The following is a 72,089-nucleotide window of genomic DNA, read 5'->3' as shown; positions in this document are numbered from 1 at the left end:
TAATCATAGCAACAGGTGAAAAAGTTTCTTCATAGTCTATCCCCTCCACCTGGGTGTAACCTTTTGCTACTAATCAGGCTTTATTGGTTTGTACCTTTCCCAAATGGTATCTTTTACGCTTATAGATCCATTTGCAACAAATAGGTCTTACCTCATCTGGTTTGTCTACAAGCTCCCAGACCGAATTGAAGTACATAGACTCCATTTTGTGGTCCATTGCTTTGATCCACTGATCTCGATCAACATCATACATTGCCCTTTTATAGGTCAATGGATCCTCTAAGCCATCATCAGGCATGGTGACTTCGGTTTCAATTAAACCCATATAGTGGTCAGGCTGTCTCACAACTCTGCCACTACGTCGAGGCTCTCTCATCTCTTGAGAAGGATGTGACGGACCAAATATGCTTGGTCTATTATCAACTCTTGTTGATGGACCAGCCTGATCAACAACTTTTGTTGATTTATCTGTAGCATCTTTTGAAATCTCTTCTAATACTAGTTTGCTGCGGGGTTTATGATCTTGTATGTGGTCTTCCTCTAGGAATGTGGCTTTTGTCGATACAACTACCTTTTCATCTTGAGGATCATAAAACATACCACCTCTCGTTCCTTTAGGGTATCCCACAAAAAGACACAATTTTGAACGGCGTTCCAATTTATTAGGATTTTGTACCAACACGTGTGCTGAACAACCCCAGATTAAAAAATGACGTAAACTAGCTTTACGTCCGGTCCATAACTCATAAGGTGTTTCTGAAACACTTTTAGAGGGAACGTTATTCAAAATGTAAGCTGCAGTCTCTACTACAAACCCCTATAACGAGTTAGGCAACTGAGCAAAACTCATCATGGATCGAGCCATGTCTAACAATGTTCTATTTCTTCGTTCAGATACACCGTTCTACTGTGGCGTTCCTGGTGCAGAGAGTTGTGACTGAATTCCATGTTCTATCATATAGTCTTGAAATCTCAAATCCATATACTCCCCACCTCGATCTGATCGAAGTGTCTTAATTGTTTTACCTAATTGGTTCCCAACCTCGGTCTTAAACTCCTTGAACTTTTCAAGGGCTTCAGACTTGTGATGTATCAGGTAAATGTAACCGTACCTAGAATAATCATCAATAAAGCTGATGAAATATTCATACCCTCCTCGAGCTCTAACATTCATTGGTCCACAAAGGTCTGAATGTACGAGTTCTAAAGGTTCTTTGGCTCGATGACCTTTTCCAGTAAAAGATCTCTTTGTCATTTTTCCCTCAAGACATGACTCAAATGGCGGCAAAGAATCATCTTCAAACTTGCTTAGAAGTCCGCTCTTAACCAATCTCTCAGTCCTATTGAGATTAATGTGTCCAAGTCTTAAGTGCCAAAGATAGGTACTTTTAGAAACACGTTGCCTTTTAATTTGAGTTTCAGCTGTTTTAAACATTTTAGTAGTATAGATAGCTTCAACTTTGGTTGGTTTTAACTTATATAAGTTGTTTTCTAGGTATGCAGAACATATTTGTATGCCTCTTTTCAAAATGAACGCTTCATTAAGTTTGAAATTTACGATGTACAAATTTTCTAGCAAACATGAAATAGATATCAAGTTCCTTTTACAGGAAGGTACATAAAGTACATTTTCCAAAAACAGATATCTATTTCCACAAATCATCTTAATTCCTCCCACTGCTTTTGCTGAGATGAGCTCCCCTGATCCAACCCGAAGAGTGACCTCACCTTCTCCAAGCTGTCTCCAGGAACTAGTTTCCTGAAAAGAAGAACAAACATGATTAATGACTCCTAAATCTAGTATCCAGGTAGACTCATCATTTTCCACTATACGTGTTTCAATGACTAGTAAATCGAATTTACCTTGCTTTTCCTTCTCAGCTCTTTTCTCGGCGAGGTATTTGGGGCAATTTCTTTTCTAGTGCCTATTTTCATTGCAATAGAAACATTTTCCTTTTGCAATTTTTTCCTTGCCTTTTACCGCAGCCGGAGCCTTCCCCTTCCCATTGTCCTTCTTCTTCTTCTTAATTCCTTACTTCTGATAAGAAGGTTCAGATTTACTCCCAGAGGAAGATCCCTTGTGGAATTTCCTCTTTGAGGTAGTAGCAACATTTGCGTCAGCCTCCAAACCTTTGTTTTTCAACAAAGATTCATAAAGTTGGAGTTCATTAAGAAGGGTTGTCAGGTTGTATTCAATCTTATTTATCGTAGCATTCATTTTGATTTGAAAATAACTCTTCGGAATGGATTGCATGATGAATCCAACTTGACTTATTTCGTTCATGACTGCGCCATTCACTTATGCAACATTGAAGTGAACCATCATGTTCAAAACATGCTCCCTTACGGAAGATCCTTCCTTCATTCTGCAGTTGTAAACATACTTAATCGCATCATGCATGATAGTTCTTGATGCTTGTCCAAACAAGGCTTGTAGAGAGTCCATGATCTCACTTGCAGTAGCTAATCTCTCGTGCTTTTTAGACAATACATCTGATATACTGGCTAAAATGTAGACACGAGCTTTTTCATTAGCTTTAACCCATCTATCATATGCATCCCGAACTGTTCTTTGCATTAGGGGCAGGGGCTGGAGGACACTCCTCCGTTAAAACGAACCTTAGATCGTCAATAACTAGTGTTGTGTTTAAATTTGATTTCCATATTCCGTAATTGTCTCCGTTAAGTTTATCGGAAGCTATCAGTTGTATAATTCAAGTAGACATTGCTGAAAAGTGAACAAAACTATTAGTGAATTGTATAACTCTTAATTATTTCATCCAATTTAATTTAGCAAGAAATAATGTACCCATTCATTATTACTTTTGCAACGATACTTCAGTGAGTCAGAGTAGCCCCCACCGAAGGGAAGTCGACTACTCTTTCACTGAATCAAGACATTCTTAACTAAATACTAACTGACTGGGCGTTTATGCTGAACGCACGCACTAAGCGTGGTAACAATTATATAGGTGCAAGCGCACACCTGTCAGAGTAATATAAAATGGATGGAGTATCCAAGTATCGATCCTCAAGGACTTCTAAATAATTTCCAAACTCTAAAGTTTTAAAGAATAGTGAATGTTGAAATGAGTGATTCTTGTAAAATGGGAAGTGGTCACAAATAATGGTTTTGGATTTGGGATTTGGACTTATAATGATAAAACCTAGCCCGAATTACTTCAAGTTAGCCAACAAAGAATCAAGGACATGCTAAGGATAATATGCATTTTACTTTAGAAACCAACGACTACGCTTCTCACTTGACTTATGTCTAAGCAAGTTCAAAGTCCTAAGACATTCCCTAATATGTCTATTATGAGAGATATCTTAGTTTTAGGATGGAAATAGTCGCAACCTCGGGTTAAGGTCCTATGTCTAGGCTACTTAAGCGGAACCCTTATGTCTAAGGCGCTCCTCTCCTCGGTTTAACCACTCAACAATGCAAATAAGCAACCTTTTCAGTATTGACTTGTTAAGACTTACAGTGGCCTTCTCTAAATCCTAACTTTTTGGGAAAACATGTTGAGCAATGAATGGAAAGCAAAAACACTACTTCTTAGCAACCCTTTTTAGACATAAAAGGCTAACTATCCATAACCGGGCTAGAGACGGGAATTTAGAAAGACATATTGAAGAAAATACAGCAAGTAAAATGGTTGAATGTGGAATGCATGTGTGAAAAAACAAAAGTTAACTAACGGAGAGTTTTTATCGGGATTGAGAGCTTCGCCCTTCTCTTTCAAGCAAGGGGGAGTGTCACGTGCTCTTTCCTCCAAAAACACAACTCTCTTAACTAAAAATAAAGTAAAGGCAAAGGGAAGATAAGCAAAGTGCTGGATTTTTATATATTTGAATAAGTAGAAAATAACTAAGTACAAATGGAAACAAAACAAAGCTCAATAAAGGAATGTAAAGTACTCGGGATTTAAAAACCAAAAGCAACTAATGAAAGCAACTCAAAAGTACTTAGAAAGCAACAAAGAAACACTAAAAATGATCAAGAGAAGGAAGCAAGGCTTGATGATTTTGGTGGAGAAGTTGCTGGAATTTATAGAAGTGCAGACTTGGTTAGGTAGGTCCTAAAACGATGGTGAATCACCTATTTCCAACTCTTTTGACTGACCAAATCGTGCTCAAACTGATAGTGGAACACTTCTTCTACATGTATGCATCGGTTGGAACCACCAAAACGCATTGGAAGACGCGATTCATTAAGGGCAAAGTTGGAAGAAAAACTGTTTTTCTGCAGGCACGCAGGCGCCTGGCGCCTCCCATGAAGCTTTTTTCGTCTTTTTGCTTCTTTTGATTAATTTGCAATCCCAAATGGTCCTAAAATGTCATAAATACAATATAAGCCAACCACAAACCATAATATATGAATTTTGCATGAATTGGAACTCAAACGACCGAGAAAAATCCGAAACAAAGCTGAAACATTGTAAAAACAGCATCTAAAACCTTCTTTTTACGCATGTAAACAAGCGTAATCACTAACTCTGGAGTAACTCTTATCTCTATACTACTTACTTATGGTTAATTTGGTCAAGAACTTACTAACACGTAGCCAGTCTTGTAAGTGTAGACCCGCCATTTTCGAAATACAGAGATCGGAATTAAACAATCCCTCGAACGAGAGACTGATGGGTGTGTTGCCCTAAACTCGTAGTTTGTATTTTGTAAAAACATATGTCTATTCAATAAAGTTTTATTCAATAAATTTGTTGTTGAATCATAGCTTTGCATTGTCAAAAATCCAATAAACTAAACATCCAAGGTTATTTATGGTGTAATCGGAATAGTATATATACTGGGTATATAGTTGATATACGGGGTATATATTTCATATACCCCAGATATATGAATGGACAATGTCCCGTGAATAACCTAAACGGTCTATAGTATATGGATAATGTTGGGTACCTTATCCTGGCAACACTATGGATACGGCCCGCTCTGTAAAGGTTACAGACGACTCGATCCAGGTCGTTCGTGTGGAGACATGCGAGTGGGGGTTGATTACGCTTGTTTACATGCGTAAAAAGAAGGTTTTCGATGCTGTTTTTACTATGTTTCAGCTTTGTTTCGGATTTTTCTCGATCGTTTGAGTTCCAATTCATGCAAAATTCATATACAATGGTTTGTGGATGGCTTATATTGTATTTATGACATTTTAGGACCATTTGGGAGTGCAAATTAATCAAAAGAAGCAAAAAGACGAAAAAGTATCATGGGAGGCGCCAGGCTCCTGGGAAGCCTGCAGAAAAACTGGTTTTCTTCCAACTTTGCCCTTAATGAAACGCGTCTTCCAATGCGTTTTGGTGGTTCCAACCGATGCATACGTGTAGAAGAAGTGTTCCACTATCAGTTTGAGCACGATTTGGTCAGTCAAAAGAGTTGGAAATGGGTGATTCACCATCGTTTTAGGACCTACCTAACCAATTCTGCACAGCTATAAATTCCAGCAACTTCTCCACCAAATTCATCAAGCCTTGCTTCCTTCTCTTGATCATTTTTAGTGTTTCTTTGTTGCTTTCTAAGTACTTTTGAGTTGCTTTCATTAGTTGCTTTTGGTTTTTAAATCCCGAGTACTTTACATTCTTTTATTGAGCTTTGTTTTGTTTCCATTTGTACTTAGTTATTTTCTACTTATTCAAATATATAAAAATCTAGCACTTTGCTTATTCTCTCTTTGCCTTTACTTTATTTTTAGTTAAGAGAGTTGTGTTTTTGGAGGAAAGAGCACGTGACACTCCCCCTTGCTTAAAAGAGAAGGGCGAAGCTCTCAATCCCAATAAAAACTCTCCGTTAGTTAACTTTTGTTTTTCACACATGCATTCCACATTCAACCATTTTACTTGCTGTATTTTCTTCAATATGTCTTTCTAAATTCCCGTCTCTAGCCTGGTTATGGATAGTTAGCCTTTTATGTCTAATAAGGGTTGCTAAGAAGTAGTGTTTTTGCTTTCCATTGATTGCTCAACATGTTTTCCCAAAAAGTTAGGATTTAGAGAAGGCCACTGTAAGTCTTAACAAGTCAATACTGAAAAGGTTGCTTATTTGCATTGTTGAGTGGTTAAATCGAGGAGAGGAGCGCCTTAGACATAAGGGTTCCGCTTAAGTAGCCTAGACATAGGACCTTAACCCGAGGTTGCGACTATTTCCATCCTAAAACTAAGATATATCTCATAATAGACATATTAGGGAATGTCTTAGGACTTTGAACTTGCTTAGACATAAGTAAAGTGAGAAGCGTAGTCGTTAGTTTTTAAAGTAAAATGCATATTATCCTTAGCATGTCCTTGATTCTTTGTTGGCTAACTTGAAGTAAATCGGGCTAGGTTTTATTATTATAAGTCCAAATCCCAATTCCAAAACCATTATTTGTGACCACTTCCCATTTTACAAGAATCACTCATTTCAACGTTCACTATTCTTTAAAACTTCAGAGTTTGGAAATTGTTTAGAAGTCCTTGAGAATCGATACTTGGATACTCCATCCATTTTATATTACTCTGACAGGTGTGCGCTTGCATCTATATAATTGTTACCACGCTTAGTGCGTGCGTTCAGCATAAACACCACCAGTCAGGGGTATCCTATACAATGAGTTTGTATAAGACCGGACCACGAAATAGGCAATCTTTAGATGTAACACCGTTAACTAATAGATTGCCATTTCTTAGGATGACCAGGCAACTCATTCTCAATCCTGAGTGAGTTATGGACTCCTGCCCGTAAGGGCTCGTTATTTGATCTGTATAGGTGAGAGTGGCCCGAGTCGTCGACTCAACATTCCTACCATTTTTGGGACGAGACCGAGTGGGGAGCTGGGAACATAACTTCACAAGATGGAATTCACTCCTCTTCGACTTTAGGGAAGTAGGTGAGTGTTCCCTTAAATGCTGACTCCGGGACTTGAACAAGGGGCCCCACTCTCTCATTGGTCGAGAGGGACTTCCGGTTATTGGTTGGACCATAACCGGGTCGTTCATTAGAAGATCCTAAGTGGGAGCAAAAGAGAATACTAAGTTGGAGCAAAAGAGAATATGTAATATACAGCGTATATATTTGATATACAAAGTATATATAACATACTTTACTCTCTTTCTCACGTTCTCCTTTAAATTCATGCTGTGAGTTCCATGCTCGGCCTCGTGTCGCCCTCGGCGCGGCCTCCCTATGGAAGGTGTTTGCATGGTTCAATATCGAGGTGAATGGAGATAGTGTTCATAGTAAGTGGGAGAAGGACGTGTGACAACACATCCTGCGGTCTCCGCCATTGGTTTGCACCGTGGGGTTTCATACACAGAGTGTTTGTATCGACAAATGCTACTTTCTTAGAAGAAGGTCATGTTCGAGATCATAAACCACGGAGTAAGGTAGTAATTAATGAGATTTATGAGGAGGCTACAAACACGCCAACAAGAGTTGTTGATGAAACTGGCACTATAACAAGAGTTGTCGATGAGGCCAGCACATCGCGTCAGTCACATACACCTCAAGTGTTGAGGTTGCCTCGACGTAGTGGGAGGATTGTGTCACAACCTGACCGCTACGTGGGTTTAACTGAAACTCAAGTTGTCATACCTGATGACGGCGTCGAAGATCAATTGACCTATAAGAAAGCAATGGAAGATACTGACAAGGACAAATGGGTCAAAGCAATGGACCTGGAAATGGAGTCGATGTACTTCAATTCCGTTTGGGAACTTGTAGATCAACCTGACGGGGTAAAACCCATAGTGTGCAAATGGATCTACAAGCGAAAACGAGATGCCGAAGGAAAGGTACAGACCTATAAGGCGAGACTTGTGGCAAATGGCTACACACAAAAGGAAGGAGTGGACTATGAAGAAACCTTCTCCCCTGTAGCTATGCTTAAGTCTATTAGAATACTTTTGTCCATTGCCACATAGTATGACTATGAGATATGGCAAATGGACGTCAAGACTGTTTTTCTGAATGTCAATCTTGAAGAAAGTATTTATATGTCTCAACCCGAAGGGTTCATAGAACAAGGTCAACAGCAAAAGGTTTGCAAGCTTAAACGATCCATATATGGACTCAAACAAGCATCTCGATCTTGGAACATAAGGTTCGATACTGCAATCAAATCTTATGGTTTTGACTAAAACGTTGATGAGCCTTGTGTATACAAGAAGATCGCCAACAACACCGTAGCCTTCTTAGTGTTGTACGTGGATGATATCATACTCATTGGGCATGATGTAGGATACCTCACTGACATAAAGAAGGGGCTAGCGACTGAGTTCCAAATGAAAGATTTGGGAGAAGCTCAGTATGTTCTTGGCATCCAAATTCTAAGGGATCGCAAGAACAGAACGTTAGCCCTGTCTCAAGCAACTTATATCGACAAGATGCTTGTTCGATATTCGATGCAGAATTCCAAGAAAGGTTTGTTACCCTTCAGGCATGGAATTCATCTGTCTAAGGAGCAGTGTACAAGACACCTAAAGAAATTGATGATATGAGACGTATACCCTATGCTTCAGCAGTGGGCAGCCTGATGTACGCTATGCTGTGCACTAGGCCTGACATTTGCTATGCGGTAGGGATAGTCAGTAGGTACCAATCCAACCCAGGATATGATCACTGGACTGCTGTTAACGGAATCCTCAAGTATCTTAGGAGAACGAGGGACTACAAGCTCGTGTATGGCGCTAAGGATTTGATCCTTACAGGATACACTGACTCTGACTTCCAAACAGACAAAGATTCAAGGAAATCCACGTCGGGGTCAGTATTCACTCTTAACGAAGGAGCGGTAGTTTGGCGAAGCATCAAACAAGGATGCATCGCAGACTCCACGATGGAGGCTGAGTATGTTGCAGCTTGTGAAGCAGCAAAAGAGGCTGTTTGGCTTAGAAAGTTCTTGACAAATTTGGACGTCGTTCCAAACATGAACTTGCCCATCACACTTTATTGTGATAACAGTGGTGCTGTGGCAAATTCTAAAGAACCTCGAAGCCATAAGAGAGGCAAACACATCGAAAGGAAGTACCACCGTATACGGGAGATAGTGCAGTGAGGAGATGTGATTGTCACGAAGATCTCTACAGAGCACAATATTGCTGATCCTTTTACAAAGGCACTCACGACTAAAGTGTTTGAGGGCCATCTAGAAAGTCTACGTTTACAAGCTTTGTACAGTTAGGCTAGGGCAAGTGGGAGAAATGTAATTGGGTATAGTGTATGCCCTAGTTTATTGTATTTTCCCTTTGCTTTATGATAATGTACATCCCACTCGAGTTTAGTTCAAGTGGGAGTTTGTTGGGTGTGTTGCCCTAAACTTGTAGTTTGTATTTTGTAAAAACAAATGTATATTTAATAAAGTTTTATTCAATAAATTTGTTGTTGAATTATAGCTTTGCATTGTCCAAAATCCAATAAACTAAACATCCAAGGTTATTTTTTATGTAATCGGGACAGTATATATACTGGGTATATAGTTGATATACGGGGTATATATTTGATATACCCCTGATATATGAATGGATGATGTCTCGTGAATAACCTAAAGGGTCTATAGTATGTGGATAAGGTTGGGTACCTTATCCTGGCAACACTATGGATACGGCCCGCTCTGTAAAGTTTACAGACGACTCGATCCAGGTCGTTCGTGTGGAGACATGCGAGTGGGGGTATCCTATACAATGAATTTGTATAAGATCGGACCGCGAAATAGGCAATCTTTAGACGTAACACCGTTAACTAATAGATTGCCATTTCTTAGGATGACCAGGCAACTCATTCTCAATCCTGAGTGAGTTATGACTCCTGCCCGTGAGGGCTCGTCCTTTGATCTGTATGGGTGAGAGTGACCCGAGTCGTCGACTCAACATTCCTACCATTTTGGGGACGAGACCGAGTGGGGAGCTGGGAACATAACTTCACAAGATGGAATTCACTCCTCCCCGACTTTAGGGAAGTAGGTGAGTGTTCCCTTAAATGCTGACTCCGGGACTTGAACAAGGGGCCCCACCCTCTCATTGGCCGAGAGGGACTTCCGGTTATTGGTTGGACCATAACCGGGTCGTTCATTAGAGGAGCAGTGGTGTTTAAGGAGTAAGATGTAACTCAGGGGTAAAACGATAATTTGACGCAACTTGAGTTACGAGCACTCGTGAAGGATTGACTCGTCATTAATGGTCGTATATCCATGGACAAGAAAACATTCTGCAGTGAGAAGAGTGCAACTGCGGGTCTTTAGTAGAATGACCCGTAGTTAACGAATCTTGATTAACTCGGTCAATGAGTTTGATCGATTAATCTTGCATCGTTAGAGCTTCGGATCTGTAGGTCCATTAGGTCCCCTTGCTAGCTCATAACGGGTAAAACGAGGTTCAAATTTTTGGAAGAATTTGAATTGTTCAAATTACTTAAGGGATTATATGTATATTGATACATTATAATATATATAGTTAATTGTAAATTAAAACTATATATTATGAGAGATATTATTTGAATGAGATTCAAATAAAATTAATATGAATGAGATTCATATTAAAACTATAGGTTAAATATAATGTGCATAAGATGTACATTAGAACTATAGGTTATACGAGAGAAATGTTATAGATTATGATTCTACTTTTGTGATAAATAATTAAGTGTTAATTATTTATTTGATTTATATATATATATATATATTAGTTATTAATTGGATTAATAATTAATAATTATTTATTAATTAATATGATTAATTAATAAATTAATATTATATTTTAATTATTATATATGTAACGCCCCACGTTCTCTGACTCGTTCATTCTAAGATATGATTGTGCCTTTGAATTGTTTCCCTAAGCTAATAATTTTAGTTTTTGAATCTTCTAATTTTGGAGTTCTGATGTTGGCTAAATTAGAATTTAGTTTAATTCTGTTGGATTAGGATAATTTAAGTTCTGGATCAGTGCAGGAGATTTTTATTTAAATCCTAAATCCATGGTTTTGGGACACTTACTTTCTACTTATTGGATTATTATTCTTGGCTTTTAGAGTTTAAGTTAACTGTTTTATTTCGGATTGTTGTGGGTTTATTTTATTTCTAAAGTGAAATTTTGGGCTTGTTGTTTTGGGACTTTGTGTTACTTATTTGGGCCTCATTTAAGATTTGGGAATTGGGCTATAGGTTTTAAAACAAAATAAAGAAAAAAAAAACCCTAAATCTATTTTTTTTTTCTTCTTGTTTTTTCTTTTTATTTTTCCTTTCTTCTTCTTCTTCTTCTCGTTTTGGAGCTGCCGCCCCCCTTCCCTTGCTTCTTCTTCTCCAGCAAGTCCTCACCGACGACGACACCTCTGCGGCGAGCGACGACATTTCCAGACGACGGCGCTTCTTCTCCATCGACGACGACCCACGCGAGTTCCCTTGCGGCAGTGCGACGAAACCCACGCGATTTCAGCCCCCCACCCGCGTTGTTGAACGGATCTGTTGGAGTCCGACGGCCGGTGACAAGCGCTGATCAGAACCGACGGCGCGACGGCACTCCTGCAGCAACCACGACAGTCCGAGCTTAAATCCGGCGGCGGCGGCGGCGTGTTTTCCTTCGGAACCTGACGGTATCAGCGGCTGCCCGACAAACCAGCTGCGTTTCCGTTCAGATCTGACGTCCCACTAGCAAACGACGACCAGCTGTAGTCTTCCCTTCTACCGACGACCCCTCGACGACCCACGAACCCGCAACCAGCACGTGAATCAACGCTTCGGTGACCCGTTTTGTGATTGCAAAGCGAGCAAAAGTATTCCGACGTATTTTGGCATTTACCCATACCGAATTGGAGCTGGATTCGTGATACCCATCCTTGTTTGAAGCTAGATTTAAGTTACCCATTACTTTTCGGTATCAAACCAGCAAGCTCGAAGCTTCTCGAACCCGGATTCGGCAGCTTAAGCCTCCTCGGCGTCTACCCATTTCAAACCCAAGAGGTTTTACTGTGAGTTAATAGGTAACGACTCACCTAAACTTGGTTTCAATTATGTTTAAATGTTTCTAATTGGCTACTAACCTCGAGATCGTGCTCTTTTTGTAGTAGGAAGTGTTCAACAAGCTTAGGAGCTTTAGGACATTTGTTTGTAAGTAGCACGGGGGCGGGTGTATGCGTTGATGTGTGTTAATAGAAATTGTTCTTGTTGATTTTACATTATAAACATGTTCCTCTTATTATTTTAATTGTTGGACAGGTTTGTGAGGTCGATGCTGTTATTGTAACTTGCTGTTATTTTATATATTGGATATGTATATGACTGGTATTCATGTTTGTGGTCTGCAACTTTAGGAACTTACTGATATTGTATGGTTGGTTGGAAGTGATTAGGATTTGTTGTGTTGTGAAAAGCATGTTATGTGAAAAATTTCATAGGGTTGTTTGTTGAAGCTTTGTGTGCGCTATGCTGTGAGCAGGTTGGTTGTTGTCAAACTTTGTGTCATTGAGACCCGTGATGCATTGAAATCGTACTAGTGGTTATATTGTTGTTGGGCTTTGTGGTGGTTGGTGTTATTAGGGAAGTAGTACTGAAGTCTTGGTTGGAGGCTAGAAATGATATGTAGAGTTATGAAAGTTACGAAGTGAATGGGTGAGTGTCAGGGCCTCGGGTATAAATGGTCGAGGGCTGATACGTCACTAATTGGGTATCGAGGCCTAGGGTATAAATGGTCGGGGGTCGATACGCAAATATTGGATAAAGATGAGCGTCGAGGCCTCGAGTATAAATGGTCGGGGGTCGATGCGAGGAGTCTTTCGAAAGGAGAACTATTGGGGCCTTGGGTATAAATGGTCAATGGCCAATAGATTGTAAGACATCGAGGCCACGGGTATAAATGGTCGAGGGTCGATGCAGAGTTCAAGGCCTCGGGTATAAATGGTCGAGGGCCAATGCTGTAGGGTCGGGGCTCTGGGTATAAATGGTCAGGGGCCGACTCTATTTGAAGGAGATAGCCGTGGAAGGGTATGATAACTGGGATAAGCTTAGAGGTACTGGTAATATTAGGAGACTAGAGCTTGGATGTTAACATGTTTCCTGGTTGTGGTTCTCACTAATATGTTACGAAATGCGTATATGTTTAAATGCATAATGTATTGAAAAACATGATTACGAATGTTTCTTGATATAGTTGAGCATGACGTGTGTGTGTGTTGGTAAGAGCTACTTACGGAGTATATTTTATATACTCACCCCCTCTCTATAATGATTGTTTCAGGTGAAGGACTCGTGGGTGACCATGGTGATGGGACGAAGGAGACATGACGATTGAGGACCATAGGCTGTTTAGTTACTCCTGTTTAGTTTAAGTCATTTGTTAAGGCCTTATGTTATGGCCAATAAACGGTTTATTTGTATTTGAATAATTGAGGGATTTTTCCCTTGTTGTTAGTTTCCCTTCGGGATAGGGGCCTATTTGAGTTTTATTCCATTTATTTATATTCATATAGATTGAGAAATAAACTTGCCTCGTGAAGTGGTTCACGAATGTTGTTGAATGTTATTCTATGAGATTGATTTATCGCTAAATTGATGAGGATTGGAACTTGATTTTATATGTTTGTTGCATAGGAAGTTGGCAGGATGTAGTCGGGGTTAAATTTTATTAGTTGGGTAGTTAATGTGACCTAGAGGTGTGCGGGAAATTCTGGGTCGTTACAATTGGTATCAGAGCGGAGTTGTTCCTGTAGACTGTCCTAGAATCTAGGTCGTCAGTGTACGGTCCTTGTCAGTCTCCTCGTCATCACCAGGTACGCTTCTTAGTTTTGTTTGTTTGATCATGAATGCTTTACATTGCCTATGGGTGAGATATCATTGTTGCTTGATATTAGATAAGTTAGTGTGCTCCCTTAGTTCATTATATAGACTTGCGTTCGGGATACCACCAGTTAAGGTTAAAGGGGGCCGACATCCCAAAGACAGCTTTCAGAATGAGTTTTGGGCACTATGAGTTTATCGTGATGTCTTTTGGACTCACTAATGCTCCTGCAGTTTTTATGGAGCTAATGAATCGGGTTTTTAAGGATTTCTTAGATTCATTTGTTATTGTGTCTATTGATGACATACTGATTTATTCCAAGACTGAGGAGTGTCACGAGAAGCATCTCAGGCAAGTTTTGGCTACACTACGAGAAAATAAGTTGTATGCGAAGTTTTCGAAGTGTGAATTCTAGTTGGACAAGGTGGCTTTCCTAGGTCACATAGTCACCAGGGATGGCATTGCAGTAGACCCCGCCGAGGTAGAGGCTGTTAGCAATAGGCCAAGGCCTAGCTCAGTTACGGAGGTTCGTAGTTTCCTCGGTTTGGCTGGTTACTACAGGATGTTTATCCAGAATTTCTCTCGCTTAGCGGCACCGTTGACGCAGTTGACTCATAAAAATGCTCCTTTCACTTGGATAAGCGAGTGTGAGGAGGCTTTTCAAGAACTAAAGAAGCGTTTGGTGTCTGCACCGGTGTTAACTGTCCCTGATGGAATGGGAGGTTTGGTGGTTTACAGCGACGCCGCACGAAAGGGCTTGGGATGTGTCCTAAAGCAACATGGAAAGGTTATAGCATATGCTTCTTGGCAGTTAAAGGTGCATGAGCTTAACTACCCCACCCATGACTTAGAGCTAGCAGCAGTAGTTTTCGCCTTAAAGATATGAAGGCAATACCTATACGGAGAAAGAATTCAGGTTTTCACTGATCATCAGAGTTTGAAGTACCTTTTCACTCAGAAGGAGCTTAACTTAAGACAGAGACCTGCTGGATTGCTGCAACCTTTAAGCATACCATTTTGGAAGTGGGACTATGTGGCTGTGGACTTCATTACAGGACTACCAAGGACGGTTAAGGGATTTACTGTGATATGGGTAGTTATAGATCGTTTGACCAAGTCTGCTCATTTTATTCCCGGCAAGGCCACGTATACCGTAGAAAAATGGGTGGAGCTTTATTTACAGGAAATTGTCAGGCTCAATGGCCTACCTGTATCCATAGTATCCGATCGTGATCCGCGTTTCACCTCGACTTTTTTTGGCAAAGTTTACACAAGTCCTTGGGACTAAGTTGGATTTTAGCAGAGCGTTTCATCCCCAGATTGATGGTCAAACAGAGCGTTTGAACCAGGTTTTAGAGGACATGCTCAGGGCTTGCATGTTAGATTTTGGGGGTAGTTGGGACAAGTATCTTTACCTAATAGAGTTCGCTTATAAAACAGTTTTCAGGCCACGATTGGAATGGCTCCGTACGAGGCACTCTATGGGAAGAAGTGCCGGTCTCCGGTTAATTGGGACGAAGTCGGAGAAAGGGTCCTCATGGGACCGGGGTTGGTGCAGTCGACTAACAGTGCCATCCATAAGATCAGGGGGAGGATGCAAATTGCTCAGAGCTGTCAGAAGAGTTATGCAGACATCAGGCGTAAGGAACTCGAGTTTGAGGTTTGTGAGCGGGTCTTTCTTCGTGTGGCACCCATGAAGGGTATTTTACGTTTTGGAAAGAAGGGAAAACTCAGTGCAAGTTTCATTGGGCCTCTTGAGATTATTAATATTATATATCTATATTAATTATTTATATAAATATATATATATTATTAATATTAATAATATTAAACTCCCCTGCAAAATTGTAGGGGAGTGGGAGGTTAGTGTGACGTGGGGAGTTACCCCACGTCACTGTTTTTGTTTTTTGCAGTTCTGCAAAAGTTACAGAACACAAAGAACATAACTTCCAAGAAGGACACTCTCGTGCAATCTCTCTATAAAACTTTCCCTCTCGTTCCAAAGAATTTCTCCCACAAGAACGATCTCGTACCCAGAGGATAGTGAGGAAGGCTCGGTGGTGGTGTTCGTCGGAATTTTGTTGAAGAAACGTTCTCCAAAGGTATTGAATTTCCCTCTGTAAAATTCGATTTTGTATCCCGAAAATCTGCAACGAAAGTCCGCTTCCGCTCCGGGATTCACATTCCTTCAATATTAATATTATTATTAATACTAACTCCTCTGCAAAATTGCAGGGGAGTGGGAGGTGTTGTGACGTGGGGAGTTACCCCACGTCATCCTTCTTCTTCTTCTCCAAGGGTTGGAGAAGGAGAAGGACAAGGTTTTTACAGAATAGGAAAAAAAAAAAACTCTCCCATTATTTTCGCTCAAAGGGCTCTCAATCTCTCCCTCTCGTTCCAAAGGATTGCTTCCACCAGCACGATCCCGAGACCCAAGAGGATAGCGAGGATGAAATAGTGGTGGTGTTCGAGGAAAACTAGTTGAAGAAACATTCTTCAGAGGTTTGGATTTCCCCTATATTTCCTTCTTTAAAATTCGGTTTTGTATCCCGAAAATCAGCAACGAAAATCCGTTTCCGCTTTCGGGTTCACTTCCCTTCAATTGGTATCAGAGCCAGGTTGCAGTTCTGATTTTTTGGGATCAAAATCGTTGAGTTTGGTGGGTGATTTCATATTTTCGAAATATGGGTTTGCGGGTTGGAAAATTTCCGGTTTTTGGCACCTAGATAGTGTTTTACTTCGTGATTTGATCATGTAAGGGCCCAATTTTTTGGGCATTAAGTTTCTGCATTATTTCTGTAAGTCCGGGTCCCTCGAAAGTCGTTCGTGGCGTCGGATTGGGCAAAAGTTGCAGAAAACAGCGAATAAGACGAAGCAGACTGCGCAGACAGCGCCATGGCGCTGCGGGAAAGCACATAGCGCCACGACGTGCAATGTAGCGTCGCTGCGCTGTGCAGCGCCATGGCGCCATGCTAGGGCGCTGCCCTTAGGCGCCGAGGCGCTGTCCCGGGTGTTTTTCGACGTGGTTCCGAGGCTCCGGTTCGCTGTTCGAGGGCGGATGCAGTCGGTTTTCTTATTTTGTATTATTTCGTTTTCTTAAGGTGCCAAAAACTGTTCCAACTTTGCTATTTAATTATTTTATGCATTATGAATGTGTATTTTAATTAAAATCATATTGCATATTGTATGCCAGATAGTTTTAAAATCCCACCATAGGTTACATGCATAATATGTATGTTTGATATATAGTATGTATGTATGGTCATGCATCATATAGTTATAAATGTTATAATGTATGAATGCATGTTTTATTTTCATAATTAATATAAGTGTTGTATTAATTAGATGAAAATAAAGTTGCATTGAGCATGACATTATTTTGGGTAATATAATTGTTATGTTAATGTATGCTTTCAATGCATGTTTATAGTTTTAATTTCTTAAATTTTATAAGAATCATAAAATGTGGTAGATAGAAATTAAAATCTATAATAAAGAGTTGCATGCAAACATAAAGTCTAAATTAATTTTAAAGGGGTTTAAAATTAATTAGACCTTAGGTTATATCTTCTAATGTGATTAGGGGTTAGTTTTTTATTTTGTTTTAACTAGGTTTAAAATGAAATAATAAAAGACTAAACATAAAATGTTGTCTATAAGGGAACCCTGTCTAAGGAAGGTTTTGTCTATGTTGAGGTATTTAAGCTGACCGTAAGGGAACACCTCTACCTGGGAACCGACCTAGGGGTTGAATTAGATATTATTTTATATACAAGCAATAATGTCGTTGGTTTATTAAAGTGTTTAACAAACTAAAACATTATTGTACAACTTCCGATATAATAGTTATATTGGGCCGACTAAAAATTCACTTAGTTAATTTCACTTAGCCGGGATTTATCTAAGTAATATACCCTAGTCTTAAAATACTAAGTGGGAGCAAAAGAGAATATGTAATATACAGCGTATATATTTGATATACAAAGTATATATAACATACTTTACTCTCTCTCTCACGTTCTCCTTTAAATTCACGTATTGAGTTCCATGCTCGGCCTCGTGTCGCCCTAGGCGCGGCCTCCCTACGGAAGGTGTTTGCATGGTTCTATATCGAGGTGAATGTAGATAGTGTTCATAGTAAGTGGGAGAAGGACGTGTGACAACACATCCTGCAGTCTCCGCCATTGGTTTGCACCGTGAGGTTTCATACACGACCTGCGTGTTGTCCTGGAGCGACCATCCCTATGGAGGGTTCATTGTATGGAAATCAAAATCAAGGCAAACTCCAGAAATGGATAGGAGTCTCTTAGGTTTTGCTCCAATATTTTCCTTCCCTACAGCAGGATTATTAGAGTGGACCTCTGAGGTCCAAAAAATGTTGGGTCACACTTACGAGGGATTGTTAAGTTAGTTAGCAATTTCCTGACCAAATAATCGATGACTAAAATTTATAAGAATAAGAGTTATTCTGGTGTAAACTTTAGTTGAGAATGTCTCAATTCAGTGAAGGAGTACCTGTCCGCCCTACGGTGGTTGTTGCTCTAAATCACTGAAGCGTCGTTGCAAAACAATTTTGTTAGGGTGCTTAATTGTTTTACTAAAATTTTGATTGGGTTTAAAAGGCTAATGCATGAAACTAATATAGATTTGTTTTTACTTTCAGCATGTCTACTTCTATTATTGCACTCTTAGCCGCGCAAAGACTTAATGGCGAAAATTACAAACAATGGAAGTCAAACCTAAACACTATTCTCGTGATAGATGATCTTAAGTTCGTCTTGCAAGAGGATTGTCCTCAAGCTTCTGCGCCTAACGCCACTGTGGCAGTGCGCATCGCCTATGACAGGTGGATCAAGGCCAATGACAAGGCCAAGGTCTACATCTTGGCGAGCATATCTGATGTGCTTGCCAAGAAGCACGAGGACACGATCACCGCTAAGGAGATCATGGACTCGTTGCAGAGCATGTTTGGACAACCGTCCTCACAGGCTCGACATGAAGCCCTTAAGTTCATTTACAACTCCCGTATGAAGGAGGGTTCATCAGTGCGAGAACACGTTCTCAACCTGATGGTCCACTTCAACGTGGCTGAGTCAAACGGGGCCGTCATAGACGAGCAGTAGGTCAGCTTCATTCTGGAATCTCTTCCGAAGAGTTTCCTGCCATTCCGCAGCAATGCGGTTATGAATAAGCTGGAGTACACTTTTACCACGCTCCTAAACGAGCTGCAGACCTACCAGTCTCTTATGAAATGTAAGGGGCAAGAAGGGGAGGCAAATGTTGCCACCTCAAAGACGTTCAATAGAGGATCGTCCTTTGGAACCAGGTCTGCGCCCTCTTCTTCTGGAAGTAAGACTTAAGAAGAAGAAGGCTGCTGGTAAGGGGTCTAAACCTGACTCAGCTGCTGCTGCCCAGAAAGGCAAGGTCAAGGTTGCAGAAAACGGAAAGTGTTTCCACTGCAATATGGACGGGCATTGGAAGCGCAAGCCCAAAATACTTGGCCGAGAAGAAGAAAGCCAACGAAGGTAAATATGATTTACTTGTATTGGAAACATGTTTAGTAGAGAATGATGACTCCGCCTGGATACTGGATTCAGGAGCCACTAATCACGTTTGTTCTTCATTTCAGGGAATTAGTTCTTGGAGGCAGCTTTACGCCGGTGAGATGACTCTCAAGGTCGGAACAGGAGAGGTCGTCTCAGCTGTGGCGGCAGGGGAGTTCAAGTTGTTTACAAACAAGAATATGTATATATTATTAGATAATGTGTACGTTGTTCCTAAAATTAAAAGGAACTTAATTTCAATTTCTTGTTTATTAGAAGATATGTATTCAATTTCTTTTCATATGAATGAAACGTTCATTTCGAGAAAAGGTGTTAATATTTGTTCTGCTTTGCTTGAAAACAACTTGTATGTTCTAAGACCAACCATAACTAAAACAGTTTTAAATACCGAGTTGTTTAAAAATGCTAGAACTCAAAATAAAAGGCAAAAAGTTTCTCAAAAGGAAGGTACCTATCTTTGGCACTTAAGATTAGGTCACACTAATCTCAATAGGATTGGGAGGTTGGTTAAGAATGGCATTCTAAATGAGCTAGAAGATGATTCTTTACCACCATGTGAGTCTTGTCTTGAAGGCAAGATGACTAAAAGACCTTTTACTGGAAAAGGTTATAGAGCCAAAGAGCCCTTAGAACTTATACATTCAGACCTTTGTGGTCCAATGAATGTTAGAGCTCGAGGAGGGTATGAATACTTCATCTCTTTTATTGATGATTATTCAAGGTATGGTTATTTGTACCTAATGCAACATAAGTCTGAAGCCCTTGAAAAGTTCAAGGAGTACAAGACTGAAGTTGAAAATCAATTAGGTAAAACCATTAAAACACTTCGATCAGATCGGGGTGGAGAGTATATGGACTTGAGATTCCAGGACTATATGATAGAACATGGAATCACGTCCCAACTCTCAGCCCCTGGTACACCTCAACAAAACGGTGTATCAGAAAGGAGAAACAGAATCCTGTTGGACATGGTTCGATCAATGATGAGCTATGCCCAGTTACCTAACTCGTTTTGGGGTTATGAAGTGGAGACTGCAGTTTATATTTTGAGCCTAGTTCCATCAAAGAGTGTTTCTGAAACACCATTTGAGCTTTGGAAGGGTCGTAAACCTAGTTTACGTCACTTTCGCATTTGGGGATGCCAGGCACACGTGCTCATGACTAACCTGAAGAAACTGGAACCTCGTTCAAAAGTATGTCTATTCGTAGGTTACCCTAAAGTGACGAGAGGTGGTCTCTTCTTCGATCATAAAGAAAACAGAGTGTTTGTATCGACAAATGCTACTTTCTTAGAAGAAGGCCATGTTCGAGATCATAAACCACGGAGTAAGGTAGTAATTAACGAGATTTCCAAAGAGGCTACAAACACGTCAACAAGAGTTGTTGATCAAACTGGCACTACAACAAGAGTTGTTGATGAAGCCAGTACATCGCGTCAGTCACATCCACCTCAAGTGTTAAGGGTGCGTCGACGTAGTGGGAGGATTGTGTCACAACCTGACCGCTACGTGGGCTTAATTGAAACTCAAGTTAAGCAATGGACAATGGAAGATACTGACAAGGACAAATGGGTCAAAGCAATGGACCTGGAAATGGAGTCGATGTACTTCAATTCCGTTTGGGAACTTGTAGATCAACCCAACGGGGTAAAACCCATAGGGTGCAAATGGATCTACAAGCGAAAACGAGACGTCGAAGGAAAGGTACAGACCTATAAGGCCAGACTTGTGGCAAAAGGCTACACACAAAGGGAAGGGGTGGACTATGAAGAAACCTTCTCCTCTGTAGCTATGCTTAAGTCTATTAGAATACTTTTGTCCATTGCCACATATTATGACTGTGAGATATGGCAAATGGACGTCAAGACTACTTTTCTGAATGGCAATCTTGAAGAAAGTATTTATATGTCTCAACCCGAAGGGTTCATCGAACAAGGTCAAGAGCAAAAGGTTTGCAAGCTTAAACGGTCCATATATGGACTCAAACAAGCATCTCGATCTTGGAACATAAGGTTCGATACTGCAATCAAATCTGATGGTTTTGACCAAAACGTTGATGAGCCTTGTGTATACAAGAAGATCGTCAACAACACCGTAGCCTTCTTAGTGTTGTATGTGAATGATATCCTGCTCATTGGGAATGATGTAGGATACCTCACTGACATAAAGAAGTGGCTAGCGACTTGATTACGCTTGTTTACATCCGTAAAAAGAAGGTTTTAGATGCTGTTTTTACTATGTTTTAACTTTGTTTCAGACTTTTTCTCGGTCGTTTGAGTTCCAATTCATGCAAAATTCATATATGCTGGTTTGTGGTTGGCTTATATTCTATTTTTGACATTTTAGGACCATTTGGGAGTGCAAATTATTCAAAAGAAGCAAAAAGACGGAAAAACCTTCATTGGAGGCGCCAGGCGACTGGTAGGCTGCAGAAATCCTGGTTTTCTTCCAACTTTGCCCTTAATGAAACGCGTCTTCCAATGCGTTTTGGTGGTTCCAACCGATGCATACGTGTAGAAGAAGTGTTCCACTATGAGTTTGAGCATGATTTGGTCAGTCAAAGGAGTTGGAAATGGGTGATCTACAAGCATTTTAGGTCCTACCTAACCAATTCTGCACAACTATAAATTCCAGCAGCTTATCCACCAAATTCATCAAGCCTTGCTTCCTTCTCTTGATCATTCTTAGTGTTTCTTTGTTGCTTTCTAAGTACTTTTGAGTTGCTTTCATTAGTTGCTTTTAGTTTTTAAATCCCGAGTACTTTACATTCCTTTATTGAGCTTTGTTTTGTTTCCGTTGTTACTTAGTTATTTTCTACCTATTAAAATTTATAAAAATCCAGCACTTAGCTTATCTTTACTTTGCCTTTACTTTATTTTTAGTTAAGAGAATTGTGTTTTTGGAGGAAAGAGCACGTGACACTCCCCCTTGCTTGAAAGAGAAGGGCGAAGCTCTCAATCCCGAGCAAAATTCTCCGTTAGTTAACTTTTGTTTTTCACACATGCATTTCAATTTCAACCATTTTACTTGCAGTATTTTCTTCAATATGTCTTTCTAAATTCCCGTCTCTAGCCGGTTATGGATAGTGAGCCTTTTATTTATAAAAAGGGTTGCTAAGAAGTAGTGTTTTTGCTTTCCACTCATTGCTCAACATGTTTTCCCAAAAAGTTAGGATTTAGAGAAGCCCACTGAAAGTCTTAACAACTCAATACTGAAAAGGTTGCTAAACCGAGGAGAGGAGCGCCTTAGACATAAGGGTTCCGGTTAAGTAGCCTAGACATAGGACCTTAACCCGAGGTTGCGACTATTTCCATCCTAAAACTAAGATATCTCTCATAATAGACACACTAGGGAATGTCTTAGGACTTTGAACTTGCTTAGACATAAGTCAAGTGAAAAGCGTAGTCGTTGGTTCCTAAAGTAAACTGCATATCGTCCTTAGCGTCTCCTTGATTCTTTGTTGGCTTACTTGAAGTAATTCGGGCTAGGTTTTACCATTATAAGACCAAATCCCAAATCCAAAACCATTATTTGTGACCACTTCCCATTTTACAAGAATCACTCATTTCAACGTTCACTATTCATTAAAACTTTAGAGTTTGGAAATTATTTAGAAGTCCTTGAGGATCGATACTTGGATACTCCATCCATTTTATATTACTCTGACAGGTGTGCGCTTGCATCTATAGAATTGTTACCACGCTTAGTGCGTGCGTTCAGCATAACCCCAGTCAAGTTTTTGGCGCCGTTTCCGGGGACTTTAGTTTTAAAATTAATTTAAAATTCTTTTAGTTTTTATTTTTGTGAATTGTTGTTGGGTGTAATTTTAATCCACTGTTTTTGTTCTATATTTTTTGTCGTTTATCTCACAAGGGTAAGTTAAAGTGCATGAGCAGAAGATCTTTTCTTCTACCTCTTGACCCTGAGATTGAGCGGACCCTTCGAAAAACTCGAAAGGAGCAAACACTTCGAAAACAACTAGAAAAGCAAAAAGAGAGAGAAGGTGAAATCAGTCCTGAAAGTGAGGTAGAGAGTACGAGCACATCAATGGCAGATATTCCACCTCGTGATCCGGTTGATCCACCTGCTGTTAACGGTAATATGAGGGATCACGCAAGAAGTAATGAATTCAACCATATCCAGATGGCGGACAACAGAGACGTGGCAATGCGAGAATATGCCGCCACAGCTTTTCAGAACTTTGATTCAGGGATAGTCCACCCTATTCCAGCCCACGCAAACTTTGAGCTTAAACCAATGATGTTCCAAATGTTGCAGACAATTCGACATTTTGGAGGGCAGGAACATGAGGATCCACATGATCATCTGAAATCATTCATTCAAATTGCAAATGCATTTCGATTACCTGATATAACAGACGATGCTCTTAGACTAACACGTTTTCCATTTTCTTTGAAGGACCAAGCTAGAGCATGGCTCAATGCATTTCCACCGGGATCCATCACCACATGGGGGTCGTTAGTGGAGAAGTTCTTAACAAAATTCTTCCCACCTACTCGCCACACTAATATCAGAGAGGAGACCATCTCCTTTAGACAGTATGATCGTGAACCTGTTCACGAGGCGTGGGAAAGATTTAAAGAACTAATTAGGAAATGTCCGAACCATGGCTTGCCGGCATGCATCCAGATAGAACATTTCTTTAGAGGTTTAGATCATCCTACTAAGATGATGGTAAACAATGCTGCCAACGGAGCCTTTACAAAGAAGACATTCAACGAGATAGTCGACATCCTAAATGACTTAGCTTCACACAACGAACTACGGTGTTCGCAAAGATCTAGGGCAGCACCAAAGAAGCAAGATCCAGCTGAAGTTTTGGCTCTGGACATTGCGACCTCGATGCAAAAAGAGATGGTTACAATGAACCAGAGGCTGAAAGAGATGGCGTCGGGAATAAAAAATCCATTAGCCACGCCGATACAACCTGTGGAGTCGGATTATTGCACTCCTGCCCTTGTTTGCCAAGTCAACGATCTCATTTGTTCATTTTGCAGTGAAAACCATATTTATGATAATTGTCCACATAACCCTGCTTCCGTTTTTTATGTAGGACATGGGAACAATAGGAACTTTAACCCATATTCGAACACCTACAACCCAGGTTGGAAGCACCACCCTAATTTCTCATAGGGAGGTCAAGGAGGTTCGAGCGGTTTTAATCAAGGGCAGAGCCAGCAGAACAAGCAGCCCTATGTTACACCTACACAGCAATACATCCCGCCACCGCAACAAACAGTACAATCTGAGAACACAGACTCCACCAGTTCAAAATAACAACTCAAATCTTGAGAATATGATGAAGGAGTACATGGCCCGAACCGACGCAGTGATACAATCCCAAGCGGCATCAATGAGAAATTTCGAGACCCAATTGGGACAGCTCGCCAATGAATTGAAGAATAGACCACAAGGTTCTTTTCCAGGCCATACTGAATTACCAAAACGATAAGGGAAAGAACAGTGCAAAGCTGTCACCCTTAGGAGTGGACTGGCATATGATGAACCAACAATGCCAACAACAGATGTACAGATTCCGTCCACTGAACCAACTGTAAAGATACCAGAGAATCGAACAACACCAGAAAAAGAAAATATTAGAAAAGGTAATGAGGACACCCCGAGTGTTCCTCCATAGGTACAACGTTTTTTTACCCCTACTCCCCCGTTTCCACAAAGATTAGTTAAGAAAAATAATGATTCCCAGTTTAGACAATTTTTAGATATTTTAAAACAATTGCATATAAATATACCATTAGTAGATGCTTTAGAACAGATGTCAAATTATGATAAGTTTTTGAAAGATATAGTTTCTAGGAAAAAAAGATAGGAGAGCATGAACTGGTAGCTATGACAAAATGTAGTAGTGAAGCTGTAGGCAGCCCGCTACTTATGAAATGTAACGATCCTGGCAGTTTTACCATTCCATGTTCCATAGGAGGGAAAAACTTAGGTAGGGCATTATGTGATCTAGGCGCTAGCATTAATCTTATGCCATTATCAGTTTTCAAATCTTTAGGCACAGGAGAAGCTAGACCTACTACGGTTACCCTCCAACTAGCAGATAGATCTATCATAAGACCTGAGGGAAAGATAGAAGATGTTTTAGTCGAGGTGGACAAATTCATTTTCCCTGCGGACTTTATCATTCTAGATTGCGAGGCGGACTTAGACATTCCCATTATTTTAGGAAGACCATTTCTAGCCACTGGGGATACAGTTTTTAATGTGAGGAAGGGAGAAATCACAATGAGGGTAAATAATGAAGAAGTTAAATTTAACGTTCTAGATGCCATGAAATTACTAGGAGACTTTGAAGAGTGCTCTGCTATAACTAGCTTGAATCCTGTTATGTTTGATGAGTTTTATGACTTGTTAGTTACAGAGATTAAAGAAGAACTTGATAAGATAGCAGAAGGACTGGAAGATGTGATTAATCCTGTTGAAAAAATACAAAAAGAAGAATGCAAGTCGTTACTTCCGTCCATAGTGGAACCACCCACTTTGGAGCAGAAGCCATTGCCGTCACATTTGAAATATGCGTATCTAGGGGATAACGACACTTTACCAGTTATTATAGCTTCCAATTAATCACCTACTAATTAATATTTTTTATTTCAGATTTTGGAGAAGCACAAAAAGGCCATTGGATGGACGATAGCAGATATCTGAGGGATAAGCCCGACCTTTTGCATGCACAAAATCTTATTGGAACAAGATGCTAAGAACTCTATTGAGAGTCAAAGGCGGTTGAACCCGAAGATGAAAGAAGTTGTAAGGAAAGAAATTCTTAAATGGCTTGACGCCGGTGTTATATACCCAATATCCGACAGCAGCTGGGTAAGCCCAGTATAGTGTGTACCAAAGAAAGGGGGTATAACCGTGGTGGCCAACGAGGAGAATGAGCTCATCTCAACCCGAATTGTGAGTGGCTGGAGAGTTTGCATTGACTATCGCAAACTCAACAAGGTAACGAAGAAATACCATTTTCCTCTACCGTTTATTGACCAAATGCTCGACCGTCTGCCAGGTAAGGATTTCTATTGTTTTTTAGATGGATATTTGGGTTATAATCAAATTACTATTGCTTCAGAAGACCAGGAGAAGACAACATTTACGTGTCCGTATGGTACGTTCGCTTTCAGGCGAATGCCCTTTGGATTATGCAATGCACCCGCGACTTTTCAGAGGTGTATGATGGCCATCTTCTCTGACATGATAGAAAATATTCTAGAAGTTTTTATGGATGACTTTTCTGTTTTTGGAAATTCTTTTGACGCATGTTTAGTTAATTTGGAGAGAGTATTGGAGAGATGTGAACAAACAAACCTAGTCCTAAATTGGGAGAAGTGTCATTTCATGGTACAATAGGGTATTGTTTTGGGTCACAAAATTTCCAAGCAAGGAATAGAGGTAGACCACGCTAAGATAGACATCATTTCAAAGCTACCTCCTCCCACGAATGTTAAAGGGATTAGAAGTTTTTTAGGGCATGGGGGATTTTACCGCCGCTTTATAAAAGACTTTGCTAAAATTTCTAAACCCTTGTGTCAATTGTTAGAACATGATAGACCATTTGTTTTTGATGATGACTGTTTAAAATCATTTGAAATGTTGAAAGTTGCTTTAAGTTCAGCCCCTATAATTATCGAACCTAATTGGGATTTAACCTTCGAGCTCATGTGTGATGCTAGTGATTATGCAATAGGAGCTATGTTAGGACAACGTAAAAACAAGATCTTGCACCCTGTATATTATGCTAGTAAGACTTTGACCGGTGCACAACTCAATTACACTACTACTGAAAAGGAACTGTTAGCAGTTGTGTTCACCTTTGATAAGTTCAGGTCTTACTTGTTAGGCACAAAAGTCATTGTTTTTACTGACCATTCTGCTTTAAAATATTTATTTGCTAAAAAAGATGCGAAACCACGTTTGATACGGTGGATTTTGTTACTTCAAGAGTTTGATATTGAAGTTAGGGACAGGAAGGGTACTGAAAACCAAGTTGCTGATCACCTGTCTAGATTGGAATCCCCGCTCTGTGAGATGGAACTGTTATACGTGAACAGTTTATTGACGAGCAACTCTTGCGAGTTGATTCAGTTCCGTGGTATGCCGATATAGCAAATTATTTAGTAAGTCGAATAGTTCCTTATGAGTTTAACAAGCAACAGGTAAATAAATTTCTAAATGAAGTTCGATTTTATCGTTGGGATGAACCTTTTTTATATAAGCTAGGACCTGATAATATCTTACGCAGGTGTGTAGCAGAAGAAGAGCACGAGGCGATATTAGACGCTTGTCATATGTCTCCATATGGAGGACATTTTGCAGGACACAAAACCACAGCCAAAGTTTTGCAAAGTGGGTTCTTTTGGCCCACTCTGTTCAAAGATGCACATAAGTTTGCCCAGGTTTGTGACAAATGCCAACGGACAGGTGAAGCGAAGACGTTACAATTGTTGGAATTAGAATAACACGGGCAATTTTCTTATGAGAATGCTAAGCTGTTTAAGGAAAAAACTAAACAGTGGCATGATAGGCGTCTTCGGCCGAACAATCTTCAAGAAGGTGATCTGGTTCTGTTATTCAATTCTAGGTTGAAACTTTTCCTGGGAAACTTAAGTCTAAATGGTCTGGTCCCTTTAAAATTTTTAAAGTCTACCCATATGGGGCAGTGGATCTAGTTGACTCTAAGGGAAGTATTTTTAAAGTAAATGGGCAGAGACTAAAGCCATATTTTGGAGAACCAGTGGATAGAGGAAAAACCTCTATTCAACTTTCAGGACAATAAATTTTTGCGACAAATCTTTTTCCTTCTTATCCGTTTTGAAAGAACAAAAGTAAAGGAAGGAAGTTTTTGTATCTTACATTCTTTTTGATTAATCATGAAAAGTTTTGCTTATTAAGAGAATGTTCTTGAAAACATTGAAAAAAAAAAAGAAAATTACGCAAGCGCCTGGCGCCTGCCCTTTGCGAAAAAAAATCACGCAGGCGCCTGGCACCAACCCTGTTTTTTCCAGCATTTCGAAAAATCTTTTTCTTTCGTGGTTTGGGTTTCATTTTCGAATTTTATGGGTTTTATTTTGGGTCAAACATTAATCCTTTGTGATTTAAGTTTCACATCTCTCCTTAAATTCAAAAATACTTCAAATGTTGTTTCCCTAATCCTATTTGGAATTCAAACTTATTTTTTCCTTTTAGGTTTAAGAAACCTAGTTTGAACTTAAAACTCAATCTCTTTCCATTTAGGATTTAGTTTTGGGAAAGCTTTAAATATACCCATTGCCTAAGCCTTACACCTCAACAAAAACCCACATAACTCTCTTCCTCCCCTTTGTTTTTTCGAAAAATAATACTCCCTCACCACCCTTGTTTTCGATTTTCAGCCACGACCAAGAAGAAGAAGACATTTCCAACCTTTGTTTATTTCTATGGTTTTTTTTCTCAACACACTTCACTACCTACTTCTCCTTCCCAAGCTCCTACACAACCTCCTATGATGGGCCCACATGGTTATGTCAATTTTCAGCAGCTACCCACCCTTAGTATACCTCAAAACAGTGAGTTTAGGGCTGCAGATCCTCAACAACTTCCTCCAATGATCAATCCGGGTATGTACCAACCGTTTATGTTTAACCCGGTTCCATATAGCCATAGTGCGTAGGAAGGAAAAAAGGTTTGATGCCACTCAGATCAACTACACCCCCAACATTGAGAATATCAGAGATGCTGTGGGAAATAAGATGTTAGTGACTCCGACTCTATAACCGCTCGGTGAGGCTCTAGAATGTGTTAGGAAGCCCTCTGCCACTTGGGATTTGACTACTCATGGCAAGGTACGACTAAAACCCGAGGATGTTTCACTAGCTGCTGCAGGATGGTTATATATAGTCAAAAACATAATTCTGCCAACAGAGCATGATGAGCATGTCACTCAGGATAGGGCACTGCTGGTTTATGCCATGCTAAAGGGCATAGATGTGAATTATGGAGAATTGATAAATACCAGTATCCATGAGTGTGCCCACCGGACACGTGGTAAGCTTTATCACCCACGCTTGGTCACTTCTTTATGCTTGCGACAAGGTGTGCAGCTCCCTGCGGATCAAATTAAGAGAGATGCCCCAGTTGTGGAAGAGAAGAATATTCGGAGAATTATCGCCCATGCGCTACAAAGAAGGGCAGGTACTGGGACGTCTCCTACATCGGAGATCCGTCGTCTCCGAGAGGAGAACCAACAGCTGCGAGGTCAGGTTCTGGAAGTCGTGCAACATATCTACAACTTGAGGGCTTCATTGGATTTTGCGGTTTTACCTTCATGGCCTCCAGCGCTAGCTGCTATCCTTGGTCATCCATCTTCCAGTACCGACACTGATCCTAGTCCACAACCTCCAACTTCATGAAGGGGAGGTTCCTTCTTTGCTACTTTTTTTGTTTTATTCTTTTGGTTAATGATGTCGTTTGCATATTCTAGCCTTACTACGCATGTTTTTTTGTATTGATTATGTTTCGAGCTCAGTTGAAGCATGCATAAATTAGTATTGTTTATCTTATGATCACTTAAAGTATGCCTTCACTTAACCTTAGTTTAGCTTTTCACATGCCTACTTTGAAGCATCTGTGTTGTGCATGTGATTTCATGTCAATGATGATTCTAAGAGATTGTTGAGTTTTCTGTTCTATGCCTGACTAAGCTTTGAGCTATTTCCTTCGTTTATGTGATAAACTCATTTTCTTTTATGTCTTTTTGATCTTTACAAACTTTAAGTTTTTTCTTTGCCCCTATATAGGAAGTCCTTGTCCTTTTTACTGTTAAGCCTTTTTCATCAGATGCAAAAGTCTTTTCCCAGTGAGGACATTGTCTCTCTTATGTTTGGGGGGGACAGTCGTTGTGTCCGTCATTGTTTCAGAAAGATAAAGTGTTATTTATATTTGAAAAATCATGCTATTTTCTTTTGAAAAAGAGTCAGTTGGAAAGAAAGAAAGTGTTGAAAAGCACTTATCTTTAAAAAAAAAAAAAGACAAAAGTTGCAAAAGAGTAAAAAGAGTCTTGTTCAGAGAAAATAAGAGTGGGGAAAATACTTGTGTTAGAAAGAAAAGAGTGGTAAAAACAATGAGAGTTAAAGAAAATGTATTTATGATTTCCGAGTCCTACTGTAGACACCCATTTAGTTTTAAGTTGGGTGTTGACTTTGAAAATAGCAGTAAGGATGGTGATAAGTGACTTCTGCTTTTCATTGTCGTCGTCTTATGACCTAGTTGTTAGTTTCAAAGTCTTTCTACGAGTAGCTGTGGTTCAAACCGATGTTAGTGTGTGGAAACCTCAAGGGCTAGTAGCCGGTCTTTCAGATGTAAAAGTCTCAATGTAAAAAGGGAGTGTGCAGATTCCTTAGGGGTATTTGAAAACGTTTTCTGTTTTTTAAAGGAAAAAGGATTTTGAAAGAGAAAGTTTTTATCATTTCAAACTTGGTTTATAGTGACTAAGCTTACAAAGGCAATAGAATGGTAGGCTTTGACATCTTTTCCCTGAGACAATTTATGATTGAACATCTCGGTTGCTTTTGCTTTACCTTGTCCATGTGTTAGAAAGCTGATTAAAGTTGCTAAGTTTTGCCTGAGGACAAGCAAAAAGTTAAGTTTTGGGGTGTGATTACACTTGTTTACATGCGTAAAAAGAAGATTTTAGATGCTGTTTTTACTATGTTTTAACTTTGTTTCAGACTTTTTCTCGGTCGTTTGAGTTCCAATTCATGCAAAATTCATATATGATGATTTGTGGTTGGCTTATATTGTATTTATGACATTTTAGGACCATTTGGGAGTGCAAATTAATCAAAACAAGCAAAAAGACGGAAAAACCTTCATTGTTGGTGCCAGGCGCCTGGTAGGCTGCAGAAATCCTGGTTTTCTTCCAACTTTGCCCTTAGTGAAACGCGTCTTCCAATGCGTTTTGGTGGTTCCAACCGATGCATACGTGTAGAAGAAGTGTTCCACTATCAGTTTGAGCATGATTTGGTCAGTCAAAGGAGTTGGAAATGGGTGATCCACCAGCGTTTTAGGACCTACCTAACCAATTATGCACAGCTATAAATTCCAGCAGCTTCTACACCAAATTCATCAAGCCTTGCATCCTTCTCTTGATCATTCTTAGTGTTTCTTTGTTGCTTTCTAAGTACTTTTGAGTTGCTTTCATTAGTTGATTTTAGTTTTTAAATCCCGAGCACTTTACATTCCTTTATTGAGCTTTGTTTTGTTTCCATTGTTACTTAGTTATTTTCTACCTATTCAAATTTATAAAAATCCAGCACTTAGCTTGTCTTTACTTTGCCTTTACTTTATTTTTAGTTAAGAGAATTGTGGTTTTGGAGGAAAGAGCACGTGACACTCCCCCTTGCTTGAAAAAGAAGGGCGAAGCTCTCAATCCCGAGCAAAACTCTCCGTTAGTTAACTTTTGTTTTTCACACATGTATTTCAATTTCAACCATTTTACTTGCTGTATTTTCTTCAATATGTCTTTCTAAATTCCCGTCTCTAGCCCGGTTATGGATAGTTGGCCTTTTATTTCTTAAAAGGGTTGCTAAGAAGTAGTGTTTTTGCTTTCTACTCATTGCTCAACATATTTTCCCAAAAAGTTAGGATTTAGAGAAGGCCACTGAAAGTCTTAACAAGTCAATAATGAAAAGGTTGCTAAACCGAGGAGAGGAGCGCCTTAGACATAAGGGTTCCGGTTAAGTAGCCTAGACATAGGACCTTAACCCGAGGTTGCGACTATTTCCATCCTAAAACTAAGATATCTCTCATAATAGACACATTAGGGAATGTCTTAGGACTTTGAACTTGCTTAGACATAAGTCAAGTGAAAAGCGTAGTCGTTGGTTCCTAAAGTAAAATGCAGATCGTCCTTAGCGTATCCTTGATTCTTTGTTGGCTAACTTGAAATAATTCGGGCTAGGTTTTACCATTATAAGACCAAATCCCAAATCCAAAACCATTATTTGTGACCACTTCCCATGTTACAAGAATCACTCATTTCAACGTTCACTATTGATTAAAACTTTAGAGTTTGGAAATTATTTAGAAGTCCTTGAGGATCGATACTTGGATACTCCATCCATTTTATATTACTCTAACAGGTGTGCGCTTGCATCTATAGAACTGTTACCACGCTTAGTGCGTGCGTTCAGCATAACCTCAGTCACTGATATACCGTGAGCCTATCTCCATCCTCGTGTTGCAGGACCCACCACAGAACGTAGGCTCCGAGCACGGTAGACCACCCGTTAGGGGCGAGCTGAGCTGGGGCAAGGTTAACCGCGCTAAGGAACCTTTGGATGAAGGGATGAAGTGGAAGTTTAACCCCCCTATTGAATATCAGGGGATAGAAACTGACGATGCCCAGAGGAGGGTCGTCGAGGTGCTCTCCGATGCTGGGTACCCTAAGCTCTACGGAGTTGGGGATTAGGAAAGTTTTACGAAGCTCGGCCAACCTACCTACCGAGCAAGTCGAGGGAGGAAGCTCGGCTGCCGGACCAGGGTTAGGGTTCCCCGGGTGGAAGCTAGATTGGAGTCCTCTACAGTGTTATTTGCGCTAGACGGCCCAGACGACGACTCACTAGATGAACTACTCATGGTCAGATCTAAAGGAGAAGTGTAAAGAACTACCTAGAGGAAAAGGGAGAGTGTACCTGACTTGGACAACGGCCGACGTACACAAAAACTTCGAAGTGAAAAGTGAAAAGTAAAAGATGAAAAACTTTCACCTTTTATAGGGCAACCCGGAAGCATGAGGGTCGTCCAATCGAGGGAGAAGCAACAGACAAGATTTGTCCACACCAGACAGTCTCCATGGCGACGTTTGAGTTCTCGAGGCAAAAACTAGGGATGACGACATCCGTGACGTCACACGCGAACACGTGGATTCAACCCATCTCCTGTTAACTCGGAGTCCTTCGTCGAGCCGACCTTCGCCCCACCGAAGTGGGGGCCAATGTTGGATACGAATCTGGGCTTGCCACGTGTCATATTCGAAAAGGCGAATAGAACCAACGCGCACACAAAATATGAAAATTGAACTCCAAAACACTTAGGTCGGCAGACTGAGTATGAGCTAGGACATCGAGCCGACCTAAGACAAAGTCCGTAACGCGGTCTCTTCTGAACCCAACAACACGACGCGTTTTTAGGGGGTGTCAGAATTCCTATCGGGCCTAGTTTCTATAAATAGAAACCCTTGCCTTAAATGAAAGGTAAGCAATGCTAGATTGACTCGACAAGTTGGCTCGGACTAGAACTGACTTGCTCGTCGGAGTGCTAACTTTGTTTTGCAGGTCCCAAGAGTGTTGTGGGAAGGTGTTGGAACGTTGGCCGTAGTTCATGCTGCACGTTCCGATCTACGCTACATTCGAGCTCAGCAATTTCGAGCTCCAACAATCGTAAAAAATTATTCTTGTATATCAAAGTACGATTTGTAGGAAAATGGGGCCCAAAATTTTGCACATTTCCTTTTAAGAATATATTTTCTTTGTTTGATAAAAATACATAAACATGGGTAATTTGGTAATTTAAGCTTCCTCCAAAACGGGCCTCGATAAGTTTTCCTTTTCAGAGTAAAAAGCTTATTTTATGGGCATGTTCAGAGATAAAAATGATCTCTTTCTCCTCATATTTTGCTTAAAGTGATTACATATTGATAAAGAGGGAAAAAAATTAACACTTCTTGATAAAATTGAAAGTGGAATGTTTTGAGATAAAAGTATATATTTTGTTGGTCAAACATGGCAGTAACTCATGATTTTCCATTTCGTAAGAAAAATGCACCTATCTCATTTTTAGAGTTTTAAGTAAACGCACATGTAGATGGCATCCCACAAATTGGTTGCCTCAGTCAAATTGACTTAGTCTATTCAAGAATTATTCGCTTTCAACAAAATCCCAATACTTTCCCGTTATTTTGGTGGGAGATTTCAACCATCTCCATGTCTATACCCTCACGACATAAGATTGAAAGATCCAAACTTTCCACTTCAGAGTGGAAATGGTCGTGGCCAAAAATGGAGACCTCCCTTCATCATCCATTTTACTTAATTTTCAATCTTAGATCATAGCTAGAATTCATTAATTTTCAGTCTTAGATGATGGCTAGAATTCATTGTACTTTTTCCTTTGTCATTTATTGTTTTTCAAAACCTTAGTTTCTACGAAATTCCCTTGTTAAGCTTGTTTCAATTCGTTTCAAGTTCTATTTCATTTGTATTTCGATTTTTCGCATTCCTTTAATGCTTTCTAGAAAGTTTTAACCCCCTTCAAGCTTAAAAGATAAGAAGTCTAAGTTAAGGCTCGTTTTACCTTTGTTATTCCTTAAATTCAATCAATCGAAAGTATTTTTTTCATTTCCTTTAGCGTATTCCATTACTAAAATATGCATTAATTTAATTTTCAAATCTTTGTGGAACAGCTTAGGAAAATCTAATAAATTTTAACATGGAAAAAAAAACACTGCCTAGTGTCACAACCATACTAGTAGAGAGTAGGTTGTGACGCCCATGTAGTAGACGAGTGGTGGCGACCGTCGGGCCATGTTAAGAGCCGAGAGAGAAGTATCATGATGCGACCAAGGAGGATGGTGCATCATCTATCACACCCCAAGGATGTGCACAATAATACCTAGAGAAGGCGTATGCAGAATGCAAGGCGAAGGCGATGTCATCGATGTCAGTGACAAGCTCAACAGGGGCTAGTTGAGGCCTCGGGCCGTGACCCTAGAAGTCGAGGTTCCGTCCAGAGTTTGGACGAGATTCTTTAGAGTTAGATACATATTAGTGAGATATGCAGGCATGCCAAGTTTTGTGTCGATCGAAGTTCAGACGTGCGCTCTACGTTGACGGGTGACTCCTCGCCACTTTGCACGTACACGCCTGTTAGACCAAGATTGACTTAGAATGTACTATAGAGGGAGGCATGGTGTCAGCTGTCCACCACCCCTGGTCCTTGTGGCTTTAGTGAGCTACCCCATGACACATGCTTCTGTCATGGCGCGAGTGAGCTTTGCAAGACCACGGTCTCGGGCGTCTTCCTTCGAGAATGGGAACCTCAAGGATAATGTCGGATGACACGGATGCGCCAACATTACGCCTCGTGCCATGGGCTGGAGGTTGCACATAGGACCGTTATACGCTACTGTATGCTGGAACGACACAGCACAAGCGCAAGAGTCGTTGTGCTCCGGTTATGTTCTGATGGGTGGATGTTCGAAAGATCCCGATCATAAATACAAGTCCATGGGTCGGTTGTTGGTATGTGTATCTGAGTGAGAGCAACGAAGTCCGATGACATCTTGATACTCGGGGTGGCATCCTATAGTACCGGTGGGCCCACGACAAGTGAGAAAAAGCTAGTCTTGGCTTGGTAAGCTGCAAGACTCATCCTGATTGCTAAGTTTAGTCATTCCTTGTCCGGATGTCGACAGGGATCATCTCGAAAGTTTTCGGTAGGGCCGTTTAACCCCTTATTGACTAGTTCTCGACACGAATGGTTTTAGAGGCATCTGATGGGCTCGATAAGCTACCTTTGACATAGTTAAGCGGCTGGAACCTCCTGGTCGGTGTTTTAAGCATGTTTTGAACACGTCGAAGATCAGAACTCATCCCGGTAAGGTCCAGGCTCATCGTAGGAGCGGGACGGCCGAGTTTCCAAGAACCAAGATGGTTAGAAATGAGTTGCAACGTCGCATTTAGAAGACCTTGGTCTAAAGTAAAGGCAAGGTAGAGCCGTAGGGCTTGGCCTAGTGTAGAGCCAAGCCGACCTCTCTCGCGACTGTAGCTGGCTTGGCTCTACACTAGGCCAAGCCCCATGACGCGACGTGCATTGTCGAGACAAATCAGAATTCTGCATGTAAGTGAAGCTCGGTTGAGGAAGAAAGAACCTCGCTTAAGGTCTGATGAAGCCACAAAGCGTGCAAAAAGTGTATTGGGGCTAGAGTTCCGCGTAAGGGCTGGCCATGGTCTAGCTTAGATCATGGCGCCTGCGTTTGAAAAAGGTACGACCGTTACACCTAGCGCATTTTTTGTTAGCTCCTCAACACATTCATTTCTTAATCAATTTCTTAAGTTGGTCACTTAGGAGATTTGTTAAACTAAAGCCTAACACTGAAAGGGTTAGGATAGGTAATTTAATCGAGAGCTAATATGGGACGTGACTTAGATATAAGTGCATGAACCATAGTCCTAGACATAGGCCCTCTGACCCGTAAAAGTACGTGAGTTTATAATAACATTATAATGTTGTATCCACATATGGACATATGACATTAGGTTACCCTAGGTTTTGAAACAACCAAAAGCCATTCGTGGTAAGAGTATAACTCAGTTTCCAGTTTCCATAAGGTGTTAAGTAGCGTCTCGAACATTATTCTCTAGTATGCCATTTTGTCTAAAACTAAGACAAGAAGCACATGGGTTGTAATGATTGAGTAGCTTGATATTTGCAAAACCAAATAAGTACTTTATTATCTCTTTTTACGAATAAAACTCAATAGTAATTTGAAATGTTTTACCAAATTCAATTTAAAGCAAAAGTCCTCAAGGATACAATCTTGAAATTATTTGTCCTTGTATTATTTGTGACTGTGTGCACTTACACGCTTTCTCTTATCTTTTGCGGTAGAGAAATTCCCCAGAGACGTATGTATTAACAAGAGTGTAAATATATGAGATTTTAGATATTTTTATAATTAGTGTCACATCGTCATCACAACGTGGAGCAGTCGACGCCATCCCATGAAGGGTTTCTTTCGAGATAAGAGTTTAGATTTGCCACCAATCATCTACGAGGTGTGATTTGTCACGTATTTAAAAAAAAACTTGGTATGCAATAAACAGATTTTGGTTCGGTAGTCGACTGAGCGTAGAGAATGTGTTAGCACCCTATGACACCCATTCGAAAATGGTACCATATGTTGTTAGAAATTATCCTATTATATTATTTTGTCCAAAATAAAATATTTTTGTGCTTTTATTTAAATGTCTCATATTTTATTAATTCATACTTTATTTTAAAATATGAACTAATAATTATGAGTGGCACGAAGGCTGTTAGAGATTTTTATCACCTTGAGAATATTGGAAGGTTACAATTCCCGTCATTGGAGTTTTTGAAATAATTATTTAGTAAACAAAATAATAAATAAAAAATAATTTTTATTTGAACGTACATCGAGACGTAAGTGTTAGCACTCAAGATTCTTACCAGTATACCAACAACCAAAGATGTAAACTTTAATTTCTTTTACCCATAAAAGGTTTAATTTATTTTTTAAAACTAAAAAAAAAAAACATACGAACTTTTTTAAATTAAAACAACAAAAAACTTTTTATTTATTTTCAAACTAAAGAGATTCTTTAAAGACAAACTTTTATTTCTTAATTTAGAAAAAAAAATCTGTTTTACTTAAAACATATTTTCTTTGCTAAGATCTTTTCCAAAATTATAACCACCAAACTTGTTTAAAAAAAATTTCACCCCACTATTTTAAAAACATCTGTTTTATGTCATTTTTTTTTGGCAAAATTCATTTTAATAAATTTTAAAAAATGGTGGATTTGCAAAGCTCTTAAGACTTTAATTAACCAATATTGCACGTTTAGAAAAATATATAAAATAAAACTCTTGTCTCACTTATCTTCTAATTTAAAACAAACTTTTATTTACTTTACTGTTCATAAAAAATAAATAAATAAAAAAAACTGATTTTCATTTTTAAAACAAAATTATTTTAAAAAATCTTTTACTCTTTTTTTTTTAAAGAAACCTATTTAGGAAACCCTACTTATGAAAGAAAGTCCTTTATTTTAAAGAAAAACAAATTTTTAAATTACTTTAAAAGAAAAGATGAACTCTCTCTATTTTAAAGCTTTTATTACAAAATCTTTATTTAAATTTATAATTTATTTAAGATTTGCTTTCTTAAAATAAAAAGAAAGGAGAAATTCTTTTTTGAAATAACACACAATAAGGAAGGAAGAAAAAATGTACAGTGCGATACTTTATTTTCGCAGAAGCTTTGTACACTGGGGTTGTGGACGTGTTGTTGCAGGAAAGGATTGGCAGAAGGTCAACGGAAGTTGCTGCCACTGCCGATCTATTGTACCGCCGCCACTCTCGTTCATGCTATCATCCCGCCGCTGCTGTCGGAGTTTGCGGTTGTTGGGTGTTGTGGTCGTCGCCTGTGTTGTTCACGCTATCGACTCGTCGTTGCTGCCGGAGTTTGTGGTTGTTGGGTGTTGTGGGTGGTTTTCGATGGGAAGATAAAGGTGAAACAAGGAATGAAGGAAAAAGAAGAGATGGATGAATGAGAAAAGTTGGAGGAAGAAGATGGAGTTGGGGTTATGGGTGAGTGAGAGACGATAAAAAAAAAAAGTTTTATTCAAAAACTTGTTTCCCCGTTTTACATTTATCTCCTTCCTTTCATCTGTATGTCTCTTCTATCTCATCTGTACTGTGAAACGTTCTCTTAAATACTAAAAAAAATCAACAGTCATGCTAAAGGAATTAAATTAGAGAAAAGGGAGCAAGAACAACAAGAAGAAATTGGCACGTAGTGGGCTTTGACACGTTAGTGGGCTTTGACGAACGAAAAGGGGAAACAAAACAAAATTTAACAAATCCTTTTGTTTAAAATAAAATCATTTTTAATAAAAATAATAAAATCAATTTCTTTACTTAAAATACAATCCTTATTTATTTATATATTTTTTATTTTAATAATAAATCAAATTCTTTTAAAACAAAATCTATTTTTTTAATTTAATTAAAACTTTACCTTAAAACCAATTAAGATAAACTTTAGTTTTTCTTTATTTTAAACTAAAATAGCCAAAATAAAATTAATTAAAATAAACCAACCTATGAAATAAATAAAATTAAACCGGACCAAATACGGTGTCTACTATCCAGGAAAGTGGGTAGTTGTATATGAAACCTTTAAAAAAGGAGGATACATTTTCAAGTGGCTATGTGAGGTGGATTCAGTCGAAAAATCTATTAGTATTTAAGCTAATATACATAGTTTTTGTAATTATTAACTATAAATAAATGCACATAACAAAAATTTATATAAAAAAAAAATATATATATATATATATGGAGAATATGTAGGTAATTAATAAATTTTAAACAAATGCTATATTTCTAATTATTTTTTAACAAGATGTTATATTTGTAATTACTTCTATACGAGATGGACTTACACCTATTTTCTAAATTGAATCTACCATTCAGTTTACTATTATTAAATAAAAAAAAAGTTGGTAAATATACTTTTTAAATAATCTTAAACATATACCCTTAAGAATTTAAAGTGAAGTTTAATAAAACAATCTCTAAATCAACCAACCATTCACAAACAATCAACAGAGAATCCATGAACTCAAAAGCTACACTTCGACACTTCATGAATTACTTCGCATTTAAATTGAATTCAGTGAAAAATATAACTGTTTATGCAAGGAGTTGCACAAAACTATTCACGAATCTAGCTCGAACCCGATCTCCGGCTCGACCTGAACCTCGGAGTGAACCTGCACAAGAGGGCAAACTCTCCGACGATCAAGTTAGTATAGGTCGGACTCAATATTTAGTTCGAGGTCGGATTCCATACCTGAGTGTGAAATGAGGCCCTCTATTTATAGGTGGTGGGTCCGACAACACTCACGACTGGCGGCTATCCTTGTTTTTTGTCATGTCGAACCTGTCGGGTTTGACCAGATCGAACCCCGACTTTTTACACTTAGCCTTATATATGGACAAATTTGGTCTGCTCGACAGGTTCGAGGTGGACCTCGAATATTCTTTTATTTCTAAGCAGCACTGAGCGTCCTCCACGTGTCCACAACATTTTTTCCCCAAACAAAAATAAAGGCCGCAAGATAAATGAGTCAATAAAAATGACATTTGAAATTAGCAACAATTATTCTATTTCTTTATGAGAATAATAAAATGTAGGTCAAACTTGAGGTATAAAATATGGTTTTAGAACAACAAAATGGAAGTTTACGTGATTAAGAATGAATAAACCACCACTCAACCCAATTTAATTCATATATTGCATATCTAACAATCAAACCAGAAAAAAAGCAATAATAATTGAAAATTAAAATAGATAACACATGTAACGGCCCGAGTCCCTCAGGTTAGCTAGTCTCGAATCAGGTGATTTTTCATTTAATATTAAATTGATTGTTAATTAAATTTATCTATATTTATCGGGCTCTAAAAAAATCTAATTAAATTAATAATTACCGAACTCCGTATGTTGGGTCTTGTTTTATGGGGAATGGACTTCTTTTCTCTTGGGCTTCGATGGTTGGGCCTCCATTGTGGTAATTTGGTTTTAAAACAAAACAAAATAAAAGAATACAAAAAAAAAAACCCTAGCCCAAGCCCTTTTCTCCCTTCTTCTTCTTTCTTCTACCCTAGCCCCCCCCCCCCCCCCCCCCGATTTCTTCTTCATTTTTTCCAATCCAGCCGCCCCCCTTCCTCTCGTTTTCCGGCAAGTCGCACTGGTTGCTAGCCACTCCGAACGGAACGACGACACCCACGGCGGCGGCGGCGCGACACAAATTGATGTGACCGACGTCCGACGGCGACCCGGCGTACCGACAACGTCGTCTTCGTTCCAGCATGCCGCGCGACCCGTTTCTACGTGCAAGACCGTGGCGCTCCTCCGCGAACAGCAAGTCCCACGGCGGCGCTCCTCCGGGTTCTGCAGCAGATTCGGATACCCAGCAACGGCGGCGCGTTTCCCCGACAATCTGCAACGAACCAGCGCGGCCTCCTCCCCGCGGCAGCGCACGGTGAACGGGCGGTACAGCAGCGGAACGGCGGTCACTTGCTTCTACGAGCTGACGAACAACAACTCCAGCGGCGGGATTTGTACGTTACAGCGGTGTTTAGGACGTTTGGCGGTGACCCACATCCGTTCGAAGCTCGATTTAGGCTACCCACACCTTGGCGAGTTAGATCTAGGTGACCCACATCTATACGAAGTCGGTTTTGGTGCTAATGCGTCATTCGAACCCTTTTAGAGTTAATTTTGAAGGATAAATAGCGTACGTAACGTGCTGTATTTTCTGTTTTGGTGTGCTTAGGGTGAGGTCGACGCAAAACTTAAGGGCGAGGTCGTGGGTAAGTTGACAAGGGGCGTGTGCGTGTGTTAATGTATGCTCGATGGTCTCTAACGTGCTGATTTTGTGGCGTTAAATGCTAATTTTGTGATGTCATTGTGCTAAATAATTTTCGTTGTGTTAGTCGATATACTTGGAATGGTGTTGGATATTTGTCGATGAAAATGGTGAGTTTTCTACTTGCTAAACTGTGAGTATTGCTGTGGTAATGTTTGTTGCCTGGATATGCATGTTTTGTTCGGCGTGTTTAGTTAGCTATTATCCTTAGTAATACTTGCTAAATAATAATGTTGGATATTGAGCATAATTGGGTTATTATTATTTCGTTATTAGAAAGTTGTCAAGGTTGTGAAAGCATGCTGAACTGTACTTGTGAGTTGAAAGATGCAGGGTTAGTGGTAAAAGAAAGTATATAGTAAGACTCGGGTGAAAGCTCGATTTCTGGAAGGAATGAAGGAGTGGGTGTTAGGGCCTCGGGTATAAATGGTCGGGGACTGATACGTCACTAATGAAGTATCAAGGCCTCGGGTATAAATGGTCGAGGGTCGATACGAGGAGTCCTTTGGAGGGAGAGTATTGGAGCCTTGGGTATAAATGTTCAAGGGCCAATAGATGGTGAAGTCATCGGGGCCTCGGGTATAAATGGTCGAGGGCCGATGCAGCAGGGTCGGGGCCCTGGGTATAAATGGTCAGGGGCCGACCCTACTCGAAGGAGATAACTGTGGAAGGGTAGGATAACTGTGATAAGTGTAGAGGTACTTGTGATGTTAGGGAGACTGGAGGTTGGTTGTTAACGTGTTTCCTGGTTGTTGTTGTCACTAAAATTTTATGGAATGTGTATATGTTTGAATGCATATTGTAATGAAAAGCATGATTTCGAATGTTTCTTGATATAGTTGAGCATAATGTGTGTGTGTGCTGGTGAGGGCTACTTACGGAGTATATTTTATATACTCACCCCCCCCCTTTACAATGATTGTTTCAGGTGAAGGACTCGTGGGCGACCATGGTGATGGGACGGAGGAGACATGACGAGCGAGGACCATAGGCTGCTTAGTCACTCTTGCTTAGTTTAAGTGATTAGTTAAGACATTATGTTAGGGTCAATAGACTATTTGTTCGTGTTTGAATAATTGGAATATTTTCCCTTGTTGTTAGTTTCATCTCGGGATAAGTGCCTATTTTAGTTTTATTCCATGCTTTGAGTTTTGCCTAGTTTGAATAATAAACTTGTCTCGTGAGGTGGCCCACGAATGTGGTTGAATGATATACTATGAGATTGATTTGTCGTTAAATTGATGAGAATTGGAATTTGATTTTATAAATTTATTTGTATAGGGAGCTGGCATGACGTATTTGGGGGTTAAGTTTAATTAGTTGGGTAGTTAACGCGACCTAGAATTGTGTGGGAAATTCTGGGTCGTTACAACACATTAATGTTAGCACTCTAGAATAACTCTTGACATAAGAAACCTTCTAACTTTCTTTGACATATATTTGAGGCATATATACTTTCCAAATTATTGGAGGTAGACTACACACGGCCGACCTAGACGTGGTGAGGCCTGGAGAGCCGACCTGGGAAGTCGGTCTTGGTGACTTGTACGAGTAAGGTGGCCACGTCACCTCATCCTTTGGAGCGGGAGCCGGATCGGTCATTGCCAAGGACCAGCAGGTATTCAGCAAGCCCCTCCCCAAGCACCGGATTGCATCGATGGGACGTGTATCTACCCAACTACCGCTATAAATACACCCTTCATCCATGACTCCATGTATGAAAAATCTGTCTGACGCTGATCTGTTGAGCTCGGATTATTACTGACTTGGGCATCGGAATGGCCTACCTATTTTGCAGGTACCTCTGAAAAATAGCCCAAGTGTTGCTAGCCGATCTCTCAGGTCGTCCTCCGTGTCTTGGCAGATTTTTGCATCCACAGTTGGCATCGTCTGTGGGGAATAGACAGTCATCAGCCGATATCAAATAGATTGCTCGAAAGCTGGCTATGGTGGAAGGTTCCCAAACCTCAAGCAATCATCACTCCAAGGAACCGGTTAAGGATCCTAGAGCTCAGCCTGGTGCTTCCAAACCACTGATAGGACAGAAGCCAAAGACCAGGGCCGACTCCCAAAGGTCAAAGTCTCACCTTCATGTCGAGGTGTTGTTCGATCCGCAAGATGAAATTGACGCCATGAGGGCTTACGTCGCAGCCCTGATGGAGGCGCTGCAAACGGCGGGCGTGCCGCTCCCAGAGCTCCCTGACTGTAACGCCCCGCGTTCTCTGACTCGTCTTTTTAGAGATAAATAGTGTCTTTGGATTTTTTTCCCTAAGCTGATAACCTTAATTATTGGATTTTATAATTTTGAAATTCTAATTTTTGGCTAAAGTAGAATTAAGTTTAATTTCATTGGATTGAGATAATTTAAGTTCTCGACCTGTGTGGGAGATTTTTAGTTAAATCTTAAATTCACGGGTTTTAAGATTTTTCTTCATAAATTCTACTTTCCTTTGAATTATTACACTTGGGTTGTAGAGTTTCAGTTAACTATTTTATTTTGGATTGTTGTGGGTTTTATTTGATTTCTATAGTGTAATTTTGGGGCTTATGATTTGGACCATTGTGGTTTTAGTTTGGCCTCCTTTAAGAAGAAGAAATTCAAACAAAAAAAAAATAAAAAAAATAAACCTTAACAACATCTTGTTCTCTTTTTCCCCTTGCCAGCCGCCAGCCCCCCCCCCCCCACCAACAAATTTCTTCTTCTTCTTCGAGCATCCCAGCCGGCACCCTGTTCCTTCTTGTTCTCCGGCGAAGCGGCACAGCAGCAGAAGAGAGCTCCACGCCAGCGTCCTCCCGCAGCAGCTCGCGGCGGCGCACGAACAACGGTGTCCGATTTCCCACGGCGGCCGCGTTCCTCAGATCCTCGACGACCCACGCGTTTTCGGCCCCATCTGAACAGGTCCTCGTTCCGGCGGCTTCGGGCAGACCACGAGCGAGTTCGGTGGCAGCGACGTGTGACTGCTCTGATTCCCTCGACGACTTTAGACGCTTACCCACACCTGTCCGGAGTTCGATTCGCGGTACCCACCCCTATTTAGACTCAAGCCAGCATTACCCATCGCTTTTGACATCGGAACAGAAGCATAAGGACATTCGAACTCAGTTTTGGATGCCCGAACCTCCTCGGCGTCGACCCACTCCTTATCCAAGAGGTTTCATGGTGAGATAGTAGGTAACGGATCATCTAAACTCACTTTCGATGCAAACTAAGTGTTTCTAACATGAATGCTAATCAAGTTTGGTTTGCTTTTGGATTTAGGAACCCTTCGGTGAACTTGGTAGCGCATTAGAACTTTGTTGTAAGTAGTTGCTTACTGGAGGGATTGGTTGTTGTGTGCTGATATGATATGGTTGTTTGCTCGTGTGCCCATGTGTGATACTTGCATGTCTCTTGTCGTTGTTATCATTTAGTAAACGTCATTGTTGATAAAATTGTTGATATATCTTGGGAAAGGTATGTGGTTGTGTGAATAAATTGTAGCCAAGTAATCCTGGATGACTATGATTGAATTGCTATTATGTTCTAATTGGTTTTCATGATGAAATTTGTATACCGGTACTATAATCTGTTGTTTCGAAAGCGTATTGAATATTTATGAGAAATCGGTTGTGTTTGATGTATGCTGGGTATTTATCAATTATATTTTGGGTTAAGTGGTTGTTTGTGCTTTTTCTGTGAACGATGCCTGCTGGAGCTGTTGGATCATGTTGGACTATTTTAGATTGATTGGCTTTTACATATGATCATTTTGGTGTATCGCATATTGGACTGTTATGAGATTGTTGATGCATGAGGCATGGCGTAGTAGCAAGTAGGACTCTTATGAGAATTTTGGGACATAATAAAGTAAGTAGCACGGGGGCGGGTGTGTGCGTTGATGTGTGTTAATAGAAATTGTTCTTGCTGATTTTACATTATAAACATGTTTCTCTTATTATTTTAATTGTTGGACAGGTTTGTGAGGTCGATGATGTTATTGTAACTTGCGGTTATTTTACATATTGGATATGTATATGACTGGTATTCATGTTTGTTGTCTGCAACTTTAGGAACTTACCGATATTGTATGGTTGGTTGGAAGTGATTAGGATTTGTTATGTTGTGAAAAGCATGTTATGTGAAGAATGTCATAGGGTTGTTTGTCGAAGCTTTGTGTTTGTTGAAGCTTTGTGTGCGCTATGCTGTGAGCAGGTTGGTTGTTGTCAAACTTTGTGTTATTGAGACCCGTGATGCATTGAAATCTTACTAGTGGTTGTATTGTTGTTGGGCTTTGTGGTGGTTGGTGTTATTAGGGAAGTAGTACTGAAATCCTGGTTGGAGGGTAGAAATGATATGTGGAGTTATGAAAGTTACGAAGTGAATGGGTGAGTGTCAGGGCCTCGGGTATAAATGGTCGAGGGCTGATACGTCACTAATTGGGTATCGAGGCCTCGGGTATAAATGGTCGGGGGTCGATGCGAGGAGTCTTTCGAAAGGAGAACTATTGGGGCCTTGGGTACAAATGGTCAAGGGCCAATAGACGGTGTAGTCATCGTGGCCTTGGGTATAAATGGTTGAGGGCAGATGCTGCAGGGTCGGGGCTCTGGGTATAAATGGTCAGGGGCCGACTCTGCTCGAAGGAGTTAACTGTGGAAGGCAAGAGTAGCTGTAATTAGCGTAGAGGTACTTGAGATGTTAGGGAGACTAGAGGTTGGTACTGGTAGTTAATGTCTTCCTGGTTGTGGTTGTCACTGAATTTTATAGAATGTGTCTATGTTTGAATGTATAATGTGATGAAAAGCATGACTGTGAATGTTTCATGATTTTGTTGAGCATGATTTGTGTGTGTTGATCCTTTAATAAGCATGACACGTTGTTCCTTGATAAGTATGATATTTGTGCGTCACCTTTCAGATAAGGGCTGCTTACTGAGTACTGTGGTTGTACTCATCCCTCTTTTTCCCCTCCAGTTCGCAAGTATCGAGCTAGCTCTTGGGATGGTGATGGCGAGAAGGAGGCTTGATCGGAAAGACCATTAGCTATGCTGTGTGCAATTAAATTTCTTTTAGTTAGGATAGTTGTGGCCATTTAATGTTGTAGTTGAGTTGGTAGTGGTTGGTTTTGTTTAGTTTTATTGTCTAAAGGATGTCGTAAGGTTGCCGATTCATTGTTCTTTTAGAGCATTAATTTTGTTAGCCTCTTGAACTACGAGATTGTAATCCACTTAGGATATTTATGAATACATTTGTTTAAGTTGATCGTACTTGAATTAGCTTGTGCTTCATTGCCATTCGAGATGTTAATATTCATTTAGTGGATGGTTTATAGTTAGTAAGGTTTCCTTGAAGGGTTTCGTTAATGTGAAGTCGGTATTAAAAAGTTTATCTGTATAGGATGTGAGTTTCTCTTGAAACATTACTGTTGTTGTTCTAATTGTTCAAGCTCTCATGAGTGTTGGAAATCAGAGTAGCGCAGCAGAAGCGTGGTAGTTTTATTGCTTAGTGTTGTTGTGAAGAAAATTCTCTTGTTTATGTGAAAATTTTAGGTAGGCTTAGTAACGGTCCCTGTTTGGAAATGGTGAAATTCTTGGGGCGTTTCACTGATGCTGAGGTTCAGGATCGGGAAAGATCGTCGAGGCCGACCAGGACGGGTCGTTGGGGCACAACCTGTCGAAGCTCGTCCTAGGAGGAAAAAATTTCCTGCAGGAGCCGGAGGACATGTGCACCCACCTCTCTTCGATGAACAAACGGGACGTCTACAACAAGTTAGACCGACAACGCTCCAAAAAGGCCAATCCCTCAACAAGGTCGGAATCGGTCGACAATGGGGACTTATTGCTGCGGTTCGAGCAGCTCTGGAAGGAGCTCAGGTGTGACCTTCGAAGGGTCTAGGGAAAGCCCATCTCAGACGACGATGAGCCTGACGAGCAACCATTCACTCAAGCAATCCTGATCGTGCCGATCTCGTCCAAAGGGAAGCTCCCAAGCTTCGACAAGTATGACGGGTTCACATATACGGTGGATCACGTGGAGACCTATAACTCACTGATGGACTTCCACGCTTACCCCGACGTGATGAAGTGCAGAGCATTCTCTGTGACTCTGCAAGGGTCCGCGACGAAATGGAACCGACAGCTTAAGCCCCACTCCATCTCCTTTTGGAAGCAGCTCCGCACGGCCTTTGTGGCCCGGTTCACAGCTCAGCAGGAGACGTAACACCCAGCTCAATACTTGCTCAGGCAGAGGGCAGGCGAGAGCTTGAGGGACTACGTTATGAGATTCCTCGCCACGCAGATCACAGTGGCTTGTAACGAGGAGTTCGCATCCTCGACGTTTCATTCGGGGGTCCGGCATGAGCAACTGAAATGGTCACTTGCTAAGAAGCCCAAGCTCACTATTTAAGCCAGCATAGAGCGAGCTCGAAAGTTCATGCAGGCGAGTGAACTCATCCTGTCAAGGGAGGAACAACTGAGAACCAGCTCCTCGGGTGAGAGGAGAAGCCGGGACAGCTCCCTAGAGGTTGCCACCTCACCAACGGCAGAGTGAATGTGACTCTCGACACAAACAGGACTAGAAGCGCGGCCGACCTGAGAGGTATGACCGCTTTACCCCCTTGAACATACCCATAGCCGAGATCCTCTCCAACATACAAGATTCAAAGCTCGACCTGCTCACTCAGCCTAATCCCATGCACCAAGACCGTGAGAAGTGCAATAGGTCAAAGTTTTGTCACTTTCACAAGGATCATGGTCACGACACCTCCGATTGCTATGAGCTAAAGAGATAGATTGAGGGCTCATCCAGAAGAGTTACTTCAAGAAGCACGTAGGCCGAGCTCTCATCAGAGGAGGAAATAGAGCAGGCAGCTCCATAGGAGAAAGAGCAGAGACGGAGAGGACGCGTTTCCCCCCGTAGCGCGGGGATCGACCCACCGTGATTGACATGATTATCGGAGGGCCGAGCGGCGGTCACACTGGGAACAAGTGCAAAGCGCTGGCGAAAGAAGCCTGCTATGAGGTATGTTTAAGCTACGAACAGCTCACCCCTTACCAGATCTCGTTCTCATACGAAGACAGTAAGGGCCTGCACAGCCTTCACAAGGACACCTTGGTGATCGAAGACCTGATCGATGACGTGATGGTTAGACGCATACTGATCGACGGAAGAGCCTCCGCTAACATTTTGTCATTCTCGACTGACGTTGCTTTAAGGTGGGAGCGGAGCCAACTTAGGCCAAGCCCCACCCCATAGCCCTGGGGAGGGGAGCACCAAGTCCGCAAGATGGCAGAATTCGTGGTTGTTGAAGCCAGGTCGGCGTACAATGCAATATTCGACCGACCTGTCATCCACAGCCTACAAGTTGTGCCATTTACGCTTCACCAAGCGATGAAATACCCGACCCCCAAGGTTTGGGAATTGCGAGGGGCGCGCACAAAGCATTAAGGTAGTGCTACGCGGTAGCCGTCAAACCCACTTACAACGCCATCATTATGGGCCCCGAGCTCCACGCGAATAAACCACCCGACATAACAAACTTTATTTGCTAATGATTTTAATATTTCAAAGTGTTCACATTGTAAAGCTTGGAAAGTCAAATCCAACACCTTTTTAATCACTCGAATCGCAGTTCGAATGAATAATTTATGGCAAAAACAGGATTCGGAAGAAAAAGCACATATGGCAGGTGACATGGACCATCCAAAAAATTAGAAGCCAACACACAGTTTCCACAAATTTCTTCCACAAATTTCTCCCAATCCACAAATCTTCTCTATCTCCACAATTGTTTCTCAGCCTCCACCAATTTCTCTAAATCTCCATAATTCTCTTTATTCACTTTTCCTTATGCTTCCTCTTAATCTCCACCAGTAATAATTTGTTGCCACAAATCCAATCGCCAAATTTAATCCATGAAATTCTATTTCAACCACCAAATTCGCCTTTTTCTACACACCAATTATCCTAGCACAAGCTACATTTATTTTCTTCAATTATTTTGCTCTCAAAATTCCATTCTCTCCACACAAAAAGTTGTCTATATTTTTTTCTGAGAGATGCATTATATTGTAGCTGTTTAACTATTGCTTTAATGTAAAATTTGTAAATCTACCTTACAGTGTGTTTTTTTTAATTTGTAGTGCTAATTTTGCATTTTAGGTTTATTATTAAGGTGTGGGTACACCTTGGGTTGTGAGAAAACACAATTTGTTGGATCCTAAACCAGTAAAATGAATAATGGCTTTCTCTTTATCTTAGGACAAAGGGAGAGTCCATTGGTTTTGTTTTCACCTATAAGAGAGGCGATGTAGTAAAATGCCCAAAATATTTATGATGTCATTTCTTTCTCCCTACCTGTTTAATTTGTGCATTTAAGTTTTTCTTGATTTTTGTTATGCTTAATTTCATTTTAAAATCTAAAAGTTGGTACGTAACCGTATTCAACCCCTTCTAGCATTGTCATGGGATCCTACACATGGTAGGAAGACGATTACAGTTTCTGTCATTGTTACAATGCTCCTTACGATGCTACTAGAAGGGCATTAATGGATGTGCACACGGGATAGTTAACAATGCGAGCACAAGATCAAGAAGTGAAGTTTTCTGTCTATGCTTCCAGAAAGTATCTAGCAGAACTTGAAGAGTGTTTGGTCGTAAAAATTATGGAAAAATCATTGTTAAAGGAGTTTGGTCAAGCATAGATGCTATAGCTGAAGAAGATTTTAGTGATGAGAATAAAGAGATGACGGTAAAGGAAGGTGCTGCTGCTGAAATAGTGACCCCATCACCAGTAGAAGAGTTTAAAAATATTGAGCCATCGGAAGCCACAACGTAGAATGCAAAACCCAATGAGGGCCAACTAAGTGGAGAGAGAGTAGATGTTCCAACATCTGGTGCCCTCAATCAAGAACATAGCATTATAGCCCATGTACAAGAGCCACCCGACATCAAATCGACTACCAATGGTTTAAGAAGCCAAAAACAAAGATGGAATTATCATGCAGCAAAGAGAAAGATACAAAACCTTCCAAGTTAAAGTACGAATCGAACAAGTGGAAGAAACTTCAATCACTACTTCCAAGAAAAACAAAAAGGTAGAAAGGAAATTTTTGTTTCATCAACTGAGGGGAAGAAGTACGCTACAACTATTTTGTATGAGCCTGCCCTAGCGGCAAAGAGAGGGAAAAAGATGATGGATGCAAAGATGAAGATCAGTCCATGGACGATCTGTTGGATGAGAAAGAAGACGAAGAAGATTGATCTAGCTGACCTACAAGAGGAAGTCCCTTTCCCTTTTGCTCATACTGAATAATCGCACCCGTGTTATTTTAAATTTATGTTTTTATTTTGTCGTTTATTTTCTTTTTTTTTTTTTTGCGGTTTAATTTTCCATGCATTTAACTTTAGATTTCTATAGTTAGATATATCTACCCCTCGCCCAATTATGTTTTTAGTGCTTAATGAATAGAAATATTATTGTTTTTTTCTCTAGTGTTCTATGCATCTTGTGCTTGTCCTGTTTTCTTGAGAACTAATGTTGCTAGTGCCTCTTTAGTCTTGTTAGCGTTTTGCTAGACTCATCGCCTTGCTGGCAGTGAAGGTTTTTGTTCCTACTCTAACGTAGCTCCAAGTACAAAAGCTTAGCATCACCCAGTGACTACAATTCAAAAAAAGAGAACACTTGGATGATAAGCTTCCACAGCTCACCTATTCAAGCCAGACAATAATTTGGTATTACCATGGAAACAATCCTTTTAATTCACACCCTCTTCGATGTCGTTCTACTCCATCTACATCTGATTTGTGAAAAAATGCCCCTTATATGAGTTAATTTTTCTTAGTTCTAAGTTTGTGGGTATGTGGGAGCATGTTATATCTTACTTTCAGTCGCATTGGGGACAATGCTACATTCTAAGTTTGAGGATGTGTTCACTTGCTTTGTTTTTTGTAATGTTGAGCTTGTAATATATAACTATGAATCTTTCTACTCCTGTAATTCAGCCTAGAAAAAAAATGGAGAAAAAATTCTTAAAGAGGTTGCAATACTAGGAAAGGCTGGTAGCCCATAGTTGAAAAACTAGCATGGTAATAAAAGGTTAGTGCCTTAGGCAAGCGAGAGGGAGTTCGAGAACTGTATCTTTAGTTGAGCTGATGTTTTTGAAAAGGAAAATACGATGAAGCTAGAGCTGTAGGAAAGAGTCTTTGCTAGAGCTCGAACAAGAATTTAGCTGCTTTCTTGTACATGTTTTTAGCGAAAGCAGGTTCGTAGGCGTGAGTTTGTGCTGGCAATATGTATGAAGGTAGGAAGTAAGACTTGAAGCAAGATGTGAGTTCAATAGATGCAAATTATTTTTATATTTCTAGGATGCTAGATTTAATCTTGCTTAGGGACAAACAAGGTTTTAAGTTTGGGGGTGTGATAACTCTCCATAAAAGAGTGTTTTGTGGCATAATTTGGCTAATTTTTGTGTCTAAATGTAAGTGTCCTGGATAAAATAGCAGGTAAATAAATCAATTTCGCGAGTTAATGGCCTGAGCTGTTTAGAATTCCCAGTATCCTTAATTTGGATAAAGTTCAGCTAATTTTCTAATTACTTAGATAGGAATTGCATAATGAATGATGATTAAGCTGAGGGCTGCAAAGACTGTTGTAGTGTTGATGGAGCCTGCAAGAGAGAGTTTCTATGTTGGAGCCTATTAAAGCCCGTCAGATGCTTTAGCATATGTGACTACACATAACTTGTTGCCCCAGTTTTTATCGTGTCTGTACAGCTTCCAGGTGTTGCCCAAAATTTAATGGCCCGATATAAAATTAAAATAGTGCCCAGCCGCCACAAAGGGACACGGAATAGAGATTCAAGTTGGGCATCTAAAGAAGAGAACATTTATGACCCACTTTCGAGGAGGAAGTTGACGGAGAAGGAAGCTGACCCGTGCTTCATCAATAAGCTGGGGAAACCTCTGTTGCTATAGAAGATTCCTTAAGCAATGGTCTCCATTTCTCCTCCACCGATTTTTTATTTTATTTTATCATGAACTAAACGCCACCTTCGGGGGGGGGGGGGGTGGGATTAATTTATTGTAGCTCTCATTTATCTATGTTTTAGTAACTCATCTTTATGCTGATTTAATAGAGGTGTTTTAATTATTTCATCTTACTGATTTTGTGTGGCCAACATTATTAGTTTGTTAGCCCATTCGAGGCTTGGGAAAGTCTTTTGATGCATGTTTGCGTCTATTTCCGTTAGACTCCTCTCTTTTGAGTACGATGGTGAATACTGAGGGATGAGGCTCACCCTTCCATGCCTATAAACTTTGCATATTGTTTGTTTATTTCGCTGCAGGATTTGAAAGTAAACATGTTTGTGTAATTAAGAGAGAGCCATGTCTATTTGGGCATTCATCATTTTGAGTTTACTAGGGCATAGTTTGACGTGAGTGAGAGCATTAGAGTGATTTCCTCTCAATTAACCTCTTTATCACATTACATAACTCGTTTTAATTTATCCTTTATTTTGGATGCTCCAGCACACAATCGTAGAAAATTTATGTTCTTTCTCATTACCATTTCTGTCATTTAATGTCAAAACATTCATAATTTTTTAATCGTCTCATTATTATTTCTCTTTTGTGTATTATGTTTTACTGCTTCAAATTGTAGTCTTAGTCCCTGTGGATACTGAAGGGATGTGATTCCCGGAGCGGAAATGGATTTTCGTTGCAGATTTTCGGGATACAAAATCGAATTACAAAGTAGGAAAATACAGAGGAAACTTTACCTTTGAAGAACGTTTCTTCAACGAGTTTCCCTCGAACACCACCACTATGTCTTCCTTGCTATCCTCTTTTGTCTCGAGAATCGTGCTTGTGGGAGCGTTTTGTTTTGGAATGTCAGGGAGAGTTGAGGGAGAGAGCTTGATTCAGAGAAAACTGGGAGTTACACTTCTTTGTTCTGTATTATGTATTTTTGCATAACTGCAAAAAAACAAAAACAGTGACGTGGGGTAACTCCCCCCGTCACACCAACCTCCCACTCCCCTGCAATTTTGCAGGGGAGTTTAATATTATTAATATTAATAATATATATATATATTTATATAAATAATTAATATATATATAATAATTAGAATATAAAATTAATTTATTAATTAATCATATTAATTAATAAATAACTATTAATTATTAATCCAATTAATAATTAATATATATATATATAAATCAAATAATATCATAAAAATAGAATCATATTCTATAACATTTCTCTCGTATAACCTATAGTTCTAATGTACATCTTATGCACATTATTTTTAACATATAGTTTTAACATGAATCTTATTCATATTAATTTTATTTGGATCTCATTCAAATAATTTCTCTCATAATATATAGTTTTAATTTCTAATTGACTATATATATTATAATGTATCAATATATATATAATCCCTTAAGTAATTTGAACATTTCAAATTCTTCCAAAACCTTGATTCTCGTTTTACCCGTTATGAGCTAGCAAGGGGACCTAATGGACCTACAGATCAGAAGCTACAACGATGCGAGATTAATTGGTCAAACTCATTCGCTGAGTTAATCAAGATTCGTTAACTACGGGTCATTCCACTAAAGACCCGCAGTTGCACTCTTCTCACTGCAGAACGTTTTCGTGTGCACAGATATATGACCATAAATGACGAGTCAATCCTTCACGAGTGTTCGTAACTCAAGTTGGGTCAAATTACTGTTTTACCCCTGAGTTACATCAATCTCCTTAAACACCACTGCTCCTCTAATGAACAACCCGGTTATGGTCCAACCAATAACTGAAAGTCCCTCTCGGCCAATGAGAGGGTGGGGCCCCTTGTTCAAGTCCTGGAGTCAGCATTTAAGGGAACACTTATCTACTCCCCTAAAGTCGGGGAGGAGTGAATTCCATCTTGTGAAGTTATGTTTCCAGCTCCCCACTCGGTCTCGTCCCCAAAAAGGTAGGAATGTTGAGTCGGCGACTCGGGCCACTCTCACCCATACAGATCAAAGAACGAGTCCTCACGGGCAGGAGTCCATAACTCACTCAGGATTGAGAATGAGTTACCTGGTCATCCAAAGAAATGGCAATCGATTAGTTAACGGTGTTACATCTAAAGATTACCTATTTCGCGGTCCGGTCTTATACAAACTCATTGTATAGGATACCCCCACTCGAATGTCGCCACTTAAACGACCTGGATCGAGTCGTCTGTAACCTTTACAGAGCGGGCCGTATCCATAGTGTTGCCAGGATAAGGTACCTAGCCTTATCCATATACTATAGACCTTTTAGATTATTCACGAGACATTATCCATTCATATATCAGGGGTATATCAAATATATACCCCGTATATCAACTATATACCCACTATATATACTGTCCCGATTACATCAAAAATGACCTTGGATGTTTAGTTTATTGGATTTTGGACAATGCAAAGCTATGATTCAACAACAAATTTATTGAATAAAACTTTATTAAATAGACATATGTTTTTACAAAATACAAACTACGAGTTTAGGGCAACACACCCAACAGATAGGACCTTGGTTTTATACTACAGTTGAGCTTTTGGGTACACTTGCACCAATTTTCACGTGAGTTGCGACAAGCGAACAAGTTTTTGGCGCTGTTGTCGGGGACTAAATTTTGTTTACTTTGATTTTAGTAATTTGGAATACGAAGCTTAAAGAGCTCTCTTAATCTCTTTCTTGTTGATTTGTGTGGTGAATGAACGATTCCCCCGCCCTAGAATTTATGTTTGACCCAAAAAATTGAACAAACTTTTATAAGGAGAAGGTCGAGCGAAAAGTACAATGTAGAGAGAAGATTATGAAGGAGGTGTGAATCTCGGAGCGGAAGCAGCAGAACGCGTTTTTTAATGTCTTGAAATTTAAAACACATAAAAATATAAAGCAGGGAAGAATGTTGGATTTTACCTTTGAATACTCTTCTTCGTGTAATCCTAATGAGACAATACCACTTGATCTTTCTCGCTAAGTCTCCAAGTCCAAAATCGGGATTGTGGGATCCAATTGCAAGGGATTGAAAGAGTAAGAGAGTTTAGAGAATTTTAGTCTTTAGCATAAGGATATCTCATCCTTTTGGATATAGGATATCTTCTCTTAGATCTAGGGAAATACCAAGACCATCAGAAGATCTTCTTCTTTTTATTTAATTAATATCAAACAAATTAATTAAATCAATTAACAATTAATTAATTTAATTAATAATTAGTAATCTAATTAATAATTTATTAATTTAATTATTAATTATTAATCTAACTAATGATTAATTAATTTAAATCAAAATATTAATTAAATAAATAAATAATTAACAATTAATTATTTTACTTTTAATTAAATATCACATATTTAATTAAAACTATATATTTGAATCATATTCAAATGCATTTCTGTTGTATAACATATAGGTTTAATATGAATCTAATTCATATTCATTATTTGAATCCTAGTCAAATATTTCTCTCATAACATATAGTTTAATTATTGAATCTTTATTAAAAAATAAACAATATATATAATGTATTACAATATACATTATATACATTTCCTGATATATAATTTGATCCTTTCAAATTCTCTCAAAATCTTGATCCTCGTTTTACAAGTGATGTAACAAGAGGGTCTAATGCACCTACAGATTAGAAGCTTCAATCATATGAGGTTAATTGATAAACTCATTAACCAAATTAACCAATATTCGTTAATTGCATATCATTCCACTAATGATATGCAACTGCATTCTTCTCACTGTAGAATATTTTGGGTCCACGAAAATTGATCATTGATGGTAAATCGATCCTTCACGAGTGCTAGTACCCTCAATAAGATCAAATTACCGTTTTACCCCTAGGTTACTTCTTGTACCTTAAGTACCACGGATTCTTTAATGAACAATCTAGTTATGGTCCGACCAATAACTGGAAGCCTCTCTCTGGGCCAGTGAGAGGGTGGAACCCCTTCTTCAAGTTCGGAGTCAGTCCTCAAGGGAACGCTCGTCTATTTCCCTAAAGTCGGGAATGAGTGAATTTCATATCGTATAGTTACGTTCCCAGCTCCCTGCTTGGTACCGTCCCCAAAATGGTATGAATGTTGAGTCGGCAACCCGGGCCACTCTCACCCATACAAATCAAAGGATGAACCCTCATAGACAAGAGTTCGTAACTCACTTAAGATTAAGATCGACTTACATGATCATCCTGTGAAATATTAATCCAATTAGTTAACGATGTTACAACTATTGATTAAGGATTTTGCGGTCCAGTCTTATACAAATACATTGTATATGATGCCCCCGCTCGCATGTCACTATATGAGTGACTTGGATAAAGTCGTTTGTAACTATTACAAAGCGGGTCGTATCCCTAGTGTTACTAGGATAAGGCTCCCAACCTTAGCCTGTGTACTATAGACCATTTAGGTTATTACTGGAACATTATCCTCCCGTATATCGAATATATACTGTATATCAAATATGTACATTGTATATTAAATATATACTGTATATGAAATATATATATTGTATATTTAATATATAATGTATACATTGAATATTATTGTATATCACATATATACTGTTATAGTTACATTAAATAACCTTGGATCTTGGTTTATCGAAATACGAGTATTGCAAGACGACTCTTTATTGAATAAATAATTTGTTCATAAATTACAAATACACGAGCTAAGGGCACCAAACCCAACAGTTTAAATGAATCCACCAAATCTACAAATTCAACTCGAGTTGAGAGTATCAGGGGATGGAGCTAGAAGACTTGCCCTTACACCTCCTCTGAACGTTGTTTTGTTAGCAGATGATATGGAGCAAGAAATAAGGGTATACGTGACCTCGACATTCTACAAAATCAATCTAGTAATTGTTGATCCTAATATTATTGAAGCTAATAAGTTTGGGATGAAGCCAGTTCTGTTCTAGATGTTCCATAATGTATAGCCATTTCATTGACTTTTATCATAAGATCCCCATCGCCACCTACAGTATTTCATGCAAGTAGCATACTCATTTAAGTTGGAAGGAGTAAGTAGAGAAGCAGTGCGACTTAAGTTATTCCCTCATTCCTTGAGGGATGGAGTTGAAGCATGGCATGAATTAGCATAGAAGTTCCTGATGAAATATTATCCTCCATCTAAGGATGCGAAAGTTCAGAATAATATCAATAATTTCCAGCAACTACGTGGAGAGTCATTGTAGGAATCATTGGAAAGGTTTAAGAGCTTACTCAAAAGGTGTCCACATCATGGTATTCCATGATATTTTCAGATAGAGACGTATTACAATGGTTCAAATGAGGCCACACAGTTGATGATTGATGTAACGCCCCGCGTTCTCTGACTCGTTTATTTTAAGAGATAAATAGTGTCTTTGGATTTTTCCCTAAGTTGATAACTTTAATTCTTGGATTTTCTAACTTTGAAATTCTAATTTTTGGCTAAATTAGAATTAAGTTTAATTTCTTTGGATTCAGATAATTTAAGTTCTCGACCTGTGTAGAAGATTTTTAGTTAAATTCTAAATTCACGAGTTTTAGGATTTTCCTTCCTAAATTCTACTTTTCTTTGAATTATTATTCTTGGGTTTTAGAGTTTAAGTTAACTATTTTATTTCGGGTTGTTGGGGGGTTTATTTTATTTCTAAAGCATGATTAGTGGGCTTTTGTTTTGGACCATTGTAGTTTTAGTTGGGCCTCATTTAAGATTTGGGAATTGGGCTATTGGTTTTAAAACAAAATAAAGAAAAAAACCGTAAATCTATTTTGTTTTTTTTCTTCTTCTTCCTCTCGTTTTGGAGCCGCCGCCCCCCCTCCCCTTGCTTTTTCTTCTCCAGCAAAGCAGCACCGGGAACAGCTCCCTCCAGCGACCCAGCCCTCCAGTGACGGCGTCGCCCATGAGTTCAGGTTCTTCTCCGGCGGCGGCTGACATCGATCAGACCCACGAACAGCGGGCGTTTGCAGTGACGCATCCTCGGCGGCGGCGCGATTTCCCGACAGTAGGGGCGGCGCTGCGAGTTTTGCAGCAGCCATAACTGCATAACGGAGTACCCACGACCCGAACCAGTGGCAGCGACAATTTGGGCATTCCCCGATGACTCGGCATTGCGCGCGGCCAGTTCTAGCGAAAACAGTGCGGCGGCGCGCCTTGCAGCAGCTGAGGCTTGGGGTCGGCAGCAATAGGTGGTGGTGGCTCACGAACTGCGATAGTACTCGACGAACAGAAGTTACCCACGAGCGACCAGTGACGTTCCAACGGGAATTTACAATACAGTAGTGTTTTAGGACGTTCGGCAGTGACCCACTCCTTTTTGGACCCGAATCAACGTTACCCATCGCTTTTGACATCGGAACAGCAAGCATAAGGACATTCGAGCTCAGTTTTGGATGCCCGAACCTCCTCGGCGTCGACCCACTCCTTACCCAAGAGGTTTTATGGTGAGATAGTAGGTAACGGATCATCTAAACTCACTTTCGATGCAAACTAAGTGTTTCTAACATGAATTCTAATCAAGTTTGGTTTGCTTTTGGATTGAGGAACCCTTCGGTGAACTTGGTAGCGCATTAGAACTTTGTAGTAAGTAGTTCTTACTTGGGGGATGTTTGTTGATTGAATATGTATGAATTGTGTGGTGCTTTCGGTGTGTTTATTATTTATTACTATGTAAGTTAATAGGTGTTATTGAGATGGTTTCGTGCTTAACTTTGCTATACTTGAATATCTCATGTATTTAGAGTTTGTTGGGCATCATTTGAGGACTTCTAGTTGTTATTGTTGGGTTGCATCCTTGTTGTTTCTTTTGTTCCTTTCGTTTTACATATTAGGAAAATATCTTGTGTCATGATTATTGGATGTGCCTTCAAAGTTGCTGCTCGGTATGGCTGGAAGTGATTAAGATTTGATGTTTGAAAGCATGTCTTGGGATTGAAAATGCACGTGATATGTAACACCCCGCGTTCTCTGACTCGTTTATTTTAAGAGATAAATAGTGTCTTTGGATTTTTCCCTAAGTTGATAACTTTAATTCTTGGATTTTCTAACTTTGAAATTCTAATTTTTGGCTAAATTAGAATTAAGTTTAATTTCTTTGGATTAAGATAATTTAAATTCTCGACCTGTGTAGCAGATTTTTAGTTAAATTCTAAATTCACGAGTTTTAGGATTTTCCTTCCTAAATTCTACTTTTCTTTGAATTATTATTCTTGGGTTTTAAAGTTTAAGTTAACTATTTTATTTCGGGTTTTTTTTTGTGGGGTTTATTTTCATTTCTAAAGTATAATTATTGGGCTTTTGTTTTGGATCATTGTGTTATTTAGTTGGGCCACCTTCAAGAATAAGATGTGGGTTTTTTTTGGTTTAATTGTAGAATAAATAAAATAAACAAAAGAAAAGGAGATTAAAACAAACCCTAGGTCGTCGTCGTCTTCTTCTTCTTCTTCTTCACCCCCCCACCCCAGCCGCCGGCCTCCCCTGTTTTTCTTTCTCCGGCGACGACCCACGGCAACAGCGGCGATCGGTGGCGCTTCTCCATCCGGCGAACTCGTAGCAGCAGCGGCCGGCGTTCCTCGAACCAGCGGCGACAGCGTCTCCTCAAACCAAGCCGGCGGCGGTGCTCGACGAACCAACGGTGATAGCGCACAGCGGCTCCGGCGGCGCGAGCTTCATCCTCGGGTGTTCCACAGCAGCTACGCCCAGATCCGACGATTTCGTGGCGGCATGGTATCTCGAGAAGCAGCAAAAGCGTCAGGCGTCGATTCGTGGTGAGATTTCCGGCGGCCCGTGGCCATGCGCGCTCCGACAACCACCCACAGCCCCGATCTGTGGCCTTTGCTTCCCCTCGACGACTTTAGACGCTTACCCACACTTGTCCGGAGTTCGTTTCGCGGTACCCACCCCTATTTAGACTCAAGCCAGCATTACCCATCGCGTTTGACATCGAAACAGCAAGCATAAGGACATTCAAACTCAGTTTTGGACGCCCGAACCTCCACGGCGTCGACCCACTCCTTACCCAAGAGGTTTTGTGGTGAGATAGTAGGTAACGGATCATCTAAACTCACTTTCGATGCAAACTAAGTGTTTCTAACATGAATTCTAATCGAGTTTGGTTTGCTTTTGGATTTAGGAACCCTTCGGTGAACTTGATAGCGCATTAGAACTTTGTAGTAAGTAGTTCTTACTTGGGGGATGTTTGTTGATTGAATATGTATGAATTGTGTGGTGCTTTCGGTGTGTTTATTATTTATTACTATGTAAGTTAATAGGTGTTATTGAGATGGTTTCGTGCTTAACTTTGCGATACTTGAATATCTAATGTATTTAGAGTTTGTTGGGCATCATTTGAGGACTTCTAGTTGTTATTGTTGGATTGCATCCTTGTTGTTTCATTTGTTCCTTTCCTTTTACATGTTAGGAAAATATCTGGTGTCATGATTATTGGATGTGCCTTGAGAGTTGCTGCTCGTTATGGTTGAAAGTGATTAAGCTTTGTTGTTTGAAAGTATGTCTTGGGATTGAAAATGCACGTGATAGTTTTATGTTATTTAGTTTATGTTTGCTTAGTTGGAAGCTACGGGATTATTTTCTTGTTTTGTACGATGAAGAGCATGTTGGATAATTGTGTTTTGATTAGATGTGTGAATGGCTTGTCGATGCATTTGAAAGATTGGAATTGGTGGCCTATCGAGTAATGAAAAGTAAGTAGACGAGGGGCGGGTGCGTGCATTGATGTTTATTATTTGGTTGCCGTTGTGCTGTTTTATGATGTTTAATATTGACTTCCAAACGTTATTGTGCAGTGTAACTCTTATTTATGTTGGTTTATGTGCCTGAGTAGTGTTGCATGTCCGTCGGTGATAATAGTGGAAATTTTGTATTGTTGAGCAGCTCAGATCTGATGTGGAATGATGTATGTTGCATGGAATGCTCGTTAAAGTGGACTTATTGTAGAGATGTTGTTGTCTGAATTTTGCATAAGATGTTTGGCGTGTCTGATGTGTTTATTTATGTCTAGCAATGATTATGGAATACTGATGTTGGATGATTTCTTCGAATGTTGGATATTAAATGTTTGGATGAATTGTGTTGGGCGTGTTCTTAAAAGTTTTATGAACTGCTATGTGAAATGTATGTTATATGAAGCGTGCCATAGGGTTATTTGTTGAAGCTTTTTTGTGCTCTATGTTGTGATCAGGTTGGTTGCTGTCATACTTTGTGTTTTTTAGATCTGTGATGCATTGAAATCATACTAGTGGTTGTGTCGTGATGGGCGTTGTGAAGGTTGCTGTTATTAGGGAAGTAGTACTGAAATCTTGGTTGGAGGCTAGAAATGTTATGTGGAGTTATGAAAGTTATGAAGTGAATGGGTGAGTGTCAGGGCCTCGGGTATAAATGGTCGAGGGCTGATACGTCACTAATTGGGTATCGAGGCCTCGGGTATAAATGGTCGGGGGTCGATACGCCAATATTGGATAAAGATGAGCGTCGAGGCCTCGGGTATAAATGGTCGGGGGTCGATGCGAGGAGTCTTTCGAAAGGAGAACTATTGGGGCCTTGGGTATAAATGGTCAAGGGCCAATAGATTGTAAGACATCGAGGCCTCGGGTATAAATGGTCGAGGGTCGATGCAGAGTTCAAGGCCTTGAGTATAAATGGTCAAGGGCCAATAGATGGTGAAGTCATCGGGGCCTCGGGTATAAATGGTCGAGGGCCGATAGAGCAATGTCGGGGCTCTGGGTATAAATGGTCAGGGGCCGACTCTACTCGAAGGAGTTAACTGTGAAAGGCTAGAGTAGCTGTGATAAGCGTAGAGGTACTTGAATGTTAGGGAGACTAGAGGTTAGTACTGGAAGTTAATGTGTTCCTGGTTGTGGTTGTCACTGAATTTTATAGAATGTGTCTATGTTTGAATGCATGATGGGATGAAAAGCATGACTGTGAATGTTTCATGATTTGGTTGAGCATAATGTGTGTGTGTTGATCCTTTAATAAGCATGACATGTTGTTCCTTGATAAGCATGCTGTTTGTGTGTGATCCTGCAGATAAGGGCTGCTTACTGAGTACTGTGATTGTATTCATCCCTCTTTTCCCCTCCAGTTTGCAGGTATCGAGCTAGCTCTTGGGATGGTGATGGCGAGGAGGAGGCTTGATCGGAAGGACCATTAGCTATGCTGTGTACAATTGATTTCTTTTAGTTAGGATAGTTGTGGCCATTTAATGTTGTAGTTGAGTTGGTAGTGGCTGGTTTTGTTCAGTTTTATTGTCTAAAAGATGTTGTAAGGTTGCCGATTCATTATTCTTTTAGAGCATTAATTTTGTTAGCCTCTTGAACTACGGGATTGTAATCTATTTAGGATATTTATGAATACATTTGTTTAAGTTGATTGTACTTGAATTAGCTTTTGCTTCATTGCCATTCGAGATGTTAATTTTCATTTAGTGGATGGTTTATAGTTAGTAAGGTTTCCTTGAAGGGTTTGGTTAATGTGAAGTCGGTATTAAATGGTTTATCTGTATAGGATTGAGCTTCTCTTAAAACTTTAGTGTTGTTGTTCTAATTGTTCAAGCTCTCGTGAGTGTGGGAAATCAGAGTAGCGCAGCAGAAGCGTGGTAGTTTTATTGCTTAGTGTTGTTGTGAGGAAAATTCGCTTGTTTATCCGAAAATTTTAGGTAGGCTTAGTAACGGTCCTTGTTTTGAAATGGTGAAATTACTGAGGCGTTACATGATAGTTTTATGTTATTTAGTTTATGTTTGCTTAGTTGGAAGCTACGGGATTATTTTCTTGTTTTGTACGATGAAGAGCATGTTGGATAATTGTGTTTTGATTAGATGTGTGAATGGCTTGTCGATGCCTTTGAAAGATTGGAATTGGTGGCCTATCGAGTAATGAAAAGTATGTAGACGAGGGGTGGGTGTGTGCGTTGATGTTTATTATTTGGTTGCCGTTGTGCTGTTTTGTGATGTTTAATATTGATTTCGATACGTTATTGTGCAGTGTAACTCTTGTTTATGTTGGTTTATGTGCCTGAGTAGTGTTGCATGTCCGTCGGTGATAATAGTGGAAATTTTGTATTGTTGAGCTGCTGAGATCTGATGTGGAATGATGTATGTTGCATGGAATGCTCGTTAAAGTGGACTTATTGTGGAGATGTTGTTGTCTGAATTTTGCATAAGATGTTTGGCGTGTCTGATGTGTTTATTTATGTCTAGCAATGCTTATTGGATACTGATGTTGGATGATTTCTTCGACTGTTGGATATTAAATGTTTGGATGAATTGTGTTGGGCGTGTTCTTAAAAGTTTTCTGAACCGCTATGTGAAAAGTATGTTATGTGAAGCATGTCATAGGGTTATTTGTTGAAGCTTTTGTGTGCTCTATGTTGTGATCAGGTTGGTTGCTGTCAAACTTTCTGTTTTTGAGATCTGTGATGCATTGAAATCATACTAGTGGTTGTGTCGTGACGGGCGTTGTGGTGGTTGCTGTTATTAGAGAAGTAGTACTGAAATCCTGGTTGAAGGCTAGAAATGATATGTGGAGTTATGAAAGTTACGAAGTGAATGGGTGAGTGTCAGGGCCTCGGGTATAAATGGTCGAGGGCCGATACGTCACTAATTGGGTATCGAGGCCTCGGGTATAAATGGTTGGGGGTCGATACGCTAATATTGGATAAAGATGAGCATCGAGGCCTCGGGTATAAATGGTCGGGGGTCGATACGCCAATATTGGATAAAGATGAGCATCGAGGCCTCGGGTATAAATGGTCGGGGGTCGATGCGAGGAGTCTTTCGAAAGGAGAACTATTGGGGCCTTGGGTACAAATGGTCAAGGGCCAATAGATTGTAAGACATTAAAGCCTCAGGTATAAATGGTCGAAGGTCGATGCAGAGTTCAAGGCCTTGGGTATAAATGGTCAAGGGCCAATAGATTGTAAGACATCGAGGCCTGGGGTATAAATGGTCGAGGGTCGATGCAGAGTTCAAGGCCTTGGGTATAAATGGTCAAGGGCCGATAGATGGTATCAGAGCGGAACCTCTCCCAGTAAGATGTGGTTCGGGGACGAACCAAGACGGAAGCTGGTGGGCATGTGACGCCCGAGAGGAGGGGTACATGAATGAACCGATACCACATCCGAATGAGAGGGATCTTGAGATTATTGAAGAATGGTCAATAAAGGGTTAAAAAGAATTGATAGTCACTACTTATACCAACAAGATGCACCTTCCTTTTCGGTGGCTCAATCGTAAGGACTCCAAAGTTAAGCGTGCTTGGCTTGGAGTAATCTTAGGTTGGGTGACCTCCTAGTTGCTTTACTAGGAAGCATGTGAGTGAGGACAAAGCATGCTTTCAAAGTCAAGCTACATTGTTGCAGAGCCAAGCATCATCATTGAGAAATATGGAAGTACAAATAGGACAATTGGATATAGATTTGAAAATTCGCTCACGGGGAGTGCTTCCTAGCAACACTAAACAACCTAAGAGAGACAGTAAGGAGCTTTACATGACAGTTAAAAAAAGGACAAGCCTCAGTCAGTTGGTAAACAGTGCGAATTGGACAAGCCGAAGCAGCTCTAATCAATGCTTCCAAGAAAAAGAAAAAGGTCGAAAAGGAAATTTTTGTTCAAGAGATATGTTACAACTATTTTTTAGGAGTCTGCCCAGCGGCAAAGAGAGAAAAAAAGATGATGGATCAAAAGAGGAAGATCAGCCTATGGGCGACTTGTTGGATGAGAAAGAAGACAAAGAAGATTACTTGACTTGCAAGGGGAAGTCTCTTTCCCTTTCTCTCCTATTATATAATTTGCCCCCTAATATTTTAAATTTACGTTTTTACTTTATTGCGTTTATTTTCATTTATTTTATTTTTTGAGGTTTAATTTTCAATGCATTCAGCTTTAGATTTATGTAGTTATATATATCTAGTCCTCACCCAATCATATTTTGAGTGCTTCATGAACTGAATCTTATTGTTTTTGTCTCAAGTGTTCTGTGCATCTTGTGCTTCTTATGCTTTCTTATGTAATAATGCTGCCAATGCCTATTTGGTCTTCAATTTAGCTTTTTGCAAGAGCATCCGCTTGTTGGCAGTGAAACCTTTTTTTCATATTCTAGCATAGGTCCAAAGTATGAACGTCCTAGCATCTCCCAATGAGTAGAATTATAAAATAGAGAACACTTAGATAATAAGCTTCTATAGCTCACTTATCCAAGCCAGACAATACTTTGGTATTACCATGGAAATAATCCTTTTAATTCACACCCTCTTTGATGTCCATTTACTCCATCTAAATCTTACTTGTGAAAAATGCCCTTTAGGTGACTCTATTTTTCTTAATTCTAAGTTTGGGGATATATGGGAGCATCATATATCCTGATTTTAGTAGTATTAGGGACAAAGCTACATTCAAAGTTTGAAGGTGTGAGTGCTTCCTTTGCTTTTCGTAAGGTCGAGCTTGTAATGTATAATTATGAATCATTATAGTTCTGTAATTATACTCGAAAAAACAAGAGAGAAACAAATTTCTTAAAGAGGTTGCAGGAATAGGATTAGCTAGTAGCCCATAGTTGAAAAGCTAGGATTGTAATATAAGGGTAGTGCCTTAGGCAAGCGAGAGGTAGTTTGAGAAGTGTATCTTTAGGTGAGTTGATGTTTTGAAAAGGAAAATAGGATGAAGCTAGAGCTGTAGGAAAGAGTCTTTGCTAGAGTTGGAACAATAATTTAGCTACTCTATTGTAGATTTTTTTAGCGAAATTAGGTTCATAGACTTGAGTGTGTCATGGCATTATGTGTGAAAGTAGGACTTGAAGCAAGATGTTTGTTGAATAGGCACAAATGCTTTTTATATCTATGAGGTGCCAGATTTAATCTTGATTGGGGATAATCAAGGTTTTAAGTTTGGTGGTGTGATAACTCTTTATAAGAGAGTGTTTTGTGGCATAAATTGGGCAATTTTTGTGTGTAAATGTAAGGGTCTTTGATAAAGTAGAGACCTGGGCTCAGGGCTGCGAACACGGTTGAAGTGCTACTGGAGCCGGAAAGAGAGTTTCTGTAGCGACCCCAAATTTTGCAGGACTCAAATGGGACACGTTACTAAAACCCCCTACTCAGCTCAACATCAACAAAATAAAATATCTACGTTTTGCTAAACAATTTCATAAGAGTAAACTTTATTATACCTAAAAGTTCCAATACCACAACCCAAATAACTAAACATATCTAAAGTTATCAGAACAATAACGAACTAACATATTAAAACATCCTTTAAACATAAAACTTAAAGAAACCAACACTCTGATCAAATAAAAAGTCAAACTAAACAAAAACAACTCCAACTAGCCTATTTAAAATAAAATTACGCAGCGTTATATGGTCCTTCTAGTCAAGTCTTCTCCTCGCCATCACCATTCCTGTGAGTGGCCTTGTTACTTGCAAAATCTGGGGGGAAAAGGGATGGGGTGAGTACAAAAACTAGTACTTAGTAAGCAGCCCTTACATAATGGGTCATACACAAACAACATGCTTACACAATAGCAAAACATCATACTCAATATTAATATTATGTTTTAAATAAAACGGAACATTTTATCCGTATGTTTGATCCAACATGTAACCTACATGTCAAACCCAAGCTTTACATCACAACTCACTAGTTCTATTTCATATTCATCCAAGACTTACTCCTTCGAGTTGTATCGACCCTTGGAATTCAACCCTTGACCATTTACCCAAGGCCCAAATTGTTGCACCAACCCTTAACAATGCATAGCTAAGGTATCGATGACTTTGCAACATATTGGCCCTTGTCCTTTCCTCTCAAGGCCCCAATACTTGCCTTCCTCTAACACTTATCGCATCGACCTTCGATCATTTACCCGAATCCTCGACATTCATTTTTGTCCAAAGTTGACATATCGACCCCCAACCATTTACCTGAAGCCTTGATACCCAACTAGTGACGTATCATCCCTCTATCCCTGATACTCACCCATTCTTTTCATAACAGAACCAAACTCTCAACAGAGTCCTGCATGCTTCTAAGCGATGACCCATACATGAATCATCTCATAATAGTCCAGTATGCAATAAACACAAACCATACGTAAATACCAATCAACTTAAAAACGCCCAGCGTGGTCCATCAACAACATATATAATTCACAAAAGAGGCACAACTAACAACATAACCAACAACATAACCAATATCTCAACTAGAATTATATGAATAGTAACAAGTACATAGTATAAACAGCCATAAACAAGCAAACTCGAGCACATAATCAATTCATACATCAAAGAGCAAACATCCCTAAGATTAAGAACTCCTTACTCGAATGACCTAAAGTTACTAAGATTGTCGAAGAGTTCATAAAACAAAAGAAATAATATCTGGAGTTTAGTAACCAATTAGAAACACTTAGATATAATTGAAACTGAGTTTAGGTGAGACGTTACCTACTAACTGACACTAAAACTACTTGGATTAGGAGTGGGTAAATGCTGTAGGGGAAGGCTCCCAAAACCATGTTCGAATGGCCTTAGGCTTACTGGTCCGATGCAGAAAAGTGATGGGTGACTCCGAATAGATGTCAAAGGGGGTGGGTAACTCAAAACCAGCTTCGAACAAGGGTGGGTCAACACCAGATATCGCTGAAATGAAGAAATCAACACAGATCTAGACTGGGAATCATAGATATTGGCTTGGAGTGGCCAGGTATGGGCCAAATGCATGCTGGCTGTGGGTCGTGGGTGGTCGAAGATCCTTCATGCACGAGGCTGTTGTTCGTGAAATTCTGCAAGGTATCAAGTTCGGTGTAGAAATCGCTGGATATGCATGAAGACGCCACAGATCGACGCTTAGGGGAAAGTTGACGTCAGAGACCAAGCCTAAACAAGGGAAACCACTGCTGCTAAAGGGAAACCACTGTTGCTAAAGGAACGCCAGCGCAGGTCTGCTGCTGCTACGGGTTCGCTTGATGGAGAAGTGCTGTCGATCGTCGCTGTTGCCGTTGTGAGGTGTTGTCGTCGGAGAAGAAAATTGAAGGGAGGGTTAGTTGGGACGTTAGGGCAACAAAAAGAGTAAGGGGGGAAGAAGAAAGCAATTTTTTCTTTTTGATTTGTTTTTTTTTTCTTTTCTTTTCACCAAAAGGGAAATAATGATATTAAACCAAAAACTAATGACCTTAAATAGGAGAATAAATCATAATTCTTTTTTATTTAAAATAAATCATACTCTTAAATGGATTTAGGAAAATAATATAAGAGATTAACTTATATTTAAAATCCAATAATGAAATTGTAATACCGCAGGCCCAAGATTCGGAATCCGGATTTTGCACCTCTTTGCCCCTACATTCCCTTGTGACCCGGCCGTGTCACCGTCTAGTTTTGAGTTACTTAGAAGAGCGTAGACTATCCCTAGAGATCAACACGAGTCCTTTTAGCATGCTTTGTCCTCACTCACATTCTTCATAGTAAAGCACCTAGAAGGTCACCCAGCCGAAGATTGCTCCAAGTCAAACACGCTTGACTTTAGAGTTCTTACGATTTAGTTACCGAAAAGGAATGTGCACCTTGTTAGTATAGGCAATGACTATTATTTATTATAAGCTTTTCATGACCATTCTTCTATGATCTCAGGATCCCTCTCATTCAGATGTGGTATCGGTTTATTCATGCACCCCTCATCTCTAGTAGGGCATTACATGCCCACCAGCTTCTGCTTGGTTTGTCGCCGAACCATATCGTACTCGGAGAGGTTCCGCTCTGATACCAAACTGACACGACCAGCCCCAAAACAGTTACTAGCTCTAGGACAAGCCACGCCGACCACAGACCCCAACCAACTACAGAGACTATAGTCAACTTCTTTCTAAATTTCTAAAACTAATAAATATTATTTTCTAATATATACAACATAAAGTTTAACATTATTTAATTCAGAAATAACTATTCCCCTATAACTTCTAAACATGCTAAAACAGCTACAAAAGGTGCAACTAATCTATTATAAGTCATTCTAAATGTACATACAAAAACTGGTCAACTATCGCTTTGAAACTCAGGTGCAGCCTGGTGGAGAAAACAATGATAAACAGTCAGCTAAGAAGCTCAGTGAGTGGCAATTTAATAAGAAAATAGTTTCGTATAACGGCTTTCATAACAATTGAAAATCTCAATATTTTCGAACATCATAAAACTGAGGTAATAAAACTTTCTCATAAAAACTTCATCAAACTTGAGCAATTAAAACTCAGAAAGGTTTCTAATAATAACTAGCAACAACACACAATTTCTAAAATCACTTTCTAAACACATATAAAATATCTCATTTCAAACAGGTTAAGAAAACTCAACACCACATATGTATTCATATTCTGTTCTTGTTCTGGTCTACTGGCGTAGAGTAATCTCAATACGCATAACTGAATAATTCTATTTCTCGTCTGTTGGTATAGAGTAATCTCAATACACACAGTAGAATAATTATCTCAACAGGCGGAGTAAAATGGTCTCAAAGACCTTGTATTTCTGGGTATACTATAGAAACACATTCATATAGCATATGGGTAATCACTTGAATACAATAATATGGTGGTTTCAAACTACTTTATGCATAAAATTCTCAAATCTCACAGATAGTTCTAAACTTCTTCTTTTATTCTTTGTAATAATTTTCTTTCTCAAATCACTTACACAAATATTACTTTCTAACCATACACATTTTAATACAAGAGTTTCTTATAAAATCATAAATGATTTCTAAGTTCTAAAAAAACATTCATAAATTCTAAAAAATATTTATAAATTATGAGAAAACCAGTTTATCAGCATAAATGATAAAATATATGTAATATATATTTTCTTGAATTTCTATAATAGATATCTTAAAATATTTAATAAATTAACCACTCAAAAATTCTACGAACGAGTTGAATTTGGTTTGTACGCCGTTCTAATTTATGTTCGTCTTGAAATAATAACCAACGAAATTTCAACACACTTAATTTCAATTTAAATTTACAACACTCTAAATTAAATCATAATATTCAATCAACAATCTCATTCTCTCTCTACAATCCAATTATATTTCTTTTTCTCTCATCTTCCTTACAAGTGGGACCCACATCCCACATTCTTTACCTTTCAACATCCATTTCTCACGTGTTTATCCCAATCTCCCAACATTTTCTTTTTCTTTCTTATTTAATTTAGCCCACTCATTTTTCCCTCGTCCGTTATTCATCATCTTCTTCTTTTAACTTCATCCATCTTTTTCTTCCTCAACCCACGAAAACCTTCACTGTGCTACCTAAACAAACCCTTTTTTTTCAGCCATCACAGCGAGAACACATAATTTCTTACCCTCCATTATACTACAGTTCCAACCCCCTTTAACTTGCTAACATTACACTCTTCTTCTTTGCAAGAACTCAAGGTATAGATTCACAAATCCTCTAATAACACAAGCCATTCACCATCTCAAACAAAGGTCATGATTTATTCTCAGTTCGTAAAACCTTAGAACATCCACAACCTCAAACAAACTCGTGATTAACAAAACCCACAAATTAAACTTATTAGGGATTCTATATCCTAGATATTCTTCGCTTAAATCTCCAAAACATACCAAAATCAAGCTCCCAGAACTCAAATCGGTTTCAAAACTCTTTCTTTCCATTTTAGCTAAACACTGTTGGTTTCTTCCTTTTCCCCTGCCATTTTGTTTTCCTTATTTTATTTTCATTTCCCTTCTTTTCTTTTTCTTGTTTTTTTTCCTTACCACACGTGTCCTCTTACACATCTCACACACATGCACCTATTTTCCAACCTTTTTTTTTACACAAAACTGAAATTTCTCTTTTTTTCTCTTCCTTTCTTCCTTCTTCCTTTTTTTTTAACTTTCCTTTTCATCTCAAAATTACATAAATGTCCTTACAAAATATTACCTCCTTTTGAGAATTTCGTCACACTGGACTCGGACCAAGATCCGGATTGTAGATTTGGCACCCTTTGCCCCGACATTCCCCTACATCCCTAACAACCGGCCGCATCACCGTGTAGTTATGAGTTACTTAGAAGAGCGTAAACTATCCCTACAGACCAATATGAGTCCTTTCAGCATGCTTTGTCGTCACTCACATACTTCCTAGTAAAGCAACTAGGGGGTCACCCAGCTGCATATTACTCCAAGTCAATCACGCTTAACTTTGAAGGTCTTACGATTTAGTTACCGAAAAGGAAGGTGCACCTTGTTAGTATAGGTAGTGACTATTATTTATTTTAAGCCTTTCTTGACCATTCTTCCATGATCTCAGGATGCCTCTCATTCAGATGTGGTATCGGTTCATTCATGTACCCCTCCTCTCTAGTCGGGTGTTATGAAACTCCAAAAGAGATAATTAAATTTCCAAAACCTTGTTTTAAGATTTAATTAAAAATCTCTTTCAATTATTTTAAAAGTTAATGTATC

At 39.6% G+C, this 72,089-nt stretch overlaps 2 non-coding genes across 2 annotated transcripts; both read right to left on the bottom strand.

Annotated features, from left to right (window-relative positions):
- Window positions 1–23,853: 23,853 nt before the first annotated feature.
- On the bottom strand, window positions 23,854–23,960 carry LOC148213077 (small nucleolar RNA R71). The gene has a single exon (XR_015793059.1). It is a non-coding gene; the product is annotated as a small nucleolar RNA R71 (small nucleolar RNA).
- A 33,810-nt stretch (window positions 23,961–57,770) lies between these two features.
- Window positions 57,771–57,876, bottom strand: LOC148213076 (small nucleolar RNA R71). Its single transcript, XR_015793193.1, has one exon. It is a non-coding gene; the product is annotated as a small nucleolar RNA R71 (small nucleolar RNA).
- Between the last annotated feature and the right edge of the window lie 14,213 nt (window positions 57,877–72,089).

Source organism: Momordica charantia, assembly GCF_013281855.1.
Source record: "Momordica charantia cultivar OHB3-1 chromosome 1 unlocalized genomic scaffold, Mcharantia_2.0 BLBB01000001.1, whole genome shotgun sequence".
Lineage (NCBI taxonomy): Eukaryota > Viridiplantae > Streptophyta > Magnoliopsida > Cucurbitales > Cucurbitaceae > Momordica > Momordica charantia.
This window is presented reverse-complemented; position numbering and strand designations above follow the sequence as displayed.